Source organism: Oncorhynchus masou, chromosome 8 (genome assembly GCF_036934945.1).
Source record: "Oncorhynchus masou masou isolate Uvic2021 chromosome 8, UVic_Omas_1.1, whole genome shotgun sequence".
Classification (NCBI taxonomy): Eukaryota; Metazoa; Chordata; class Actinopteri; order Salmoniformes; family Salmonidae; genus Oncorhynchus; species Oncorhynchus masou.
Window position 1 is genome coordinate 36,860,074 of NC_088219.1, and position 72,089 is coordinate 36,932,162.

Below are 72,089 nucleotides of genomic sequence, written 5' to 3' on the forward strand. Positions count from 1 at the left end.
AAGGTGAACGGAAAGGCTCTGGAGCAACGAACCGCCCTTGCTGTCTCTGCCTGGCCGGTTCCCCTCTTTCCACTGGGATTCTCTGCCTCTAACCCTATTGCAGGGGCTGAGTCACTGGCTTACTAGGGCTCTTTCATACCGTCCCTAGGAGGGGTGCGTCACTTGAGTGGGTTGAGTCACTGATGTGATCTTCCTGTCTGAGTTGGTGTCCCCCCTTGAGTTGTGCCGTGGCGGAGATCTTTGTGGGCTATACTCGGCCTTGTCTCAGGATGGTAAGTTGGTGGTTGAAGATATCCTCCTCCTCCTGTCTTATCCGGTGTCCTATGTGAATTTAAGTTTGCTCTCTCTAATTCTCTATTTCTCTCTCTCGGGGGACCTGAGCCCTAGGACCATGCCTCAGGACTACCTGGCATGATGTCTCCTTGCTGTCCCCAGTCCACCTGGCCGTGCTGCTGCTCCAGTTTCAACTGTTCTGCCTGCGGCTATGGAATCCTGACCTGTTCACCAGACGTGCTACCTGTCCCAGACCTATTATTTGATCATGCTGGTCATTTATGAACATTTGAACATCTTGGCCATGTTTTGTTATAATCTCAACCCGGCACAGCCAGAAGAGGACTGGCCACCCCTCATAGCCTGGTTCCTCTCTTGGTTTTTTCCTAGGTTTTGGCCTTTCTAGGGAGTTTTTCCTAGCCAATGTGCTTCAACACCTGCATTGCTTGCTATTTGGGGTTTTAGGCTGGGTTTCTGTAGAGCACTTTGAGATATCAGCTGATGTACGAAGGGCTATATAAATACATTTGATTTGATTTGAAGCGCAGGGATGGCAGCATCATGTTTTGGGGGTGCTTTGCTGCAGGATGGACTGGTGCACTTCACAAAATAGATGGCATCATGAGGAGGAAAATGATGTGGATATATTGAAACAACATCTCAAGACATCAGTCAGGAAGTTAAAGCTTGGTACACAAATGGGTCTTCCAAATGGACAATGACCCCAAGCATACTTCCAAAGTTGGGGCAAAATGGCTTAACAAGAAATGTGTGGAGTGGTTGATAAACGAGTTTTAATGACTCCAACCTAAGTGTATGCAAACTTCCGACTTCGACTGTATATTTATCTATATTGCTTTATATCACTTTATAGCTCCAGTCAACAAATATGAAGAGTTGAACTGATAGTGTCTTCTAAGTCAAAATCAAGGAAACACCAACATAAAGTGTCTTAATAGGGCGTTGGGCCACCACAAGCCACCAGAACAGCATCAATGCACCTTGGCATAGATTCTACAAGTGTCTGGAACTCTATTGGAGGGATGCGACACCATTCTTCCATGAGAAATGACATAATTTGTTATTTTGTTGATGGTGGTGGAAAACACTGTCTCAAGTGCAGCTCCAGAATCTCCTATAAGTATTCAATTGGGTTAAGAGCTGGTGACTGAGACAAACACACACCCTTTAAACCCCCTATGCTCCTATGAGACCCATCTTTCAAAGTCACTGAGATCGCTTCTTCTATCCATGGTAGCCAAAATCATGGACAACTGATCATTTTTATACATGACTCTAAGCATGATGGCATGTTTGCAAAAACTAAAGCAGGAAGTACCAGTGACTCACTCAATATGGAAGTGATCAGATGATGCGGATTCTGTGCTACAGGACTGTTTTGTTAGCACAGACTGGAATATGTTTCCAGGATTCATTCAATTGCATTGAGGAGTATACCACCTCAGTCACCGGCTTCATTAAAAAGTGCTTTGACGACATCGTCCCCACAGTGGCCGTACGTACATTTCCCAACCAGAAGCCATGGATTGCAGGCAACATCTGCCCTGAGCTAAAGGCTAGAGCTGCATCTTTAAATGAGCGGGACACTCATCCGGATGCTATATAGAAATCCTCTATGCCCTCAGACATGAAACAAGGCAAAGTGTCAATACAGGACTAAGATTGAATCCTACTACACTGGCTCTGATGTACGTCGGATGTGGCAGGGCTTGAATATTACAGACTACAAAGGGAAACCCAGCCGCGAGCTGCCCAGTGACGCGAGCCAACCAGATGAGCTTAATGCCTGTTATGCTCGCTTAGAGGCAAGCAACACTGAAGCATGCATGAGAGCACTAGCTGTTCCCGGATGACTGTGTGATCACGCTCTCCGTAGCCAATGTGAACAAGACCTTTAAACAGGTCAACATTCAAAATTCTTCTCTCACGTCACCCCGCTCCTCCGCTCTCTCCACTGGCTTCCAGTTGAAGCTCGCATCCGCTACAAGACCATGGTGCTTGCCTACGGAGCTGTGAGGGGAACGGCACCGCAGTACCTCCAGGCTCTGATCAGGCCCTACACCCAAGCAAGGGCACTGCGTTCATCCACCTCTGGCCTGCTCGCCTCCCTACCATTGAGGAAGTACAGTTCCCGCTCAGCCCAGTCAAAACTGTTCGCTGCTCTGGCCCCCCAATGGTGGAACAAACTCCCTCACGACGCCAGGACAGCGGAGTCAATCACCACCTTCCGGAGACACCTGAAACCCCACCTCTTCAAGGAATACCTAGGATAGAATAAGTAATCCTTCTCACCCCCCCCCCTTAATGATTTAGATGCACTATTGTAAAGTGGCTGTTCCACTGGATGTCAGAAGGTGAATTCACCAATTTGTAAGTCGCTCTGGATAAGAGCGTCTGCTAAATGACTTAAATGTAAATGTAAATGTAAAATTCGTGGGCCAGATGGATTACCAGGAAGTGTACTCAAAGAATGTACTCACAGATCCGGTACCTCTCGTGACATGAAACATTATTTTTACTCATCTCTCCTACTGGCCAGACTGATTACCAAGATGTGTACTCAAAGCATGCGCTGACCAACTGGCAAGTGTCTTCACTGATATTTTTAACATCTCCCTGAATGAGTCTGTAATACATACATGTTTCAAACAGACCACCAAAGTCTCTGTGCCAAAGAACACTTAGGTAACCTGCCTAAATGACTACCGACCCGTAGCACTCACGTCTGTAGCCATGAAATGCTTTGAAAGGCTGGTCATGGCTCACATCAACACCATCATGTCCGGAAACACTAGACCCTCTCCAATTTGCACACTGCCCCAACAGATCCACAGATGACGCAATCTCAATTGCACTCCACACTGCCCTTTCCCACCTGGACATAAGGAACACCTATGTGAGAATGCTGTTCATTGACTACAGCTCAGTGTTCAACACCATAGTGCCCACAAAGCTTATCACCAAGCTAAAGACCCTGGGACTAAACACCTCCCTCTGCAACTGGATCATGAAATTCCTGATGGGCCGCCCCCAATCGGTGACGTCACTTGCTCTGAGACCTTGAAATAGTGGTTCCCCTTGCTCTGCAAGGGCCGCGGCTTTTGTGGGGCGATGGGTGAGGGTGACTGTTGTTGATGTGTGCAGAAGGTCCCTGGTTCGTACCCGAGTATGGGCGAGGGGCGGTTTAAAATTATACTGTTACACTGACATCCAGAACTTATATACGAGGCGGTGTTAGAGGAAGGCCCAAAAAATAGTCAAAGACTCCAGTCACCCAAGTCATAGACTGTTTTCTATGCTACCACATGGCAAGTGGTACTGGAGCGCCAAGTCTAGGACCAAAAGACTCCTTAACAACTTCTACCCCCAAGCCATGAGACTGCTGAACAATTAATCAAATAGCCACCTGGACTATTTACATTGCCACCCCCACCCCCTTTACACTGCTGCTACTTGCTGTTTATCATCTGTGCATGTTCACTTTAAAAATTACCTTAACTAACCTGTACCCCCGCACATTGACTCGGTACCGGTACCCCTTGAACTGCAGTCTAAAAGGAAAAGGAGAAGGTCCAGATGCTCTGCTAGCTTTGGTGCTAGCTTTGGTGCTAGCTTTGGTGCTAGCTTTGGTGCTAGCTTTGGTGCTAGCTTTGGTTTGCTCAGCTTAGCTACATTTGCCAGGATGTTTGCCAATTTTGCCAGGATCGGAACCCAGGATCCGGAACCCATTTGCCAGGATCTTTGCAGTTTTTGCCAGACTGGAACCCATTTGCCAGGATCGGGAACCCATTTGCCAGGATCAGGAACCCATTTGCCAGGATCGGGAACCCATTTGCCAGGATCGGGAACCCATTTGCCAGGATCGGGAACCCATTTGCCAGGATCGGGAACCCATTTGCCAGGATCGGGAACCCATTTGCCAGGATCGGGACCCCATTTGCCAGGATCGGGAACCCATTTGCCAGGATCGGGAACCCATTTGCCAGGATCGGGAACCCATTTGCCAGGATCGGGAACCCATTTGCCAGGATCGGGAACCCATTTGCCAGGAACCCATTTGCGGGAACCCATTTGCCAGGATCGGGAACCCATTTGCCAGGATCGGGAACCCATTTGCCAGGATCGGGAACCCATTTGCCAGGATCGGGAACCCATTTGCCAGGATCCGTACCACTCATGACATGAAACATTATTTTCACTGTTTGCAATGTAAAAATGATTATAAAAGCAATCAGAATGAATTAAAGTTAATCCTCTGTAATTCTCCTGGCTGCCCCGTAAAACATGTACTGTGAAAACAGTGCCTGATATTCTAAGAATTGACTCGTTTTGGGCTGGTCCGGGTTTATAGTTTGCGCTACATAGACCAACGTGTGGGCATTGCTGTGGTGAGAGAGAAGGGTGCCTGTATCTCTCACAGAACTAGAACGAGATTCACTTTCTATGATCTCTCTCCTTGCTCTGATAGACATGATCATGCAGCTCTCATCTCTCCAGCTTTGCATTTAATCATTTATTTCCTAATAGAATCATAGCCACGGGAAGGGTGCTGGAGGTATTGCAACCCCTCTGATAAATTGAATACATTTTCCAACTTTATAGAATTACTGCTGTCAGCCAAAACAGGCCTTTCAAATACAATCGCGGGAAAACACAGATCCTGCTGAGAAGAGAAGACTAATATGTCTGTAGGCTACCAAGTTACCAACTTCCAAATAGACCTATTGAACGAACAGCATTGTTTAACAAAGTATAGCAAGAGAGAGATAAGCTTTTGTCACAGGCGCATGGGCCATCGCCGGTGAGTGAGTTGCGCATCATTGGGTAAGTCAGTGAAACGAAAGCTTTATAATGACTATAATTTCCTCCTCGTGTTGTAAAACACGTGTCTCCACACACCTAGGCCTGGGCTATTGATGGATTCAAGACAGGGTCGTTTTCATTGATCTCAGATCTTCAGCTGGTCAGTGTTAAAGCGTAGCCTGTCACTTCCATCATTTGTGAGGTATAAAAATAATATTCTGCTAAAGTCTCCAGTCATCTAAAATGATTTGTATGAAATGCGTTAATAAAGGACCATTATTTCCCGGACACTAGGCCTCTAAAAATGTCCCCATGTGTGCAGCTTCTGCAAGCACCTCTCTCTTCTCTGCCGCTCTATGCCAGTATACAAAAACAATGATAATTTATACAATGCTTTATTACCTCAGAGCTCCCCAGGTCCCTCCCTCACTTTTTGTTCCGGTACATCCCAATGTACAAATGTAGCACTGGCTAGCTAGCTAACATTAGCCTAGCTAAAATAGCCAACCTAACATGCGCATTCATCAGTATCATTCGGTATAAAATTGCTTAAAACAAATATCATCTCATCACCAATAGTTCGCTAGTTCCACAACAACACTGAAATGCTTTAATGAAATGTTCATGAACTTTTACTCGTTTTAAACTTTCAAAACATGTATATATTGGAGTGCTCGACAATATAACTATGTCCCCTCAGCCAACACCATAAAGAGAAAGAGAGAGAGCGCGTAGTGCATGCTGCTAAACTGTTACTGCAGACCAAAGCAATACATCGCAGACCAATGAAAAGGGAAAGTGTGGAGAAATTGTAAATTACAAGCCGTGCCCAACTCTTTTTCCCTTTACCACTAACGGGGTGACTTCCTCTGGGGACCGGGTGCAATCAAAAGTGTATTTGGCGGCAGGGGGATCCAATCATAAAATGATGAACTGAGTCGATGTGGTGCAAAGCCAATTTTTTTCCAATCAATCAAACTCATCATGGCATATTATTGGGAGGTTCAAATGGAACTATTGGGGGCACATGCTTCTACATGTCGTTATTCAGTTGCGTTAACTGTGATAATGGCTGGAGTCATATCTGCTTGTTTTTGTTGTTCTCCAAGAAACATTTTACAGCTTTTCAATTGTGTAGAAATGCAGTAAATCTCTCAAGTCTCAAAACATTCCTTGGAGGGGAAAAAAATCATTGGAGGGGGAGTAATAGTAGAACATGTATCTAACTTGAATATGGTTCAATACGGATCAATTCAAATAGATAGAGAGAGAGAGAGAGAGAGAGCAGAGCAGAGCAGAGGTCAGGATCAGATGAGCTCCTGCATTTTTCAGCATTTTCTTAAAAAAAGATAGATAAACTTGGATTTTTTGTCAGGAACACATACTGGATTCTACCCTCTACAACATAACCCCTACTTCAAATCAAAACTTAAAACCTACAACCTGATTTTGGACGGAATTACAGAATCATCTGGAAGGTTCACAACTACCATGATGTATTACTCTATACAGCAAATTCTCTGGAAAACAACAGAAACCTGAAAACACCATCCAACCTGGAACTGAGTGAGTAATGTTTAGTCTGAAACTATATTTTATTTCCAAAAGCCAAGAGCAACCTCCCAGCACAGATTACTACACCCTCATTGAAATGAAGGATAAATTCACCCAGCTGGAGGTAAGGCAGGTGGAGCTGGAACAGCAGGTGATTACACTTCAGTCAGCACAGACCCAGACAACAGTCCAGCACAACAACACCCCCTTAACCAGACCCGGAATGCTGGAGATGGAGAGAGACATATCTGCACTCTGGACAGTGGTGAGACAACTTCAACAGGAGAAAGAGCAGGATCAGGAGAAGAACAGAGCACTAGAGGAGAGGATCAGACTGCTGGTAGAGGAGGGGTTGAGGGGGATGGAGGAGAGCGTGAGGGGGACGGAGGAGAGGTTGAGGGGGATGGCGTATGACAGAGAACAACCCACTAGAGAGGTGGCCACCCCCACAGAGAAGCCAGCAGAACAGCCCACCTCAGCATCCGACAAAAGTCTCGACACCAGAGCAGAACAGTCCACACCAGACCCTGACCATAGAGTCGACATCACAGCAGAACAGACAAATGAAGAACCCCAAGCCTAGCGGCTCTCACCCCCTCTGAGCACCTCCCCTGTCAGCCACCCTGATAGCCCTTCTGACAACCCCCCCACACCCACTGAGGACAAACACAAGACACAGATTGTACTACTTATGGACTCAAATGGGAAATATATAGAAGAAAAAAAACATTTTCCCAAACACAGTGTCTAAACTCTGGTGTCCAAACACCCAGCCCGCCCTCGACCTTCTGTCTGAGGACCAACTAGGCTTACCCAGCCACATAATAATACACACAGGCACAAACAACCTGAGAGCACAGCAGGAAAGTGTGGCCACAGCACTGAAGGGAGTGATTGAAAAGGCTTCTTCTACTTTCCCCAACGCACAAGTGGTTATCTCCACCCTGCTACCACGAAAAGACTTCCACTCTGCCACAATACAGCGGGTAAACGCAAGTATTTCCCGTGACTGTGCCTCAAAACCAAATGTTTTCCTGGCCCTCCACTCCACCCTGGACTTGAACAGCCTCTATGACCAGGTCCACCTCTACAGGGCAGCAGTGCCCACCTTTGCCCGAACTCTAAAGGACATCGCTCTCAAACGTATCCCCAACACTTCACACAGGAGCAACAGATCAATAGACACCCCACCCAGACCAGCGAGACACCCTCCCAGACCTGCAGGACCCCCCCTGGACCTACACATAGAGGACCCACGCCAAGAGGAATTACATCCAGACCACAGCACACCCAGACACATCCACACCCCCACCCCAACCAATCAACACCCCCCCCATGTCAACCATGCCCACACCCCATTTAGACCCCCCCAGATCAGACCTATGCCACTCCTGCCCACCCCATGCACCCCACCCCCGCAAAGAGGGCCTCAACATGGAAGCCACACATACGCCCAGGTAGTGAGCGGGCAAAGAGTCCCAACCCCCACTCTCACACTCGCCCAAGCCAACGGCATGTACCAGATGCTCAGCAGGCTCTGCTCACACTTACTGGGCTGAGGCCAAACCACAACCAACAACATTGGACACTCTATGGAACAAAAAGCCTTCACTATATCATCCTGGAATATCCAAGGCCTGAGGTCATCTGCCTTTGGCCTAAAGAGCAGGAACCCAGACTTCATTTCCAGGCCCAGGGACATGTACTAGTCTGTGGCGACCTAAATGCCAGAACCGGACAAGAACCTGACACCCTCAGCACACAGGGGGACAAACACCTGCCTGGAGCTGACAGCATTCCCTCCCATATATGCCCCCCTAGGCACAAATATGACAACATAACCAACAAAAACGGGTCACATCTCTTGCAGCTCTGTCACATGCTGGGTATGTACATAGTCAATGGTAGGCGTCGAGGGGACTCCTATGGTAGGTACACCTATAGCTCATCTCTTGGCAGCAGTACTGTAGACTACTTTATCACTGACCTCAACCCAGAGTCTCTCAGAGCGTTCACAGTCAGCCAACTGACACCCCTATCAGGCCACAGCAAAATCACAGTCTACTTAAACAGAGCAATACTCAATCATGAGGCATCAAAGCCAACTGGGCTTAAGAAATGCTTTTATGGTTCTCTTTCCCCTCTGAAGGTGTCTGATTCTTGTTTGTGTTTTTGATGCCAGAAGCAAGCGTCCCGTTTTGCTTCAACTGAGTAACATTAAGAAATGCTATAGATGGAAGGAATTCTGTTTGGAAACCTACCAAAAAACAATTAGGCAACAACAAATTCAATCCCTTTTAGACAATTTCCTGGGTAAAACGTTCCACTGTAATAGTGAAGGTGTAAACTTGGCAGTAGAAAATCTTAACAGTAAATTTGACCTCTCAGCTTCCCTATCAGATTTAAAAATCTCAAATAGAAAACTGAAGAAAATTAACAATAATGACAAATGGTTTGATGAAGAATGCAAAAATCTAAGAAAGAAATTGAGAAACCTGTCCAACCAAAAACATAGAGACCCGGAAAACCTGAGTCTACGCCTTCACTATGGTGAATCACTAAAACAATACAGAAATACACTACGGAAAAAGAAGGAACAGCATGTCAGAAATCAGCTCAATGTAATTGAAGAATCCATAGACTCTAACCACTTCTGGGAAAATTGGAAAACACTAAACAAACAACAACACAAAGAATTATCTATCCAAAATGGAGATGTATGGGTAAACCACTTCTCCAATCTTTTTGACTCTATAACAAAGAATAATGAGCAAAAACATATACATGATCAAATACAGATCTTAGAATCAACTATTAAAGACTACCAGAACTCACTGGATTCTCCAATTACATTGAATGAGTTACAGGACAAAATAAAAACCCTCCAACCCAAAAAGGCCTGTGGTGTTGATGGTATCCTCAATGAAATGATCAAATATACAGACAACAAATTCCAATTGGCTATACTAAAACTCTTTAACATCATCCTTAGCTCTGGCATCTTCCCCAATATTTGGAACCAAGGACTGATCACCCCAATCCACAAAAGTGGAGACAAATTTGACCCAAATAACTACCGTGGAATATGCATCAACAGTAACCTTGGGATAATCCTCTGCAGCAGACTCGTACATTTCCTCAATGAAAACAATGTACTGAGCAAATGTCAAATTGGCTTTTTACCAAATTACCGTACAACAGACCATGTATTCACCCTGCGCACCCTAATTGACAACCAAACAAACCAAAACAAAGGCAAATTCTTCTCATGCTTTGTTGATTTCAAAAAAGCCTTCGACTCAATTTGGCATGAGGGTCTGCTATACAAACTGATAGAAAGTGGTGTTGGGGGTAAAACATACAACATTATAAAATCCATGTACACAAACAACAAGTCTGTGGTTAAAATTGGCAAAAAACACACACATTTCTTCACACAGGGTCGTGGGGTGAGACAGGGATGCAGCTTAAGCACCACCCTCTTCAACATATATATCAACGAATTGGCGCGGGCACTAGAAAACTTTGCAGCACCCGGCCTCACCCTACTAGAATCCGAAGTCAAATGTCTGCTGTTTGCTGATGATCTGGTGCTTCTGTCACCAACCAAGGAGGGCCTACAGCAGCACCTAGATCTTATGCACAGATTCTGTCAGACCTGGGCCCTGACAGTAAATCTCAGTAAGACCAAAATAATGGTATTCCAAAAAAGGTCCAGTCACCAGGACCACAAATACAAATTCCATCTAGACACTGTTGCCCTAGAGCACACAAAAAACTATACCACCTTGGCCTAAACATCAGCGCCACAGGTAACTTCCACAAAGCTGTGAACGATCTGAGAGACAAGGCAAGAAGGGCATTCTATGCCATCAAAAGGAGCATAAATTTCAACACACCAATTAGGATTTGGCTAAAAATACTTGAATCAGTCATAGAGCCCATTGCCCTTTATGGTTGTGAGGTCTGGGGTCCGCTCACCAACCAAGAATTCACAAAATGGGACAAACACCAAATTGAGACTATGCACGCAGAATTCTGCAAAAATATCCTCCGTGTACAACGTAGAACATCAAAATGCATGCAGAGCAGAATTAGGCCGATACCCACTAATGATCAAAATCCAGAAAAGAGCCGTTAAATTCTATGACCACCTAAAACGAAGCGATTCCCAAACCTTCCTCAACAAAGCCATCACCTACAGAGAGATGAACCTGGAGAAGAGTCCCCTAAGCAAGCTGGTCCTGGGGCTCTGTTCACAAACACAAACACACCCTTCAGTGCCCCAGGACAGCAGCACAGTTAGACCCAACCAAATCATGAGAAAACAAAAAGATAATTACTTGACACATTGGAAAGACAGAGCAAACTAGAATGCTATTTGGCCCTACACAGAGAGTACACAGCGGTAGAATATCTGACCACTGTGACTGACCCAAAATGAAGGAAAGCTTTGACTATGTACAGACTCAGTGAGAATAGCCTTGCTATTGAGAAAGGCCGCCGTAGGCAGACATGGCTCTCAAGAGAAGACAGGCTATGTGCTCACTGCCCACAAAATGAGGTGGAAACTGAGCTGCACCTCCTGCCCAATGTATTACCATATTAGAGAGACATATTTCCCTCAGATTACACAGATCCACAAAGAATTTGAAAATAAATCCAATTTTGAAAAACTCCCATATCTACTGGGTGAAAGAGAGAGAGGGTGAAAGAGAGAGAGAGAGAGAGAGAGAGAGAGGGGGGAGAAAGAGAGAGAGCGAGAGAGAGAGAGAGAGAGAACAGCTGGGCAGGAGGGGAATCCTGTAGACTGTGGTGATCAGAGATAAGGGGAGAGGGAGTACAATAGTTCAATCAATACCTGGCAGATTGACAGAGGGAAGGAAAGGAAGGAAAGACAGATATGCTCAGTGGGCTAGCTATCAGTCAACATGGAGAGGAGTGAGAGATGGAGGGGGAGAAAGGACGGAGAGAGAGTGGGGAAGGAAGAAGAGAAGGAAAGTCAGTGGAGAGAGAGAGTGACGAGGAAGGAAGAAAGGAGAAAGAGAAAGAAATGGATGGTCAGGAGGACGAAAGAGTGAGAGAGTGATGAGTGATGAAAAGGGAGGAGTGTGAGGGACAGAGTGGTAGGTGGTATAATGGAAGACTGGTAATTGTAGAGGAATTGACTAAGTCAGGTCCTCAACATTCCCCTTTTGCCTCTCTGCTTTCCTCACTACGACTTCAGTGTGTGTGTGTGTGATATAATAAATATTGTACATTTGTATACAGGCTCCAGGGATTATAAAAGCGTTCCCTGGTCCCCTTTACCTAGTCCCCTTTACCTAGTCCCCTTTACCTAGTCCCCTTTACCTAGTCCCCTTTACCTAGTCCCCTTTACCTAGTCCCCTTTACCTAGTCCTCTTGAGGAAACTCAGAGGCAGAAGGTCAGGGTCCTGTCATGCATGTGACATCTGTAGGTATGCATTCATGCATGTGACACCTGTAGGTGTGCATTCATGCATGCATGCAGGGCACTGTACTGTATGGAGCTGTATGAATGTACAGTGGGAGGGGTTTCATCACACACACACACACACACTAGGATGTCATGTAGAGTGATTCTGCCATGGATAGGGGTGGTTTCTTTGAACAATTGTGTATATCCTGTTCTATCTCAAGGCTTTTTCACATTCTGGGATTCTATTTCCTACCTTCAATCCTGGCCTCCTTTTCAGATGCAATGTGTTTGGCTCTACAGATAACTCATTCAGAAGACAACAATACAAGACAACAATGCAAGTGTGGAGGAAACTCAAGTTACCAATATGTATTTTCTTTCCAGAGCCAAATCTATCAACAGGGAAGAGTAGTATCTCTTTATAAAGCAGTTTTCAAGAAGATATTCTCGTTCCAATGGAAATTAATCGTTCAATCTTTCAATGTATAATCAATCTATACTGCCATGACTGGGAACTGTGACATGTACAGCATGTCTCTCTGGTCAAACTCAGATCTGTTTCTGCATACAGCCTCAGTCTCATAATCGAATCACTGAATCATAAGATGATTTTTCCAGCGACTACACAAAGAAACATCAGAGAGAGAGAGAGAGAGAGAGAGAGAGAGAGAGAGAGAGAGAGAGAGAGAGAGAGAGAGAGAGAAAGTGGTTGGAGTGCAAGAGAGAGAGCGAGATGTCAGTGGTCTGGCAATGCAGTCACACACGCCTCGGCTATTAGTGATGATGATGAGGGCATCTACAGTACATTACATGTTGAGCCTAAGGTCAAACAGACATGTCCACCTTCTGGGCTCTGGGATCTGTGTGTATCTGGCATGCGTCTGGTGTGCGTGTGCATATGAATCCCGTTGTTTGGGTGGTTTGGTTCATCTGCCCCCTGTTTTTTGGTAGGGTACATTCCCGGTATACATCACAACTGATTCAATAAAATAACTGATAAAATACAAAGTGTTGCTTTGCTTTTGCCAAGAAATTATGGAATCAGATAAGTCACTGCCAATATTTGATAGTACAAGGTAAAGACTATGAAGTAGAATAAAGTCGGATAATGTTGCTGATGGGATAAGATCATCCATAAATTAAAGTTAGTCACTGCCAACTTTCCGAGCTTGACTGCACCAAGAACTTCCCAGTTTGACTGCCAACAAACAAACAAACAAACGCACCCACACACAAACACACTCCATTTCTTTACAAGAAAACTCTGATAACAATTGTATACTTAGTGGATAGTGTTACGGTTTTCTATAGGCGAAGGAGAGTCGGACCAAAATGCGGCGTGTAGATTGCGATCCATGTTTAATAAACAAAAGTAAACACGAACAATTACAAAAACAACAAACAACGAAAACCGAAACAGCCTATACTTGTGTAAACTAACACAGAACAGGGACAAAAGGACAATAAGGACAATCACCCACGAAACACTCAAAGAATATGGCTGCCTAAATATGGTTCCCAATCAGAGACAACGATAAACACCTGCCTCTGATTGAGAACCACTTCAGACAGCCATAGATACACCTAGAACACCCCACTAAGCTATCATCCTAATACATGTGAAAAAAAACAATACAAAAACACACCATATACAAAAACCCATGCCACACCCTGGCCTGACCAAATAAATGAAGAAAACACAAAATACTTAGACCAGGGCGTGACAGAACCTCCCCCCAAGGTGCGTACTCCCGGCCGCACACCAAAACCCATAGGGGAGGGTCCGGGTGGGCGTCTGTCCACGGTGGCGGCACCGGCGCGGGACGTGGACCCCACTCCATCAAAGTCTTTGTCCATTTTCCTCTCGTCCTTAGAAAGGCGACCCTCGTCGTCGACCTTGGCCTAGTAGTCCTCACCCAGGACCCCACTGGACTGAGGGGCAGCTCGGGACTGAGGGGCAGCTCGGGACTGAGGGGCAGCTCATGACCGAGGGGCAGCTCGGGACTGAGGCAGATCGGGACTGAGGGGTAGCTCGGGACTGAGGGGTAGCTCGGGACTGAGGGGAAGCTCGGCACTGAGAGGAAGCTCAGCACTGAGAGGAAGCTCAGCACTGAGAGGAAGCTCAGCACTGAGATCCTGGAAGCTGGCAGGCAGGTAGTTGGATCTGGCAGATCCTGGCTGGCTGACTGCGGATTCTGGCAGATCCTGGCTGACTGGCGGATCTGGAAGAGTCTGGCTGACTGGCGGATCTGGAAGAGTCTGGCTGACTGGCGGATCTGGAAGAGTCTGGCTGACTGGCGGATCTGGAAGATTCTGGCTGACTGGCGGATCTGGAAGAGTCTGGCTGACTGGCGGATCTGGAAGAGTCTGGCTGACTGGCGGATCTGGAAGAGTCTGGCTGACTGGCGGATCTGGAAGAGTCTGGCTGACTGGCGGATCTGGAAGAGTCTGGCTGACTGGCGGATCTGGAAGAGTCTGGCTGACTGGCGGATCTGGAAGAGTCTGGCTGACTGGCGGATCTGGAAGAGTCTGGCTGACTGGCGGATCTGGAAGAGTCTGGCTGACTGGCGGATCTGGAAGAGTCTGGCGGATCCTGGCAGACTGGCGGATCTGGAAGAGTCTGGCTGACTGGCGGATCCTGGCTGACTGGCGGATCTGGAAGATCCTGGCTGACTGGCTGATCTGGAAGAGTCTGGCTGACTGGCGGATCTGGAAGAGTCTGGCTGACTGGCGGATCTGGAAGAGTCTGGCTGACTGGCGGATCTGGAAGAGTCTGGCTGACTGGCGGATTCTGGCTGACTGGCGGATCTGGAAGAGTCTGGCTGACTGGCGGATTCTGGCTGACTGGCGGATCTGGAAGAGTCTGGCTGACTGGCGGATCTGGAAGATCCTGGCTGACTGGCTGATCTGGAAGGGTCTGGCTGACTGGCGGATCTGGAAGAGTCTGGCTGACTGGCGGATCTGGAAGAGTCTGGCGGATCTGGAAGAGTCTGGCTGACTGGCGGATCCTGGCAGACTCACGGCTCTGGCTGCTCCATGCTGACTGGCGGCTCTGGCTGCTCCATGCTGACTGGCGGCTCTGGCTGCTCCATGCTGACTGGCGGCTCTGGCTGCTCCATGCTGACTGGCGGCTCTGGCTGCTCCATGCTGACTGACGGCTCTGGCTGCTCCATGCAGACTGGCAGGTCTAGCGGCTTCTTGCAGACTGGCAGCTCTGGCGGCCTCTTGCAGAATGGCAGCTCTGGCAGCTCCATGCAGACTGGCAGCTCTGGCAGCTCCATGCAGACTGGCAGCTCTGGCAGCTCCTTGCAGACTGGCAGCTCCTTGCAGACTGGCTGCTCCTTGCAGACTGGCAGCTCCTTGCAGCTCTGGCAGCTCTGGCTGCTCCATGCTGACTGGCAGCTCTGGCTGCTCCATGCTGACTGGCGGCTCTGGCTGCTCCATACTGACTGACGGCTCTGGCTGCTCCATGCAGACTGGCAGCTTCATGCAGACTGGCAGCTCTGGCGGCTTCTTGCAGACTGGCAGCTCTGGCGGCTTCTTGCAGACTGGCAGCTCTGGCGGCCTCTTGCAGACTGGCAGCTCTGGCGGCTTCTTGCAGACTGGCAGCTCTGGCAGCTCCATGCAGACTGGCAGCTCTGGCAGCTCCTTGCAGACTGGCAGCTCCTTGCAGACTGGCAGCTCCTTGCAGACTGACTGCTCCATGCAGACTGGCAGCTCTGGCTGCTCCATGCTGACTGGCAGCTCTGGCTGCTCCATGCTGACTGGCGGCTCTGGCTGCTCCATGCTGACTGGCGGCTCTGGCTGCTCCATGTTGAGTGGCGGCTCTGGCTGCTCCATGCTGACTGGCGGCTTTGGCTGCTCCATGCTGACTGGCGGCTCTGGCTGCTCCATGCAGACGGGCAGCTCTAGCGGCTTCATGCAGACTGGAAGCTCTAGCGGCTTCTTGCAGACTGGCAGCCTCTTGCAGACTGGCAGCTCTGGCTGCTCCATGCTGAGTGGCAGCTCTGGCTGCGCCATGCTGAGTGGCAGCTCTGGCTGCTCCATGCTGACTGGCAGCTCTGGCTGCTCCATGCTGACTGGCGGCTCTGGCTGCTCCATGCTGACTGGCGGCTCTGGCTGCTCCATACTGACTGACGGCTCTGGCTGCTCCATGCAGACTGGAAGCTCTAGCGGCTTCTTGCAGACTGGCAGCCTCTTGCAGACTGGCAGCTCTGGCTGCTCCATGCTGAGTGGCAGCTCTGGCTGCTCCATGCTGAGTGGCAGCTCTGGCTGCTCCATGCTGACTGGCAGCTCTGGCTGCTCCATGCTGACTGGCAGCTCTGGCTGCTCCATGCTGACTGGCAGCTCTGGCTGCTCCATGCTGACTGGCGGCTCTGGCTGCTCCATGCTGACTGGCGGCTCTGGCTGCTCCATACTGACTGACGGCTCTGGCTGCTCCATGCAGACTGGCTGCTCTGGCGGCCTCTTGCAGACTGGCAGCTCTGGCGACTTCTTGCAGACTGGCAGCTCTGGCGGCTCCATGCAGACTGGCAGCTCTGGCGGCTCCATGCAGACTGGCAGCTCCTTGCAGACTGGCAGCTCCTTGCAGACTGGCAGCTCCTTGCAGACTGACTGCTCCATGCAGACTGGCATCTCTGGCTGCTCCATGCTGACTGGCGGCTCTGGCTGCTCCATGCTGACTGGCGGCTCTGGCTGCTCCATGCTGACTGGCGGCTCTGGCTGCTCCATGCTGACTGGCGGCTCTGGCTGCTCCATGCTGACTGGCGGCTCTGGCTGCTCCATGCTGACTGGCGGCTCTGGCGGCTCCATGCTGACTGGCGGCTCTGGCGGCTTCAGGCAGACTGGCAGCTCTGGCGGCCTCTTGCAGACTGGCAGCTCTGGCGGCTTCTTGCAGACTGGCAGCTCTGGCAGCTCCTTGCAGACTGGCAGCTCTGGCAGCTCCTTGCAGACTGGCAGCTCCTTGCAGACTGACTGCTCCATGCAGACTGGCAGCTCTGGCAGCTCCATGCAGACTGGCAGCTCTGGCAGCTCCTTGCAGACTGGCAGCTCCTTGCAGACTGGCAGCTCTGGCTGCTCCATGCTGACTGGCAGCTCCATGCAGACTGGCAGCTCTGGCTGCTCCATGCTGACTGGCAGCTCCTGCTCCATGCAGACTGGCAGCTCTGGCTGCTCCATGCTGACTGGCAGCTCTGGCTGCTCCATGCTGACTGGCGGCTCTGGCTGCTCCATGCTGACTGGCGGCTCTGGCTGCTCCATGCTGACTGGCGTCTCTGGCGGCTTCTTGCAGACTGGCAGCTCTGGCGGCCTCTTGCAGACTGGCAGCTCTGGCGGCCTCTTGCAGACTGGCAGCTCTGGCGGCCTCTTGCAGACTGGCAGCTCTGGCGGCCTCTTGCAGACTGGCAGCTCTGGCGGCTTCTTGCAGACTGGCAGCTCCTTGCAGACTGGCAGCTCCTTGCAGACTGGCAGCTCCTTGCAGACTGACTGCTCCATGCAGACTGGCAGCTCCATGCAGACTGGCAGCTCCATGCAGACTGGCAGCTCTGGCTGCTTCATGCAGGCAGGCAGCTCTGGCTGCGCTGAACAGGCAGGAGACTCCAGCAGCGCTGTAGAGGAGGAAGGCTCTGGCAGCGCTAAACAGGCGGGAGACTCCGGCAGCGCTGTAGAGGCGGAAGGCTTTAGCAGCGCTAAACAGGCGGGAGACTCCGACAGCGCAGGAGAGGAAGAAGGCTCTGGCTGCGCTGGACAGACGGGAGACTCCGGCAGCGCAGGAGAGGAGGAAGGCTCTGGCAGCGCTGAACAGGCGAAGCGCACCGAAGGCCTGGTGCGTGGTGCTGGCACTGGTGGTACTGGCCCGAGGACACGCACAGGAAGCCTGGTGCGGGGAGCTGCCACCGGAGGGCTGGTGTGTGGAGGTGGCACAGGATGGGCTAGACCGTGAAGGCGTACTGGAGATCTTGAGAGCAGGGCTGGCACAGGACGTGCAAGGCTAGGGAGGTGCACAGGAGGCCTGGTGCGTGAGGCTGGCACAATCTTCACCAGCCGACTAACACGCACCTCAGGACGAGTATGGAGCGCTGACCCAGGTGCCATCAAATCCCCGAAACGCTCCGTCGGGTGAATTCCATGCTTAAAGCACCAACACAGCAACTCCCTCATAACTCTCTCCTCCAATTTACCCATTAACTCCTTCACAGTCTCTGCTTCGCTCACCTCCAACACCGGCTCTGGTTTTGGTCTCCTCCTTGGCTCCTCACGATAAACAGGGAGAGTTGGCTCAGGTCTGACTCCTGACTCTGCCACACTCTCCCTGAGCCCCCCTCCCAAGAAATTTTTGGGGCTGACTCTCGGGCTTCCTTCCGCGCCGCCGTGCTTGTCTCTCCAACTCCATTCTCCCATAACCCTTTTCGCACTGCTCCAGCGAATCCCAGGCGGGCTCCGGCACTCTCCCTGGGTTGACCGCCCACCTGTCTATTTCCTCCCAAGTCGTATACTCCAAACTTTGTTGCTCCTGCTGCCGCTGTTGCTTCTCCTGCTGCTCCTGCCTGTTGACACGCTGCCTGGTCCTGTTGTGGTGGGTGATTCTGTTACGGTTTTCTATAGGCGAAGGAGAGTCGGACCAAAATGCGGCGTATAGATTGCGATCCATGTTTAATAAACAAAAGTAAACACGAATCAATTACAAAAACAACAAACGTAACGAAAACCGAAACAGCCTATACTTGTGTAAACTAACACAGAACAGGGACAAAAGGACAAAAGGACAATAAGGACAATCACAAAGAATATGGCTGCCTAAATATGGTTCCCAATCAGAGACAACGATAAACACCTGCCTCTGATTGAGAACCACTTCAGACAGCCATAGATACACCTAGAACACCCCACTAAGCTATCATCCCAATACATGTGAAAAACCCCAATACAAAAACACACCACATACAAAAACCCATGCCACACCCTGGCCTGATCAAATAAATGCAGAAAACACAAAATACTTAGACCAGGGCGTGACAGATAGTTTGTAGAGCAAATCTCTAGATGCTTCTAGGATAATTTAATTTTACCTTTATTTTACTAGGCAAGTCAGTTAAGAACAAATTCTTATTTTCAATGATGGCCTAGGAACAGTGGGTTAACTGCCTGTTCAGGGGCAGAACGACAGATTTTGTACCTTGTCAGCTTGGGGATTTGAACTTGCAACCTTTCGGTTACTAGTCCAATGCTCAAACCACTAGGCTACACTGCCGCCCCAATAATGTGCTGTTGAAATGAACACATACAATAGTTTCAGATGAAAGCTGTGGCTGCAATGTGATGGATTATTGTTATTTGCATAAATTGCAGATCAGTGTGATTGCTGTTTTAGTGGTTTCACAATAGTCCATCTTTAAAAGGGGCAATATGCAGTTGCTACATGTATAATTGAACTTATAGTGCCTTGCAAAAGTATTCACCCCCTTGGCATTTTTCCTATTATGTTGCATTAAATTGATTTTTATTTGCATTTCATGAAATGGGCATACACAAAATAGTCAAATTTGATGAAGTGAAATGAAAAAAAATACTTTAAAAAAATGTACCAAAAAAAAGGAAAAGTGGTGTGTGCATATGTATTCACCCCTTTGCTATGAAGCCCCTAAATAAGACCTGGTGCAACCAATTACCTTCAGAAGTCACATGATTAGTTAAATAAAGTACACCTGTGTGCAATCTACATGTCACCTGATCTGTCACATGATCTCAGTAAATATACACCTGTTCTGAAAGGCGCCAGAGTCTGCAACACCACTAAGCAAGGGGCACCACCAAGCAAGAGGCACTATGAAGACAAAGGAGCTCTCCAAATAGGTCAGGGACAAAGTTGTGGAAAAGTACAGATCAGGGTAGGGTTATAAAAAACATCCCACGGAGCACCATTAAATCCATTATTAAAAAAGGGAAAGAATATGGCACCACAACAAACCTGCCAAGAGAGGGCCGCCCACCAAAACTCACTGACCAGGCAAGGAGGGCATTAATCAGAGAGGCAACAAAGAGACCAAAGACAACCCAGAAGGAGCTGCAAAGCTCCACAGCGGAGATTGGAGTATCTGTCCATAGGACCACTTTAAGCCAAACACTCCACAGAGCTGGGCTTTACGGAAGAGTGGCCAGAAAAAAGCCATTGCTTAGAGAAAAAAATAGGCAAACGCCAAAAGGCATGTAGGGGACTCCCCAAACATATGGAAGAAGGTTCTCTGGTCAGATAAGACTGAAATTGAGTTTTTTGGCCATCAAGGAAAACACTATGTCTGGCGCAAACCCAACACCTCTCATCACCCCGAGAACACCATCCCCACAGTGAAGCATGGTGGTGGTAGCATCGTGATGTGGGGATGTTTTTCATCGGCAGGGACTGGGAAACTGGTCAGAATTGAAGGAATGATGGATGGCGCTAAATACAGGGAAATTCTTGAAGGAAACCTGTTTCAGTCTTCCAGAGATTTGAGACTGGGATGGAGGTTCACCTTCCAGCAGGAGAATGACCCTATTCATACTGCTAAATCAACACTTGAGTGGATTAAGGGGAAACATTTAAATGTCTTGGAATGGCCTAGTCAAAGCCCAGACATCAATCCAATTGAGGTATGTGGATGTGGTATGGATTAAAGATTGCTGTACACCAGCGGAACCCATCCAACTTGAAGGAGCTGGAGCAGTTTGCCTTGAAGAAGGGGCAAAAATCCCTGTGGCTAGATGTGCCAAGCTTATAGAGACATACCCCTAGAGACTTGCAACTTTAATTACTGCAAAAGGTGGCTCTACAAAGTATTGACCTTTGGGTGATGAATAGTTATGCATGATCAAGTTTTCTGTTTTGTTTTGTCTCAATTCTTGTTTGTTTCACAAGAAAAAATATTTGGCATCTTCACAGCATGTTGTGTAAATCGAATGATACAAACCCCCACCAAAATCAATTTTAATTCCAGGTTTTAAGGCAACAAAATAGGAAAAATGCCAAGGGGGGTGAATATTTCGCAAGCCACTGTATAAATGCATGATATGTATCCAATGATTTTTTAAGAATATAACTTGAGCTTGGTTCAACCATCGTAACCCATCAGAACCCCAAATATAAGCTTGTTTTACTCCGATGTTATTAAACAAAGTAAATGTAAACAAACACTGTATAGCCTCAAAACATGGTTAAAACTATCATTGTAATACTTTGGATGGTCAGTCCTTGCATCCACAGCTCTATCTATGAATTTGAGGGTGATTACATTTTTCCAGACCCATTTCATGGGCGGGGAGTCGGATTTGTTATTATTTCAATTGCAGATGGGCCTTTTAAAGGACCCATCTAACGTCTCTGTAGGGACATTATTAATTGGCCTGTTCATCAGTAGAATGCCTTAATCTATCCTCCCCCTGAGTTGAGGGGCTGAGGGGTTTAAAGGTGGAATATAAAGTAAAGATTACATATTAAACAGGTCTATGATGGAGAACATTTAAATGAGACTACACTGGGGAGACGAGGGGTCTGTCTCAAAGACTACTCAAATCCTCCACTTCAGACACTGAGACTCATCAAAGACTCAAAGTTATACACGCACGCACACACACGCGCGCACACCCACATATACAGTATATACGCAAGACACGCGCACACACATACACTACATTGCCAATAGTATTTGGACACCCCTTTAAATGAGTGGATTTGGCTCTTTAAGCCACCTTACGAGGCTGCTTAGGGGAGGAAGGCTTGTTTTAACGGCCGAAACGGTGCAAATGGAATGGCATCACACACCTGGAAACTATGCATTTGATACCAACCCACTGATTCCGCTCAAATGGCCACCCAGACTATTTACATTGACACCCCCCCCCTTTGTTTTTACACTGCTACTACTCGCTGTTTATTATCTATGCATGGGCACTTTACAAATTACCTCGACTAACCTGTACCCCCACACATTGACTCGGTGCACCATGAATATAGCCTCGTTGTTGTTATGTCATTTTTTATCTTTTTTTGTTGTTGCTTGGGTTTATTTAGGAAATATTTTCCTAACTCTATTTCTTGAATTGCATTGTTGGTTAAGGGCTTGTAAGTAAGCATTTCACGGTAAGGTCTACACCTGTTGTATTCGGCACGTGACAAATAACATTTGATTTGATATGATTTGAGTCATTACCACACACCTGTTCTCCCCATCTAAGGTGCCACAAACGTCCTGTGTAAGCCACACCCATTGTTGAAAGGTGAATAGAATTGAGCACACAGACATGCAATCTCCATAGACAAACATTGCCAGTAGAATGGACCGTACTAAAGAGCTCAGTGACTTTCAACGGGACACCGTCTTGAATGCCACCTTTCGAACAAGTCAGTTCTTAAAATTTATGCCCTACTAGAGCTATTCCAGTCAACTGTAAGTGCAGTTACTGTGAAGTGGAAATGTATAGGAGCAACAATGGCTCAGCCCCAAAGCGGTAGGCCACACAAGCTCACAGAACGAGACCACTGAGTGCTGAAGCGTGTAGCGCGTAAAAATCGTCTGTCCTCGGTTGCAACACGCACCCACTGGATGCAACCTCAGCACAAGAACTGTTTGTCGGGAGCTTAATGAAATGGGTTTCCATAGCCGAGCAGCCGCACACAAGCCTAAGATCACCATACCCAATGCCAAGCATCGGCTGTAAAGCTCGCCGCTATTGGACGCTGGAGTGATGCATCACGCTTCACCAACTGGCAGTCCAACGGACGAATCGGGGTTTGGCGGATGCCTGGACAACGCTACCTGTCCCAACGCATAGTGCCAACTGTAAATGCTCTTGTGGCTGAATGGAAGCTGTAGCAATGTTCAAACGTCTAGAGTGGAGTCTGTTATAGCAACAAAAGGGAGGAACCAACTCCATATTAACGCCCATGATTTTGGAATGAGATGTTCGACAAGCAGGTGTCCACATACCCCCAAAAACTACTTAAAGTATCTAAACTGAACTTTACTATTTATATTTTTGACAGCTTTTACTTTTACTTCACTACATTCCAAAATAAAATCATGTACTTTTAACTCCATACATTTTCCCTGACACCCAAAGTACTTGTTACATTTTGAATACTTAGAAGGACAGAAAAATGTGTAATGGCCGGGATGTAGTGGAGGAAGAAGTCAGGCGCAGGAAACAGAGAGTTCAGGGTAGCGATACTTTTTAATTCACCACACAGGTGAAACCGACGCCAACCCAAACAAATGCCCCAAAACACGGGGAACTAAACAGTCCAGAAAATACATACATACACGGACAACCGTGACCTACAGTCGTGCACAAATGTACACAGAGAATAATCCCGCACACCCAGTAGGCGGGCCGGCTGGATAATAAAGCCCCACCAATAAACCCAATTAAACACAGGTGTAACTAATAAACAGACAAGGGGGAAAAAAAGGATCCGTGGCAGCTAGTAGGCCGGTGACGACGACCACCGAGCGCCACCCAAACAGGAAGGGGAGCCACCTTCAGTAGGAGTCGTGACAAAATGGTCCAATTCACGCACTAATGAAGAGAACATCACTAGTCATTCCTGCTGCCTCACCAAACACAAATGTTTTGTTTGTAAATTATGTTGTAGTCTGGCTATCCTATTAAAAAAAAAGAACATTGTGTCGTCTGGTTTGCTTAGAATAAAATGTGTACTTTTGTACTTTTACATTGTGTAATTATTTGCTATTAAATTTACTTTTGATGCTTAAGTATATTTAAAACCAAATACTCAAGTAGTATTTTACTGGGTGACTTTCACTTTTACTTGAGTATCTTTACTTTTACTCAAGTATGACAATTGGATACTTTTTCCACCACTGGTAGTAACCAAAAAAGTGTTAAACAAATCAAAATATATTTCCTATAAAGAGAATCATCAAAGTAGCCACCCTTTGCCTTGATGACAGCTTTGCACACTTTTGGCACTCTACTACTTCGCTAATTTGAATAATCTCAAATATAAAACATAACACTTTTTTTGTTACTACATGATTTCATATGTGTTATTTCGTAGTTTTGATGTCCTCACTAGTATTCTACAATGTAGAAAAAAAATTAAAAATAAAGGAAAACCCTTTTTAGAAAATAGCAATTTCTCAGGCAGGAATTTTGCTGGGACTGTCTGGGAGTGGTCTAATTGGGGAGGGGAAAACTGAAAAATATCTGTTATTGGCACAGAGGTTTGGACCTCTATTTCTTTTCTTTTCCCTTATTTCTGTCTTTTAACTCATTTACCGCTGGTGATCAGTTCCACTATAAGGGCATTATCATAATTTTTACAATTTCACAATATTACTCCAACCTCATAGTGTAGAAATATATATAAAACACAAGAAAAATCACATTTTTGACTGCACTGGGCCTTTAAGAAGACCCATCAAATTGTGCTTTCCCCCTTTCTTTACTTTAAGTTAATCTCCTGAAAAGGATGTAGAACAATGAATAGGCTTTTCCTCCTGCCCAGTCAAGCATGAACTTCTGCACAGAGACTGTTTTTCCAATGCCGGCGACTCCCTTTGTCAGCACAGTTCTGATGGTCTTGTCTTGTCGAGGTAAGGGTTTAAATATCATTTTAATTAGTACCTGTGTCGCTGGTTTCTTTGATGCTGTCTCACTTGATGTTGACCTCGCCACTTTCACCCTCTGCAATGCAGAGCTCTGTGTAGATCTTCTTTAAAAGGGTTGGGTTTCCTTGCTCAGCTACTCTCTCAAACACCTACTGAAACTCCTTCAAGGAAGCTTGGAACTTTAGTTGACAGATCACGGCCAAGTCATTTGAGTGACCAAACAATGCATAAAACATCAAATCAAATCAAATGTTATTTTACACATGGGCCGAATACAACAGGTGCAGACCTTACAGTGAAATGCTTACTTACAAACCCTTAACCAACAATGCAGTTTTTTTTCCAGCTCATCCCTCACAAAAGTTACATCATCCTCAAGTGACTGAAACAGTTCAAAGGAATTACAAATTAAAAGGCTGTTTTAATTTAAAATGTACATGTTTAATTGCATAGCTTACCCTAAATATTGAGGACAGGTCCACTGGATAATTCTGATCAAACTGAACACGGGGAATATCAGACTCTGGTCTCTTCTGATGTTCTCTCTGAACAAGAAATCAAGAACATAGTTGCAAGCAGCAATGGCTGGGGTTCACAGGATGACAGAAAGGACACAAGATCAGTTGCATAACAAAGCAAGGACTCTATCATGTACAAACTATCTTCCTTTATGTTCAATCAGTGAAAGCATTACCATGTTTATCTCTCAATACCAAAAGGATGATGCAAGTTAAGTTTGGTCTCGTGCTTTGAATACAGCAGGTAATAATTCTTGAAGAAATTTCTTAATGTACTGAGTTTATATACCAATGGTTTATGTTAAGATTTGTGAAATATTTTCAGCATTAGTGCATTGGCATATTGCGGTCATCTTTGAATTCTTGTACATTATTTAGATGAAACCTGTGTGTGTAAATTATTTAAATATTGAATCTAAAGATAGAAAACAATGACTCATTAGATGTAAAAAGAGAGGCGTGCAAGGAATATAACAAAAGTAAGATTATGCTGTAATTGAAAGTATGATTTGACATTTTTCAATAAAGCATGGCGCACCGAGCGCCAGAATCAAACATTTGCTAAACTGTTTAGATGAAATGCTACATGTATGCATGCACGTAGAACCCAACCACACATGCTGTAATGCGATATGTTTGGTACAATAAGACGTTTGCTTTGCGTCAAACCCAGTCACGCATGCAGCAATACGAAGCGATAGCGACACATGTCAAAGAGTGCCTCGCATTGTTACACATGACAAGGTGTAATAATGAATGACTGCCACCACTACATAAATGAGTGTAATTGGATACTCACCTATTGATAGCTATGGTAAAATGACCATCGATGCAAATTTGAATGCACAGAGATACTTTGACGAGAGGCCCATTGTCGCCGCCATCACCTCCTGTTTCAGCATGATAATACACGGCCCCATGTCGCAAGGATCTGTACACAATTCCTGGAAGCTGAAAATGTCCTAGTTCTTCCATGGAGCGCATGCTCACCAAAAATACCACACATTGAGCATGTTTGGGATGCTCTGGATCAACATGCACGATATATTGTTCCAGTTCCCTCCAATATCCATCAACTTCTCACAGCCATTGAAGAGATGTTGGACAACATTCCACAGGCCACAATCAACAGCCTGATCAACTCTATTCAAAGGAGATGTGCCACTGTGCATGAGGAAAATGGTGATCACACCAGATACTGACTTGTTTTCTGATCCACGCCCTACCTTTTTTCTTTAGTATCTGTCACTAACAGATTCATATCTGTATTCTCAGTCATGTGAAAACCATAGATTAGGGCCTCATGAAAATATGTTTATATTTTTTACTGTAGGTACAATATGTAATTGAGCATTTCTTTATTCTGTTGTTGCTATCGATATTTATTTTTAAAAAAGCTTAAAAAATCCCCTCCCTGACCAAGGCCCTTCTCCCCTGATTGCTCAGTTTGGCCGGGCAGCCAGCTCTAGGAAGAGTCTTGGTGGTTCCAAACTTCTTCCATTTAAGAATGATGGAGGCCACTGTGTTCTTGGAGACCTTCAATGATGCAGACATTTTTGGTACTCTTCCCCAGCTCTGTGCCTCGACACAATCCTGTCTCGGAGCTCTACGGACCATTACCTCGACCTCATGGCTTGGTTTTTCCTCTGACATGCATTGTCAACGGTGGGACCTTATATAGACAGATGTGTCCCTTTCCAAATCATGTCCAATCAATTGTACTTTCCATAGGTGGACTGTCAATTCATAGAAACATCTCAAGGCCTGCACACGGCTGGGATTGGCTACAGGACAATAGGCAAACAGCTTGGTGAGAAGGCAACAACTGTTGGTGCAATTATTAGAAAATGGAAGAAGTTCAAGATTACGGTCAATCACCCTCGGTCTGGGGCTCCATACAAGATCTCAGCTCGTGGGGCATCAATGATCATGAGGAAGGTGGGGGGGATCAGCACAGAACTACACGGCAGGACCTGGACAATGACCTGAAGAGAGCTGGGACCACCGTCTCAAAGAAAACCATTAGTAACACACTACTCCGTCATGCATTAAAATCCTGCAGCGCACACAAGGTTCCCCTGCTCAAGCCAGCGCATGCCCAGGCCCGTCTGAAGTTTGCCAATGACCATCTGGACGATGAGACAAAAATAGAGCTTTTTGGTCTAAACTCAACTCGCTGTGTTTGGAAGAACAAGGATGAGTACAACCCCAAGAACACAATCCCAACCGTGAAGCATGGAGGTGGAAACATCATTCTTTGGGGATGCTTTTCTGCAAAGGGGACAGGACGACTGCACCGTATTGAGGGGAGGATGGATGGGGCCATGTATCGCAAGATCTTGGCCAACAACCTCCTTCCCTCAGTAAGAGCATTGAAGATGGGTCGTGGCTGGGTCTTCCAGAATGACAACGACCCGAAACACACAGCCAGGGCAACTAAGGAGTGGCTCCGTAAGAAGCATCTCAAGGTCCTGGAGTGGCCTAGCCAATCTCCAGACCTGAACCCAATAGAAAATCTTTGGAGGGAGCTGAAAGTCTGTATTGCCCAGCGACAGCCCCGAAACCTGAAGGATCTGGAGAAGGTCTGTATGGAGGAGTGGACCAAAATCCCTGCTGCAGTGTGTGCAAACCTGGTCAGAAGGTTTCTGTACCAAATATTAAGTTCTGCTTTTCTGATGTATCAAATACTTATGTCATGCAATAAAATGCAAATTAATGACTTAAAAATCATACAATGTGATTTTCTGGATTTTTGTTTTAGATTCGGTCTCTCACAGTTGAAGTGTACCTATGATAAAAAAATATAGACCTCTACATGCTTTGTAAGTAGGAAAACCTGCAAAATTGGCAGTGTGTCAAATACTTGTTCTCCTCACTGTAATATCCCTGCCCAGCCGAATAAGAGTGGCCAAAAATTGTGTTTAGCATCCCCATTGGCAATGCAAGCGCAGAGAGGATATTCTCCATTGCTGGCCTGCTCTCCAGGCACCATCACATAAGCTGGAATCTACAGACTCCATCCAAACTCGTTTCTAAGAATGAATTCAAAGGCACTGTAGACGGAGTGATTTTTCGTTTAATTTGTATTTCATTTTAAGTAAATCACAGCCTATATATGCAATTTATAGACTATGATGATTTAATACAATGAAATGTTTTTTGATATCCTACCTAATGATATCCTACCAACGGGACATTAAAAATTGTAATATCTTATGTTTCACCGAGTCGTGGCTGAACGACGACATGGATAACATACTTTTGGTGGGGTTTTTGGTCCATCAGCAAGATAGAACAGCTGCCTCCGGTAAGACAAAGGGGTGGCGGTCTGTGTCTACTTGTAAATAACAGCTGGTGCATGAAATCTAATAATAAGGAATTTTCACATTGAGGTAGAGTATTTTGTTCTCATTGAGGTAGAGTATCTCATGATTATCTGTAGACCACACTGATTACCAAGAGTTTATCTATATTTTTCATATCTGTCTATTTACTACCACAAACTGATGCTGGCACTAAGATGGCACTCAATGAGATGTATAGGGACTTTAGTAAACAGGAAAATGCACATCCAGAGGTGGCATGGACTTTAATGCAGGGAAACTTAAATCCGTTTTACCTCATTCCTACCAGCATGTTAAATGTGCAACCAGATGGGAAAAAAAACTCTAGACCACCTTTACTCCACACACAGAGACGACCATCTGACCACACAGAAATCTGACCATAACTCTATCCTCCTAATTGCTGCTTACAAGCAATAACTAAAGCAGGAAGTAGTGACTCGCTCAATAAAGGAAGTGGTTAGAGGACGCAGATGCTAAGCAACAGGACTGTTTTGCTAGCACAGACTGAAATATGTTCCGGGATACTTCCGATGGCATTGAGGAGTACACCACATCAGTCACAGGCTTCATCAATAAGTGCATCGATAACGTTGTCCCCACAGTGACTGTACGTAAATACCCCAACCAGAAGCCATGGATTACAGGCAACATCCCCACTGAGCTAAAGGGTAGAGCTGCGGCTTTCAAGGAGTGGGACTCAAAGCTGGACGCTTAAAATAAATCCCACTCTGCCCTCCGTCGAACCATCAAACAGGCAAAGCGTCAATACAGGACTAAGATTGAATCATACTACACCGGTTCCGATGCTCGTCGGATGTGGCAGGGCTTGCAAACTATTACGGACTACAGTGACACGAGCCTACCAGACGAGCTAAATAACTCTATGCTCACTTCAAGGCAAGCAACACTGAAGAATGCATGAGAGCATCAGTTGTACTGGATGACTGTGGGATCACACACTCCCTAGCCGATGTGAGTGAGACCTTTAAACAGGCCAACATTCACAAGGCTGCAGGGCCGGACGGATTACCAGGACGTGTACCCAAAGCATGCGCTGACAAACTGGCAAGTGACTTCACTGACATTTTCAAACTGTCCCTCACAGAGTCTGTAATACCAAAATATTTCAAGCAGGCCACCATAGTCCTTGTGCCCAAGAACACCAAGGAAACCTGCCTAAATGACAACCTACCCATAGCACTCACATCTGTAGCCATGAAGTGCTTTTAAAGGCTGGTCATGGCTCACATCAACATCATTATCCCAGAAACACTTGACCCACTCCAATTTGCATACCACCCCAACAGATCCAAAGATGATTCAATCTCCATAGCAGTCCACACTGTCCTTTTCTACCTGAACAAAAGGAACATCTACATGAGAATGCTATTCATTTACTGCAGATGACACAACAGTGATAGGCCTGATACCTGACAACAATAAGACAGCCTATAGTGAGGAGGTCAGTGACCTGGCATCGCGATCAAGAAATAGGAGATGATCGTCGACTACAGAAAAAGGACCGAGCACGCCCCCATTCTCATCGACGGAGCTGTAGTGGAGCAGGTTGAGAGCTTCAGGTTCCTTGGTGTCCACATCAAGAACTATCATGGTCCAAACACACCAAGACGGTTGTGAAGAGGGCATGACAATGCCTATTACCCCTAAGGAGACTGAAAAGAATTGGCATTTGTCCTCAGATCCTCAAAATGTTCTACAGCTGCACACTCGAGAGCATCCTGACTTGTTGCATCACTGCTCGGTCTCCGACCGCAAGGTACTACAGAGGGTAGTCCGTACGGCCCAGTGCATCACTGGGGCCAAGCTTCCTGTCATCCAGGATCTCTATACCAGGCTGTGTCAGAGGAAGGCCCAAAAAATTGCCAAGGACTCCAGCCACTCAAGTCATAGACTGTTCTTTCTGCTACCGCACGGCAAGCGATACCGGAGCGCCAAGTCTAGGTCAAAAATAATTCTTAACAACTTCTACCTTCAAGCCATGAGACTCTTGAACAGTTAATGAAATGGCTACCTGGACTATTTGCATTGTTCGCACCACACCACCCATTTTTACGCTGCTGCTACTCTCTGATTATTATCTATGCATAGTCACTTTACCTCTACTTACATGTACATATTACCTCAATTACCTCCAATAACTTCAATTACCCCCACACATTGACTCTGTACCGGAACCCCCTATATATAGCCTCGCTACTGTTATTTTATTGTTGCTCCTTAATTATTTGTTATTTATATTTTTAAATTGTCTTAAAATTGCATTGTTGGTTAAGGGCTTGTAAGTAAGCGTTCACTGTATTCGGTGCATGTGACAAATACATTTTTGTTTGATTTTGATTTGATAAACAGGTTTACAGACATTTTTGCAACAAAAAAAGTATGTTTTGCTATGAGACTATGAGACTTGAAAGGTGCATCCTGTTTCCATTGATCATCCTTGAGATGTTTCTACAACTTTGGAGTCCACCTGTGGTAAATTCAATTGATTGGACATGATTTGGAAGGCACACACCTGTCTGTATAAGGTCCAACAGTCGACAGTGCAAGTCAGCAAAAAACAAGCCATGAGGGTCAAAAGAATTGTCGGTAGAGATCCGAAACAGGGTTGTATCGAGGCAGAGATCTGGGGACGAGTACCAAAAAAATGTCTGCAGCATTGAAGTTCCTCAAGAACACGGTGGCCTCCATCATTCTTAAATGGAAGAAGTTTGGAACCACCAAGACTTTTCCTAGAGTTGGCCTCCAGGCCAAAATGAGCAATCGGGGAAGAAGGTCCTTGGTCAGGGAGATCCAGAGCTCTCAGGACCTCCGACTGTGGTGAACGTTCACCTTCCAACAGGACAACGACCCGAAGCACACAGCTAAGAAAATGCAGGAGTGGCTTCGGGACAAGTCTCTGAATGTCCTTGAGTGGCCCAACCAGAGCCCAGACTTATACCTAATTGAAGATATCTGGATAGACCAGAAAATAGCCGTGCAGCAACGCTCCCCTTCCAACCGGACAGACTTTGAAAGGATCTCCAGAGAAGAATGGGAGAAACTCTCCAAATACAGGTGTGCCAAGCTTGTTGCGTCATATCCAAGAAGACTCGAGGCTGTAATCACTGCTAAAGTGCTTCAACAGTATTGAGTAAAGGGTTCCGGGTTGGAGCGAGCGGTCGCATCTACACTTCGGTCCGCATGTAGTATAACTTTTCATTACATTTTCATTACATTTCATTATAGTACAATGGTTTGATTTGTCTAATCTTAGCAATTTCTTCTTAGCTAGCTACATAGCCGTCTTTGTATCAAAGACAATTGCGTAATTATCGTATTTCGTCGTCCTAACGTAGTCTACACTGCTATCTGCCCAGCAGCTAGCTAACGAATACCAGCACTGTAGAAACTATTCACTCAACTGAACGACTCGATTAGTGTAGTGTTAGCTAGCTACATAGTTGTCTTTGCTGTCTTCGTATCCAAGATAATTGTGTAGTTTAGAGTGTGTAGACTTAGAGTGATTATCTTAATTTACCGAGGTTAGCTAGCCAGCTATTTGTCGTCCTTAACGTAGGAGATACTGCTGGCTAGCTAGCCAACAGCTAGCCAACGTCTACCGAATAGAACTTCAACAACCCGGTCAACATTCCGCTTCGCTCCACAGGTAGTATCACATTTTCATTTCACTTCATTACAGTACAACGGTTTGATTTGTTTGATCGTAGCTAGCTAGCTACATAGCCGTCTTTGTATCTAAGACAATTGTGTAGTCTAGAGCGATTTTCTAGGTTAGCTAGCCAGCTATTGTCGTTCTTTTAACGTAACGTAACGTAATCAACACTGCTAGCTAGCCAGCTAAATAGCAGCACTGTAGAAACTATTACACTGTCGGAACGACTTGATTAGTGTAGTGTCAACAACGCAGCCACTGCCAGCTAGCCTACAAAGTCAACAACGCAGCCACTACCAGCTAGCCTACTCCAGCAGTACTGTATCATTTCAATCATTTTAGTCAATAAGATTCTTGCTACGTAAGCTTAACTTTCTGAACATTCGAGACGTGTAGTCCACTTGTCATTCCAATCTCCTTTGCATTAGCATAGCCTCTTCTGTAGCCTGTCAACTATGTGTCTATCTATCCCTGTTCTCTCCTCTCTGCACAGACCATTAAAACGCTCCACACCGCGTGGCACGCGTCACCTAATCTGGTGGTCCCAGCAGGTCTCCGGTAGCCTCTGGAACTGCCGATCTGAGGCCAACAAGGCAGAGTTCATCTCAACCTATGCCTCCCTCCAGTCCCTCGACTTCTTGGCACTGACGGAAACATGGATCACCACAGATAACACTGCTACTCCTACTGCTCTCTCTTCGTCCGCCCACGTGTTCTTGCACACCCCGAGACCTTCTGGTCAGCGGGGTGGTGGCACCGGGATCCTCATCTCTCCCAAGTGGTCATTCTCTCTTTCTCCCCTTACCCATCTGTCTATCGCCTCCTTTGAATTCCATGCTGTCACAGTTACCAGCCCTTTCAAGCTTAACATCCTTATCATTTAACGCCCTCCAGGTTCCCTCGGAGAGTTCATCAATGAGCTTGATGCCTTGATAAGCTCCTTTCCTGAGGACGGCTCACCTCTCACAGTCCTGGGCGACTTTAACCTCCCCACGTCTACCTTTGACTCATTCCTCTCTGCCTCCTTCTTTCCACTGCTCTCCTCTTTTGACCTCACCCTCTCACCTTCCCCCCCTACTCACAAGGCAGGCAATACGCTCGACCTCATCTTTACTAGATGCTGTTCTTCCACTAACCTCATTGCAACTCCCCTCCAAGTCTCCGACCACTACCTTGTATCCTTTTCCCTCTCGCTCTCATCCAACACTTCCCACACTGCCCCTACTCGGATGGTATCGCGCCGTCCCAACCTTCGCTCTCTCTCCCCCGCTACTCTCTCCTCTTCCATCCTATCATCTCTTCCCTCTGCTCAAACCTTCTCCAACCTATCTCCTGATTCTGCCTCCTCAACCCTCCTCTCTTCCCTTTCTGCATCCTTTGACTCTCTATGTCCCCTATCCTCCAGGCCGGCTCGGTCCTCCCCTCCCGCTCCGTGGCTCGACGACTCATTGCGAGCTCACAGAACAGGGCTCCGGGCAGCCGAGCGGAAATGGAGGAAAACTCTTCCTCCCTGCGGACCTGGCATCCTTTCACTCCCTCCTCTCTACATTTTCCTCCTCTGTCTCTGCTGCTAAAGCCACTTTCTACCACTCTAAATTCCAAGCATCTGCCTCTAACCCTAGGAAGCTCTTTGCCACCTTCTCCTCCCTCCTGAATCCTCCTCCCCCCTCCTCCCTCTCTGCAGATGACTTCAACCATTTTGACGAGACATCCGATCCTCGTTTGCTAAGTCAAACGACACCGTAGTTCTGCTCACACTGCCCTACCCTGTGCTCTGACCTCTTTCTCCCCTCTCTCTCCAGATGAAATCTCGCTTCTTGTGAGAACAACCTGCCCGCTTGACCCTATCCCCTCCTCTCTTCTCCAGACCATTTCCGGAGACCTTCTCCCTTACCTCACCTCGCTCATCAACTCATCCCTGACCGCTGGCTACGTCCCTTCCGTCTTCAAGAGAGCGAGAGTTGCACCCCTTCTGAAAAAACCTACACTCGATCCCTCCGATGTCAACAACTACAGACCAGTATCCCTTCTTTCTTTTCTCTCCAAAACTCTTGAACGTGAGCTCTCCCGCTATCTCTCTCAGAATGACCTTCTTGATCCAAATCAGTCCGGTTTCAAGACTAGTCATTCAACTGAGACTGCTCTTCTCTGTATCACGGAGGCGCTCCGCACTGCTAAAGCTAACTCTCTCTCCTCTGCTCTCATCCTTCTAGACCTATCGGCTGCCTTCGATACTGTGAACCATCAGATCCTCCTCTCCACCCTCTCCGAGTTGGGCATCTCCGGTGCGGCCCACGCTTGGATTGCGTCTACCTGACAGGTCGCTCCTACCAGGTGGCGTGGCGAGAATCTGTCTCCTCGCCACACACTCTCACCACTGGTGTCCCCCAGGGCTCTGTTCTAGGCCCTCTCCTATTCTCGCTATAGCACCAAGTCACTTGGCTCTGTCATAACCTCACATGGTCTCTCCTATCATTGCTATGCAGACGACACACAATTAATCTTCTCCTTTCCCCCTTCTGATGACCAGGTGGCGAATCGCATCTCTGCATGTCTGGCAGACATATCAGTGTGGATGACGGATCACCACCTCAAGCTGAACCTCGGCAAGGCGGAACTGCTCTTCCTCCCGGGGAAGGACTGCCCGTTCCATGATCTCGCCATCACGGTTGACAACTCCATTGTGTCCTCCTCCCAGAAAGAACCTTGGCGTGATCCTGGACAACACCCTGTCGTTCTCAACTAACATCAAGGCGGTGGCCCGTTCCTGTAGGTTCATGCTCTACAACATCCGCAGAGTACGACCCTGCCTCACACAGGAAGCGGCGCAGGTCTAATCCAGGCACTTGTCATCTCCCGTCTGGATTACTGCAACTCGCTGTTGGCTGGGCTCCCTGCCTGTGCCATTAAACCCCTACAACTCATCCAGAACGCCGCAGCCCGTCTGGTGTTCAACCTTCCCAAGTTCTCTCACGTCACCCCGCTCCTCCGCTCTCTCCACTGGCTTCCAGTTGAAGCTCGCATCCGCTACAAGACCATGGTGCTTGCCTACGGAGCTGTGAGGGGAACGGCACCGCAGTACCTCCAGGCTCTGATCAGGCCCTACACCCAAACAAGGGCACTGCGTTCATCCACCTCTGGCCTGCTCGCCTCCCTACCACTGAGGAAGTACAGTTCCCGCTCAGCCCAGTCAAAACTGTTCGCTGCTCTGGCCCCCAATGGTGGAACAAACTCCCTCACGAAGGACAGCGGAGTCAATCACCACCTTCCGGAAACACCTGAAACCCCACCTCTTTAAGGAATACCTAGGATAGGATAAAGTAATCCTCCTCACCCCCCCTTTAAATGATTTAGATGCACTATTGTAAAGTGGCTGTTCCACTGGATGTCATAAGGTGAATTCACCAATTTGTAAGTCGCTCTGGATAAGAGCGTCTGCCAAATGACTTAAATGTAAATGTAAATGTCTGAATACTTATGAAAACGTAATATTTAAAAAATATATTTTTTACAAATTAGTAAATTTTACTAAAAAAAGGTTTTTGCTTTGTCGTTATGGTGTGTTGTGTGTAGATTGATGAGGGATTTAAAAAATGTGGTAAAAGTCAAGGGGTCAGACTACTTTCCGAAGGCACTGTACTGTATGTGTGACCATCTCCGTCCTGTTTCTCCTTTGTCATTATGGGGTATTGTGTGTAGATTGATGAGAGAGTTTAAAAAAAATCTATTTTAGAATAAGGCTGTAATCTAACAAAATGTGGAAAATGTCAAGGGGTCTGAATACTTTCCGAAGGCACTGTAAATGTGACCATCTCCGTGCTTTTGCATGTAAATCCTGCTGTTTCGGCAAAAACATGCAGATTCTTGGATTTTGTTAATTTTCTCTTCTCTTCAAAGGCGACGGCAATTGGGCCTGCAGATATATGGGATCCCTCTTTATCTCCCTCTTTCATCAGTCCCTTAATAGCTACCTCTCTTCTGCCCCTCTCTTATTCCCCCTTAGTGCCATTACCCTGCAATAGACTGTGTGCAGTGACAGAGGGGTAGCACACACAGGAAGGAGGGTGGGAGGGAAGTCTGAAAGAATAATAAACAAAAATAAATAAAACATAATGACATTTTGCTTTTTCTGCTTATTGTTGAGTTTCCTGAGCCCTTATTGACGTTAGTCACAACTGTTATTACTTCTCTGTCACTGATGCAGATACATCTAATTCCCTTGGGATGAAAAACATTGAGAAATAAAATTGAAAAACTGTAGACTGGTCACGGAGGCATTCTTGCTGTAAAGGAGCACAATGCATATTCAATACTTCACCTCACACGTACTCAATACACAATGTGATATGGCTGTGGTTCTCATTCTGAGTTGTAAAAGTTATGAAATTGAAGGATTGGAATAATCGAAAAGTGCGGCAGATTCAATTGGCTTTGTGTTTTATGAGTAGTCGTATTCATTAATCCCTACTTCCTACTGATACATAAAAAACACACAGACAGACACACACACACACACACGCATACACACACACTCTGACCCCAGTGGAGGCTGCTGAGGGGAGGATGGGGATGATAATAATTGCCGTAACGGAGCACATGGAATGTGCTTAATGTATTTGATACCATTCCACCAATTCCGCTCCAGCCCTTATCACGAGCCCCGTCCTCCCCAATTAAGGTGCCACCAATCTCCTGTGTCTGACATGCACATACACACACAGGCGCTCTCTCTCACTCTCTCTTTACTGCTCCCTACTGCTGATACAGCCCTGGAGCTGTAGTAAACTACCTCAGCTGGGTTCATAACACGGAATACTGCAGCTAGAATGGATTCATAAACCAGGGATAATGAGGCTACAGCACTGCATTAACTGCTACTCGATAAAACTTCAACAAAAGTTCTCAGCACTTTCTCTCAGAGTGAGAACTTTGTGACTTACTTTCTCTTCTCCGCCACAGCACAGGGAGGGTTTGGGTCTGTGGGAAGGGTGTGTGTGCACACGTGTCTGGGTGTACACGGCATGAGTTAAGTAGTTGAAAGTATTTTACTTAATTTTTTAAAATATTTTTTTTTTTTACCCCTTTTTCTCCCCAATTTCGTGGTATCCAATTGTTGTAGTAGCTACTAGCTTGTCTCATCGCTACAACTCCCGTACGGGCTCGGGAGAGACGAAGGTTGAAAGCCATGCGTCCTCCGATACACAACCCAACCAAGCCGCACTGCTTCTTAACACAGTGCACATCCAACCCGGAAGCCAGCCACACCAATGTGCCGGAGGAAACACCGTGCACATGGCAACCTTGGTTAGCGCGCACTGCGTCCGTCCTGCCACAGGAGTCGCTGATGCGTGATGAGACAAGGACATCCATACCTGCCAAACCCTCCCTAACCCGGACGACGCTAGGCCAATTGTGTGTTGCCCCACGGACCTCCCGGTCGCGGCCGGTTACGACAGAGCCTGGGCGCGAACCCAGAGTCTCTGATGGCACAACTGGCGCTGCAGTACAGCGCCCTTAACTACTGCGCCACCCGGCGTATTTTACACCACTGCTTACTACATGATTCCATATGCGCTATTTCATAGTTTTGATATCTTCAATATTATTCTACAAAGTTGAAAATAGTAAAAATACAGAAAAACCCTGGAATGAGTAGGTCTCCAAAGTTGACTGGTTCCGTAAGTCTGCTGTGGAAAAAGGTCCCTGAAAATAGAAAAATACAATATAGCACCATCCTACAAAAATGACTGTTTTGCTATGCTTATTACATTGAACATACTACAATACAAAACAATTTGATGTCATTCAATGCCCTTAGCAAGATAATATGATGTTTATAATAGCATTGTCTTCCCCATCAGATGCCTTCGGGCTCAGATCGGACCCAGAGACAGCGCACACACTCCTCTTTCTGTATGAGAACAGAATAGTGACATGGGTGGGAGAGAAGCAGCCATATCCTGACCATCCAGAAAGGTTTGAGCCCTCACAATGTGCTACGTGGAGAGAGTCTGACTGGATGCTGCTCCTGGGGGACAGAGTGAAGAGGACGGGCTCATGTAGGAGTGACATATGAAAGGATCAGAAGGAAAGGAGAGCATGATGACTATCTCCATGGATACTATGACAAATCCTGGATTCTAAAGTGCCCTGGTGGCAATTATACTGCCTGTCATAATAGGAAGAGTAGTGACATGCATGTCTTCTACTCTCGCTCCGACACAGTGGGAGTGTATCTGGACAGAGTCAATTGTAACACACTGATCCACCTGCACACATAATACCCGGCAGTCACTGAGCCTCTCTACCCAGGGGTTTGGGTTGGCGTTCACGCCTCAGTGTCCCTGTGCCAAGTAGAACTCCGTGTCCTGTGTCCAGAAGGAACACCTTCAGGAAAGTCACACTCCTGTCCAAACACAACTGTGGGACATGACGGGGCACTTTTTTGCTGTCATCATGGCAGACAGCGGGGGCGTTGTACTTGTCTAGTTCATTCAGTGCAGATTTGAATAACCCCTTTCGCAAAGAGACACCTTTTACAACGTAGATTTGTCTGGAGACATGGGTTGGACACGTAGCCTCGGGAAGGACGGGTGCTGAAGGTGCTGCAGCACCCCCTGGTGGTGAGATTGTAAAACTGTAAGAATTTGTGTCGCAATAAAAAACTATTAAACGATTTTTCTGTTGTATTGACATAAATGATAGTGGGATTGGGTTAGGGGCCCATTCTGCATGGAGAGCTCTCAGCTCTGTTTTGTAACCGGTGTGCTCGTGATATTCTGGTGAAGCTGTGGGACAGCACGTAAGGGGATACGTCACGAAATCATGAACTAATGCTCACATGTGTGGTTTCTTGCGAGACTCTGCCCGGGAACTTGAGAAAGTGAAATAAGGCAGAGCCAAGAGTGCAGGCAGGTCTTGGCGGTGGGAGCTTTGCTTTGATCTACATTGGGCTTTGTAGCCTTTGCTACAAGTAACCGCAATGCACTCACCTTAATTCGGGGAGGTTGTCTACGCTGCTTGGGCAGGAAGCCGGTGACCAAGACAGGTAGTGAGGAGGAATTTGGGGAACTAGATAAGATAGTGGAGTTGCTAGGAGTGTAAAGCCATCTTCCAGGCTATTGGGAACAGACCGCGCTGGTCATTGTAGCGTGTTCAGTGTTTATCAGTGTTTATAAACAGAGCGCGCCGTGAGTGTAGTGTCCTCCTCTATTCTAAATAATGAATCAGACTAAAACCTACGATGATTAACCGGAATCTGAGTATAGCCTAGTTGCTGTTACCCGTCCAGTTTGTAGCCTATTCAGTGCACTGTGGATACTTCACACCGGTCTGCCACTAGCCACACCAACCAGCCCAATGAGGGGGTCCCGTCAGCTGGGAGATCTAAGGGTTTTTAAATGATACATTTAAATGTGCAATGTTACGTCTATGTCCTGTTTCGTTGGCCTTAGTCTTGTTAAATGTTTTTAGAATGTATCGTTTAGTTACTGTACCTCACCAGTGTGTACTGTCACTTTTTAGCGTGTTACAACAATAGCTTGTGTGCCTTACACCTTCTTCATGTCATGCCCTGGCCATAGAGAGGCTTTTATTCTCAATTTTGGTTAGGCCAGGGTGTGTCTAGGGTGGGCATTGTAGTTTCTTTATTTCTATGTTTTGGCCGGGGTATGGTTCTCAATCGGGGACAGCGGTCTATCGTTGATTGGGAATCATACGTAAGCAGCCTTTTTGTTTAGCTGTTTAGTTGCGGCTCTACGCTCGAGACCTCCAGTGCGCCTCCACGGCCCAGTGTATCCGGTGTCTGCTCCAAGAACCAGGCCTCCTGTATGTCTCCCCAGCCTGGTGAGTCCTGTGCCTGCTCCCAGAACCAGGCCTCCTGTGTGTCTCCCCAGTCTGGTGAGTCCTGTGCCTGCTCCCAGAACCAGGCCTCCTGTATGTCTCCCCAGCCTGGTGAGTCCTGTGCCTGCTCCCAGAACCAGGCCTCCTGTATGTCTCCCCAGCCTGGTGAGTCCTGTGCCTGCTCCCAGAACCAGGCCTCCTGTATGTCTCCCCAGCCTGGTGAGTCCTGTGTCTGCTCCCAGAACCAGGCCTCCTGTATGTCTCCCCAGCCTGGTGAGTCCTGTGTCTGCTCCCAGAACCAAGCCTCCTGTATGTCTCCCCAGCCTGGTGAGTCCTGTGCCTGCTCCCAGAACCAGGCTGCCTATACGTCTCTTCACTCTTCACTCTTCAGGGAGGTGACCAAGAACCCAATGATCACTCTGACAGAGCTCCAGAGTTCCTCTGTGGAGATGGAAGAATAATCCAGAAGGACAACCATCTGTGCAGCACTCCACCAAGCAGGCCTTTATGGTAGTGGCCAGACAGAAGCCACTCCTCTGTAAAAGACACATGACAGCCAGCTTAGAGTTTGCCAAAAGGGACCTAAAGGACTCTCAGACCATGACAAACAAGATTCTTTGGTCTGTTGAATCCAGTATTGAAATATTTGGCCTGAATGCCAAGTGTCACATCTGGAGGAAACCTGGCACCATCCCTACAGTGAAGCATGGTGGTGGCAGCATCATGTTATGGGGATGTTTTTCAGCGGCAGGGACTGGGAGACTATTCAGGATTGAGGGAAAGATGAACGGAGCAATGTACAGAGAGATCCTTGATGAAAACCTGCTCCAGAGCGCTCAGGACCTCAGACAATGACATAGGTTCACCTTCCAACAGGACAACAACCCTAAGAACATGTCAGGATTTGGCCAGGGTTGTTCCGGGTTTTGGTCAGTAGATGCCCCCATTGTGCTTTTTGTCCTTATGTTTTTCCCTTGATCCCCATTAATTATTTGCACCTGTGCCTCGTTTCCTCTAATTGTATTTAAACCCTTAGTTTCCCTCAGTTCTGTGCTCTGTGTTTGTATGTTAGCACCCTGCCCTAGTGTTCTGTGTACTCTTGTCGATTCCGGGTGACGCTCTTGTGGTATTCTGTTTTTTGTTTTTGTTTATTTTTTGTGAGTTTCTTTTGAGGCCTTTTTGTGCTTTTCCTACCACCTTTTGGATTTGCCATTTTTTGTATTTAAGGATTTTTCTTTATTAAATACACCGTCTTAAGTACTGCTGTGTCTGCCTCATCTTCTGGGTTCTGCTGACTATTCGTGGCTCAGTTGGTTAAGTGACTGTTTCTCACTCCGGAGACCCAGGTTCGTAACCGGGTCCTGACAGAAACACAGAGCCAAAAATGAACCCAGAGGCAGCCAGTTCCCAGGACCTCTTTGCCACGCTGTCCCACCACCAGGAGACTGTCCAACGCCACGAAGCCGCCCTGGTTCAGCAAGAGGCCTTAATGGCTAGACATTCTCATCTTCTGTCGGAGATGCTGACTTCCATTAAGCAAATATCTGATCGACTTACCCCGGCAACAGTTCCCGTCCCAGTACCTCAGGTTCACGTACCCATGGCAGTTAACCCCCTGGCTGAACCTTGTCTTCCACCTCCCCAACGGTTCTCAGGTGATCCAAGTGCTTGTAAAGGGTTTCTCACTCAATGTTCTCTCTCCTTTGAGCTGCAACCCTCGTCGTTTCCCACCGACCGGTCTAAGATCGCATATATCATCACCCTGCTGTCGGAAAAAGCCCTGGCCTGGGCTACTGCTGTGTGGGATGCCCATAGTTCCTGCTGTGCCAGCTACTCTGCCTTTGCTGAGGAATTCAAACGAGTGTTTCAAGGCCCAAGCAGTGGTTCTGACTCAGCCAAACAGCTCCTGACTCTCCATCAAGGTTGGCGCAGCGTGACGGACTATGCCATCCAGTTCCGCACGGTGGCAGCAGCGAGTGGCTGGAACAATGAGGCGCTCACGGTGTGCTTTCTGAAAGGCCTTTCCGACACTATCCAAGATGAAATGGCCACTCGGGAACCACCGGACAATCTCGAGTCCTGATCAAGTTGGCCTCACGCATTGACCAGCGTCTGAGAGAGAGAGAACTCAACCGTAGACCTCTAGCCCCTATCAGTCCCAGCTCCGAGTCCCCACCTTTATCATCGCTGGCTCCACCGGAACCCATGCAGATTGGACGCATCTCCCAGGCTGAGAGAGACCGCCGGATGAGGGAGCGACGCTGTCTATATTGCGGCAAACCGGGCCATTTCCGTTCCACGTGTCCCGGGCTCCAGGGAAACGCTCTGTCCCGTACAGACCGGGGGAACTGTAACGGGAAACATAACCTCCTCCATCCGTCCAACTCCCGTCTGCTCATTCCAGTCACCCTCTCCTGGGACAACCACAAGCTTCACCTTCAAGCCTTGGTAGACTCTGGAGCCGCAGGTAACTTCATGGATGGTGTCTGGGCGAAGGAGAATGGCGTTCCCTCTGAACCTCTAAGTGAACCCATGAGGGTTACTACATTGGATGGAAGCCCTTTGGGATCTGGACTTGTCACTCATGTCACTACCTCCTTGCGACTTTCAGTTTCACAACACCAGGAATTGATGAACTTTCATTTGATCTCCTGTTCCGAGTTCCCTCTCGTCCTTGGATACCCCTGGCTTCACAGCCATAACCCTCACATCGACTGGTCTGTGGGCACTATCAAGCAGTGGGGTCCTACGTGCCAAGCTACTTGTATTTTCCAGAATTCCCGAGTTCTACTCCCGAGTCTTTAGAATCCATCGACCTGACCCGAGTTCCCGAGTGTTACCATGACCTCAAACTGGTGTTTAGCAAACAGAGGGCCACCATGCTACCACCCCATAGACCTTACGATTGCCCCATCGACCTGTTTCCGGGCACTTGCCCCCCAGGGGTCGGATCTTTTCCCTATCTCCACCCGAACGAGCTGCTATGGATACCTACATCAAGGACGCTCTGGAAGCAGGCCTCATGCGTCCATCCACCTCCCCGGCGGGAGCAGGGTTTTTCTTTGTGGCCAAGAAAGACGGTGGATTACGTCCTTGCATCGACTACCGGGGACTCAATGCCATAACCGTCCGTAACCGTTACCCGCTACCCCTTATGGCCACAGCCTTCGAGCTGCTCCAGGAAGCAGTTGTTTTCACTAAGCTTGACCTGCGGAACGCATACCATCTTGTGCGGATCAGACCTGGTGACGAGTGGAAGACCGCTTTCAACACGCCTACTGGTCACTATGAATACTTGGTGATGCCCTTCGGCCTGACCAACGCCCCAGCGGTGTTCCAAGCGCTCATAAACGATGTGCTTAGGGATATGCTTAACATATTTGTGTTCGTTTACTTGGATGACATCCTCATCTTTTCGAGCTCCCTTCAAGAACACACTAAGCATGTCAGACAAGTACTCAAACGCCTCCTAGACAGCCATCTGTACGTTAAGCCGGAAAAATGTGAATTCCATTCATCCCGAGTACAATTCCTGGGATTTGTAGTGGAACCCGGTCGAGTCCAAATGGACCCTAGGAAGGTAGGGCGGTAGCGGATTGGCCCACCCCCAAATCCGTTAAGGATGTTCAGCGTTTCCTGGGCTTCACAAACTTTTACCGCAAGTTCATCAAGAACTTCAGTTTGGTGGCAGCTCCTCTCTCAGCTTTAACCAAAGGTGGCAATGCGAGGTTTTTGTGGGGAAGAGAAGCTGAGACGGCCTTCCAAGGACTCAAGCAGCGCGTCCTCTCTGCTCCCATCCTGATACTACCGACTACGGATGAACCATTTGTGGTGGAGGTAGACGCATCAGAGGTTGGTGTTGGAGCTGTCCTGTCTCAGAGGGGTGAGGACAAGAAGCTTCATCCGTGCGCTTTCTTCTCACACCGGCTTACCCCGACTGAGAGGAACTACGATGTGGGGGATCGTGAACTCCTAGCGGTTAAGATGGCATTGAAGGAATGGAGACACTGGCTCGAGGGCTTCTCACCCGTTTCAAGTGCTTACGGACCACAAAAATCTGGAGTATATCCAGCAGGCGAAGCGATTGAACTCTAGACAAGCTAGATGGTTTCTTTTCTTCAATCGATTCCAGTTTATCCTCACCTATCGGCCCGGGTCGAAGAATCTCAAACCGGATGCCCTGTCCCGAGTCTACGCTCCTGCCATTCGAGATGACACGGACATGCCTGTCCTTCCTGCTGCTAAGATTGTGGCTCCGATCTCGTGGCAAGTTGAGGATACCGTGAGACGTGCTCAAGCTAGCGAACCGGACCCTAAAGGAGGCCCTGCCAATCGGTTGTTTGTCCCCAAGGCAGTGAGGACTCAGGTCCTTCTGTGGGGGCACTCCTCTCGCCTCACCTGTCATCCGGGCGTAGGTCGCACCTTGGAGTTCATCCAGCGTAAGTTCTGGTGGCCTACCATAAGAGAAGACGTTGCCACTTTCGTCAATGCCTGCCCCGTGTGCTGCCTGGGCAAATCTTCTCACCTCCGCCCTCAAGGACTCCTTCACCCTTTACCTGTTCCCCACAGACCCTGGTCCCATATCTCATTGGACTTTATTACTGGACTTCCTCCATCCCATGGCAATACTACTATCCTAGTCATAATCGACAGGTTTTCAAAGGCGGCCAGGTTCGTCCCTCTGACTAAGTTACCTTCTGCCAAGGAAACGGCTGAGTTGGTAATTAATCATGTGTTCCGAGTCTTCGGCATTCCTCAAGATGTGGTTTCTGACAGAGGTCCCCAGTTCGCCTCAAGGTTTTGGAAGGCCTTCTGCCAACTCATGGGGGCTTCTGCCAGTCTATCTTCAGGGTACCATCCGGAGTCCAACGGCCAAACAGAGAGGATGAATCAAGAGCTGGAAACCACCCTCCGATGTATGACTCGTGACAACCCGTCCACATGGTCATCCTTTATTGTTTGGGCCGAATACGCGCACAACACCTTGCGCTCCTCCTCCACTGGTATGTCCCCGCACGAGTGTCAGTTTGGCTATGCTCCTCCATTGTTCCCGGACCAGGAGGCAGAAGTCAGAGTGCCTTCAGCCTTGAAGTTCGTCAGACGCTGTCGGCTTATGTGGAGGAAGACCCGTCTTAATCTTATGCGTTCCTCACAGAGGTATCAACAACAAGCCAACAGACGTCGCCGTCCCGGGCCTACCCTGCGCCCCGGCCAGAGAGTCTGGCTCTCCACAAGAGACTTACCTCTACGGGTGGAGTCTCGCAAGCTGTCCCAAAAATACATCGGTCCCTTCAAGGTTGCCAGGAGAGTTAACCCAGTTTCTTATCGCCTACACTTACCCAGATCCCTTAAGATTAATCCCACAGTTCATGTTTCATTGTTAAAACCTGTTGTTTTTTCTCCCCTTGTCCCGGCAGACAGACCTCCCCCTCCGCCTCGTGTCATTGGAGGCCAGCCGGCTTATACCGTCCACCGGATACTGGATTCCCGCCGGGTGCAGCGGTCCTGGCAGTATCTGGTGGACTGGGAAGGCTACGGTCCTGAGGAGCGCTCCTGGGTTCCTGCCAAAGACATCCTGGACCCTGACCTCATTCGTCAGTTCAGGGTCCTCCACCCTGAGAGAGCTGGTAGGAACGTCAGGAGCCGTTCCTAGGGGGATTCTGTCAGGATTTGGCCAGGGTTGTTCCGGGTTTTGGTCAGTAGATGCCCCCATTGTGCTTTTTGTCCTTATGTTTTTCCCTTGATCCCCATTAATTATTTGCACCTGTGCCTCGTTTCCTCTAATTGTATTTAAACCCTTAGTTTCCCTCAGTTCTGTGCTCTGTGTTTGTATGTTAGCACCCTGCCCTAGTGTTCTGTGTACTCTTGTTGATTCCGGGTGACGCTCTTGTGGTATTCTGTTTTTTGTTTTTGTTTATTTTTTGTGAGTTTCTTTTGAGGCCTTTTTGTGCTTTTCCTACCACCTTTTGGATTTGCCATTTTTTGTATTTAAGGATTTTTCTTTATTAAATACACCGTCTTAAGTACTGCTGTGTCTGCCTCATCTTCTGGGTTCTGCTGACTATTCGTGGCTCAGTTGGTTAAGTGACTGTTTCTCACTCCGGAGACCCAGGTTCGTAACCGGGTCCTGACAGAACACAGCCAAGATAACTCAGGAGTGGCTTTGGGACAAGTCTCTGAATGTTCTTGAGTGGCCCAGCCAGAGCCCGGACTTGTACCCGATCAAACATATCTGGAGAGACCTGAAATTAGCTGTGCAGTGACGCTCCCCATCCAACCTGACAGAGTTTGAGAGGATCTGCAGAGAAGAATGGGAGAAACTCCCCAATTATAGGTGTGCCGAGATTGTAGCATCATACCCAAGAAGACTCAAGGCTGTAGTCGCTCCCAAAGGTGCTTCAACAAAGTACTGAGTAAAGGGTCTGAATACTTATGTAAATGTGATATTTCAGTTATTTTTTTATATACACTGCTCAAAAAAATTAAGGGAACACTTAAACAACACAATGTAACTCCAAGTCAATCACACTTCTGTGAAATCAAACTGTCCACTTAGGAAGCAACACTGTTTGACAATACATTTCACATGCTGTTGTGCAAATGGAATAGACAACAGGAGGAAATTATAGGCAATTAGCAAGACACCCCCAATAAAGGAGTGGTTGTGCAGGTGATAACCACATACCACTTCTCAGTTCCTATGCTTCCTGGCTGATGTTTTGGTCACTTTTGAATGCTGGCGGTGCTTTCACTCTAGTGGTAGCATGAGACGGAGTCTACAACCCACACAAGTGGCTCAGGTAGTGCAGCTCATCCAGGATTGGACATCAATGCGAGCTGTGGCAAGAAGGCTTGCTGTGTCTGTCAGCATAGTGTCGAGAGCATGGAGGCGCTACCAGGAGACAGGCCAGTACATCAGGAGACGTGGAGAAGGCTGTAGGAGGGCAACAACCCAGCAGCAGGACCGCTACCTCTGCCTTTGTGCAAGGAGGAGCAGGAGGAGCACTGCCAGAGCCCTGCAAAATGACCTCAAGCAGGCCACAAATGTGCATGTGTCTGCTCAAACGGTCAGAAACAGACTCCACGAGGGTGGTAAGACGGCCCGACGTCCACAGGTGGTGGTTGTGCTTACAGCCCAACACCGTGCAGGAAGTTTGGCATTTGCCAGAGAACACCAAGATTGGCAAATTCGCCACTGGCGCCCTGTGCTCTTCACAGATGAAAGCAGGTTCACACTGAGCATGTGACAGACGTGACAAAGTCTGGAGACGCCGTGGAGAACGTTCTGCTGCCTGCAACATCCTCCAGCATGACCGGTTTGGCAGTGGGTCAGTCATGGTGTGGGGTGGCATTTCTTTGGGGGGTCCGCACAGCCCTCCATGTGCTCGCCAGAGATAGCCTTACTGCTATTAGGTACCGAGATGAGATCCTCAGACCCCTTGTGAGACCATATGCTGGTGCGGTTGGCCCTGGGTTCCTCCTAATGCAAGACAATGCTAGACCTCATGTGGCTGGAGTGTGTCAGCAGTTCCTGCAAGAGGAAGGCATTGATGCTCTGGACTGGCCCGCCCATTCCCCAGACTTGAATCCAATTGAGCACATCTGGGACATTATGTCTCGCTCCATCCACCGACGCCACGTTGCACCACAGACTGTCCAGGAGTTGGCGGATGCTTTAATCCAGGTCTGGGAGGAGATCCCTCAGGAGACCATCCACCACCTCATCAGGAGCATGCCCAGGCGTTGTAGGGAGGTCATACAGGCATGTGGAGGCCACACACACTACTGAGCCTCATTTTTACTTGTTTTAAGGACATTGCATCAAAGTTGGATCAGCCTGTAGTGTGGTTTTCCACTTTAATTTTGAGTGTCACTCCAAATCCAGACCTCCATGGGTTGATAAATTTGATTTCCATTGATAATTTTTGCGTGATTTTGTTCTTCAGCACATTCAACTATGTAAAGAAAAAATTATTTAATAAGAATATTTCATTCATTCAGATCTAGGATGTGTTATTTTAGTGTTCCCTAGATTTTTTTGAGCAATGTATAAATACACTACTGGTCAAAAGTTTTAGAACACCTACTCATTCAAGGGTTTATCTTTATTTTTACTATTTTCTACATTGTATAATAATAGTGAAGACATCACAACTATGAAATAACACATGGAATCATGTACATTAGTAACCAGAAAAGTGTGAAACAATTCTAAATATATTTTGTATTTGAGATTCTTCAAAGTAGCCACCCTTTGCCTTGATGACAGCTTTGCACACTCCTGGCATTCTCTCAACTAACTTAATGAGGTAGTCACCTTGAATGCATTTCAAATAACAGGTGTGCCATGTTAAAAGTTAATTTAAGGAATTTATTTCTGTCTTAATGCATTTGAGCCAATCGGTTGTGTTTTGACAAGGTAGGGGTGGTATACAGAAGATTTATTTGGTAAAAGACCAAGTCCATATTATGGCAAGAACAGCTCAAATAAGCAGAGAGAAATGACACTCTATAATTCCTTCAAGACATGAAGGTCAGTCAATGCGGATAATTTCAAGAACTTTGAGTGCAGTCGCAAAAACCATCAAGCGCTATGAAAAAAAAATAATATCTCATTTAAATAAGTATTTACACCCCTCATTAAGCACCTTTGGCAGCGATTACAGTTTTGAGTCTAATTGGGTAAGACTGGATTTTGGATTTTGCAACATTTGCCCATTATTATTTTCAAAATCCTTAAACATCTGTCAAACTGGTTGTTGACAATTGCTAGACAACCATGTTCATGTCTTGCCATAGATTGTGAAGCAAATTGAAGTCAAAACTGTAACTTGGCCACTCAGGAACATTCACTGTCTTCTTGCTAAGCAACTCCAGTGTAGATTTGGCCTTGTGTTTTAAGTTATTGTCTTGCTGAAAGGTGAATTCATCTCTCAGTGTCTGGCGGAAAGCAGACTCAACCAGGTTTTTCTCTAAGATGTTGCCTGTGCTTAGTTCCATTGCGTTTCATTTTTGAAAAACTTCCCAGTCCTTAATAAACAATTACGAGCATAACATGATGCAGCCACCACTATGCTTGAACATATCAATCAATCAAATGTATTTATAAAGCCCTTTTTACATCAGCAGATGTCACAAAGTGCTATACAGAAACACAGTCTAAAATCCCAAACAGCAAGCAATGCAGATGTAGAAGCACGATGACTTGGAAAAACTCCCTAGAAAGTCAGGAACCTAGGAAGAAATCTGGAGAGGAATCAGGCCCTGAGGGGTGGTCAGTCCTCTTATGGCTGTGCCGGGTGGAGTTTAAAAGAGTTAATGCCCTTTAAGGCCAGATCGTTCTTCAAGATGTTCAAACGTTCATAGATGACCAGCAGGGTCAAGTAATAATATGTGTTACTCAGCGATGTGTTCTATTGGATTTCACCCGAACGTAACACTTTTCAGAACTAAAAGTGAATTGCTTTGCCACATTTGTTGCAGTATACTTTGGAGCCTTGTTGCAAACACGATGCACGTTTTGTAATATTTTTTTATTCTGAACAGGTTGACTTTTTTCCACTGTCATTTAGGTTAGTATTGTGGAGTAACTACAATGTTATTAATCCATCCTCAGTTTTCTCCTACTAGCCATTAAACTCTAACTGTTTTAAAGTCACCCTTGTCCTCGTGGTTAAATCCCTGAGCTGTTTCCTTCCTCCCCGGCAACACCTGTGTCTTTGTAGAGACTGTATTGACACAACATCCAAAGTGTAATTAATAGCTTCACCGTGCTCAAAGGAATTTTCCATGTCTGCTTTTTTTTTACCCATCTACCCCAGGGACTTTACAGATAATTGTAAAACACTATTATTGCACACAGAGTGAGTCCATTCAACTTATTATGTGACTTGTTAAGCACATTTTTTCTCCTGAACTGATTTAGGCTGGCCATAACAAAGGGGTTGAATACTTATTGACTCAAGACATTTCAACTTGTTTTAAAAATTTGTAAACATTTCGAAAAACTTAACTCCACTTTGACATTATGGGGTATTGTGTGTAGGCCATTGACAACAATATATATACATTTAATATATTTTAATTTGGGCTGTAACACAACAAAATGTGGAAAAAGTCAAAGGGTGTGAATTCTTTCTGTATATTGTCGCTTACGAACTTGCAACATTGTATCAACTAGCCTATTCCTGGCACTCAAAGTTTCCCTGCAGCACTAACAGACGCCAAGGTAAATGTGTTCAGGTAGGCTTTTTTTAATGACATTTCCACTGGATATATGGGATCCTCAGAGCATGACACTCAGCTCTTTAACCCTGAGCCTCGGTGATTATTGAGAGTGGTGAAAATATATTTTTTAAATACTGTGAGGCAATATCATTCACAATGGATTTTTTTTAAACTGACTTCGTTGACTTACTGTGTGAGGTGAAGAAAAACAGACTGAGAAGCTCAGCATATTAGGGGTGGTGACAATCAGAAATCAGACATCCAGTTGAGTACCTGCTCCGTTGACATTAAGAGGACAGAGAAACCAAACACATGCTCATTGCTCACGTGGACCTCTCCAAACAAAATACAACAGACAAATTTACAAAACTGGTAAATGATGGTATGAAATAAACCAAAAATTGTTTCTCACCAGTGTAGCAGGTTGTGAACTCTGCAAACAGCATTTCCACTCTGACTAATTAACTCATGCATTAACATAAATGAATGTAACCAAATGACAAGCATTAACAGTAAATGTATTTCTGGTGACATACGTAATGTGGAAATTATACAAATAAATAATCAAAGGGCAAACAATTAACACAAAAAAACAAGAATTGTCGGGAGACAGCTCAGCACATTCTTGAGAGCTGAGTGCAGAGACACCGCCAATATCTTCTCCACCCCCCCCCCCCCACCCCCCTTCTTCTCTCAACATTTCAAATTATACTGAAGACCCATCATCTTCACAAATATTTTTGATAAATTGCTTTTCACTGACAGCCACAACTCAATAATCAGCTAGGCCTATTTCCACTCGAGCTGCCCAAATTGCAGCCTTCCCAACTACAGCCTTCAGGAACTATTCACACCCCTGGATCTTTTCCACATTTTGTTGTGTTTCCGCCTGAATTTAAAAAGGATTCAAATGCATTGTTTTTGTCACTGGCCGACAGACAATAACACATAATGTCAAAGTGGAATTATGTTTTTCCAAACGTTTATAAATTCATAAATTAAAAGCTGAAATATCTTGAGTCAATAAGTATTCAACCCCTTTGTTATGGCAAGCCTAAATAAGTTCAGTAGTAAAAATGTGCTTAACAGGTCACATAAGTTGCATGGATTCACTCCGTGTGCAATAATAATTTATTTAAAAAATGTTTGAACTACTACCTCATCTCTGGACCCCACACATAAAAAATATCTGTAAGGTCCCTTAGTCAAACAGTGAATTTCAAACACAGATTTGACCACAAAGACCAGGGAGGTTTTCCAATGGCTTGCAAAGAATGACACCTCACAGACAAACTGAAATGGCCCACCCACATAGACAGTGTGGTGAAGAAGGCGCAACAGCGCCTCTTCAACCTCAGGAGGAGGAAGACTTTTGGCTTGTCACCCAAAACCCTGACAAACCTTTACAGATGCGCAATCGAAAGCATCCTGTCTGGCTGTGTCACAGCCTGGTACGACAACTGCATCGCTCTCAACCCCAAGGCTGTGTGGAGGGTGGTGCGGTCTGAACAACGCATCGCCGGGGGCAAACTTCTTGCCCTCCATGACACCTACAGCACCTGATGTCAAATTCATAAAAAATCCTACAATGTGATTTTCTGGATTTTTTTTCCTCATTTTGTCTGTCATAGTTTAAGTGTACCTATGATGAAAATTACAGGCCTCTCATCTTTTTCAGTGGGAGAACTTGCACAATTGGTGGCTGACTAAATACTTTTTTGCCCCACTGTATATATTGTATTTTATACCATCTATTGCACCTTGCCTGTGCCGCTCGGCCATCGCTCATCCATATACTTATATGTACATATTTTCATTCACCCCTTTAGATTTGTGTGTATTAGGTAGTTGTTGGGGAATTGTTAGATTACTTGTTAGATGTCGGAACGAGAAGCACAAGCATTTTGCTACACTCGCATTAACATCTGCTAATCGTGTGTATGTGACAAATACAATTTATTTTGATTTGACCTATTGGTAGTTGGGTAAAATAATAAAAATAAATTGACATTGTATAACCATTTGAGCATGGTGAAGTTATTAATTACACTTTGTGTCACGTTCTGACCTTAGTTCTGTTATATTATCTTTGTTTTAGTATGGTCAGGGCGTGAGTTGGGTGTGTCATCTATGTTCGTTCTTTTATCATTTGGGATTTCTATGTTCAGCCTAGTATGGTTCTCAATCAGAGGCAGCTGTCAATCGTTGTCCCTGATTGAGAATCATACTTAGGTAGCCTGGTTTCACTTTTGAGTTGTGGGTGTTTGTCTTCCGTGTTAGTGTTCGTACCACACGGGACTGTTTCCTTCATTTCACGTTTATTGTTTTGTATTTCGTAGTGTTCAGTGTATGTATTAAAATAAACATTATGGACACTTACCATGCTGCGTTTTGGTCCTCCGATCCTTCTCGCTACTCCTCCTCAGAAGAGGAGGACGAGATCCATTACACTTTGAATGGTGTAGCAATACACCCAGTCACTAACAAGACACAGGCATCCTTTCTAACTCAGTTGCTGAAGAGGAAGGAAAACGCTCAGGGATTTCACCATGAAAACTATGGTGACTTTAAAACAGTTACATAGTTTAATAGCTAGGATAGGAGAAAACTAAGGATGGATCAACAACATTATAATTACAATGCTAACTAAGCCTGTACAGAATAAAAACTATTCCAAAACATGCATACTGTTTGCAACAAGGCACTTAAGTAATACTGCAAAAAATGTGGCATTTTGTCCTGAATACAGAGTGTTATGTTTGGGGCAAATCCAATACAACACATTACTGAGTACCACTCCATATTTTCAAGCAGAGTGTTGGCTGCATCATGTTATGGGTATGCTTGTAATCATTAAGGATTGGGGAGTTTTTCAGGGTAAAAAATAAATGTGATGGAGCTAAGCACAGGCAAAATCATAGAGGAAAACCTGTTTCAGGGTGCTTTCTACCAGACACTTGGAGATGAATTCACCTTTCAGCCAAAGGAGGCTGCTGAGAGGTGGACGGCTCATAATAATCTGGAACGGAGTGAAATGAATGGCATCAAACACATGGAAACCATGTGTATTATTATTTGATACCATTCTACTAACTCTGCTCCAGTCATTGCCACGAGTCTATCCTCCCCATTTAAGGTGCCACCAACCTCCTGTGCTTTCAGCAGGACAATAACCTAAAACACAAGGCCAAATCTACGCTGGAGTTGTTTACCAAGAAGGCAGTGAATGTTCCTGAGTGGCCAAGTTACAGTTTTGACTTTAATCTGCTTTAAAATCCATTTCAAGACCTGAAAACGGTTGTCTAGCAATTATCAACAACCAATTTGACAAAGCTTGATGAATTTTGAAAAGAATAATGGGCCAATGTTGCACAATCTCGGTGTGGACAGCTCTTAAAGATTTACCCAGAAAGACTCACAGATGTAATCACTGCCAAAGGTAATTCTAACTTGTATTGACTCAGGGGGTTGAATACTTGTCATCAATATATGTTAGAATTTTGTTTTTATATATATATTTTTACAAATATTGAAAAATAAATGCCACTTTGATATTAGAGTTTTTTTGTGGAGACTGTTGACAGAAAAATTACAATTAAATCAATTCTAATCACACACGCAACAGAAAGTGGAAAAAGGATGTGAATACTTTCTGAAGGCACTGTTGGCCAACACACTTGTTATTTGAAACAATAGACAGTTTTAAAAGAAGCTAATGATTCTCTGTGGCTAAGTCATGCTCTGCAGTCAAATATTTTGAATAATTGTATCTATTTTTGTGTAGACAGGAGTAATTATATAATATCAATTTACTTTAGGCTACAGGGGGTAGATCAGCTTTAATATTGCAGATAGATTGTAGCTTCCGTCAATGTAATTGTCTGCATCACTGCAATTCCCCATATATTTATTTGCAAATATATACACAACCGTTCAAAAGTTGGCTTAGAAATGTCCTTGTTTTTGAAAGAAAAGTACACTTTTTGAACATTTAAAATAACATCAAATTGGTCAGAAATACAGTGTAGACATTGTTCATGTTGTAAATGACTACTGTAGCTGGAAACGGCAGATTTTTTATGGAATATCTACATAGGCGTGCAGAGGCCCATTGTCAGAAACCATCACTCCGGGTGTTCCAACGGCACGTATAATGTCCATCAATGGGCCATCACAGTATCTTTGTGCATTCAAATTGCCATCGAAAAAAATACAACGTTGACATCCACAAACCCCTCGCCTACACAATGCCATACACATGGTCTGAGGTTGTGAGGTCGATTGGACATACTGCCAAATTCTCGAAAACGACATTGGAGGCGGCTTATGGTAGAGAAATTAACATTCATGCCAATTGCATGCCAATTGCACGCTCCCTCAAAACTTGAGACATCTTTGGCATTGTGTTGTGTGACAAAAGTGCACATTTAAAAAATTGGCCTTTTGTTCCCAGCTGTTTATTAATGAGTTTCTTGATATGCCACACCTTTCAGGGTGATGGATTATCTTGGCAAAGGAGAAATGCTCACTAACAGGGTTGTATACAAGTTTGTGCACAAAATGTGAGAGAAATAAGGTTTCCGTGCTTTTTCATTTCAGCTCATGAAACATGGGGCCAACACTTTACATGTTACATTTATATTTTTGTTCAGTGAAGCTAACATGGCTTTTAGACCGCAGACATCAGAAATATAAAAATGTCAAGTACAGTGGTTCCGCATTTCAAAGTAAATCAAATCAAATTGTATTTGTCACATGTGCCGAATACAACAGCTGTAGAACTTACAGTGAAATGCTTACTTACAAGCCCTCAACCAACAATGCAGTTTTAAGAAAAAAAAAGAGAAAAAAAAGAAAAATAAGTTAAAAAAATAGGTCAAAAATAAAAAATGAAAGTAACAAGTAATGAAAGCGCAGCAGTAAAATAACAATAGCTAGGCTATTAACAATAGAGTGATAGTAGTGGTGTGCAGATGTTAGGACTTCTGCCGAAGTTGATGCCTCTCCGTGTTCAGGCGGCATTCGGCGGTCGACGTCACCGGCTTTCTAGCCGCCACCGATCTACGTTTCTTTTTCCATTTGTTTTGTCTTGATTGTACACACCTGGTTTCCATTACGTTATAATTTGTTCCCTATTTAACCCTCCGGTTCCCACATGGTTTTGTGTGTGTTTGTTCTTTGTTAAGTAGTCGCTCTTTTGTGTCGAGCTGGAATATTTTTCCCTGTATGGAATTTGTTTGTGATTTTCCGAGTAAAGTATGTTTTTACTCAGTTCTGTGTCCTGCACCTGACTCCGTCCTACCCGCTGCACACTGACTCTTGACAGAAACACGCACCTCCGCCTGCCCTGCCGGAAGCTGGGTCCATGGTTTGTGGGGCCATTTAAAGTCCTGAGGAGACTGAACGAGGTGAGCTACAGGTTACATCTTCCCCCTGATTACCGTATTAACCCCTCGTTCCATGTGTCTCTCCTCAGGCCGGTGGTGGCTGGTCCGCTCCAGCAGTCTGAGGTGCGAGAGGTTCCTCCGCCCCCTCTGGACATTGAGGGGGCTCCGGCGTATACTGTGCGAGCCATCATGGACTCAAGGCGTCGGGTGAGGGGCCTTCAGTACCTCGTGGAGTGGGAGGGGTACGGTCCGGAGGAGAGATGCTGGGTGCCGGTGGAGGACTTCCTGGACCCTTCCTTACTGCAGGAATTTCACCATCTCCACCCGGATCGTCCTGCGCCTCGTCCTCCGGGTCATCCCCGAAGCCGGTGTCGGCGCGCTGCTGAAGCCGTGCGTCAAGGAGGGGGGTACTGTCACGACTTCTGCCGAAGTTGGTGCCTCTCCTTGTTCAGGCGGCGTTCGGCGGTCGACGTCACCGGCTTTCTAGCCGCCACCGATCTACGTTTCCTTTTCCATTTGTTTTGTCTTGATTGTACACACCTGGTTTCCATTACGTTATAATTTGTTGAGCATATGTGGGCCTATGGTACGGGTCTGTGCAGACATGGCTGCACCATCCAAATTAAATCATTAGTTTGTTATTTTGTTCATTATACAAAATGCCTATCCGCGATCAAGAAAAATAATAGGCTTACTCTTGATTTAGGCTACATTATTGCATGCTATATGATTCTGAGCAAATGAATAGATGAGCTTTAAAACCTCCACTTATTTGCCCAGACAGATAATTAACCAAATATACAGACTGAGATTCAGTGAAACAAAATCACATTGATTGATTTAGACCAGTCTAGGCCTAGGTCACCAAGCAACTGCGAGTGAAGAGCAAAAAAGTTCACTTGTTAAGCTACATAACAGGCTGGAAAAATGCTCTGATCATTGCATATGAATGAGCCAACAAGACAAGATGATCATGAGCAGCACTCACCTCAGCTAGCATTTCCCCAGCCTATTAAAGCTTAACCAATATCAATCAAGAGATTCAGTGAAAATAAAAAATCTGACACTGATTCATTTATCAAGTCCCCACGCTTGTCTCAAAGCAGTCCCCACGCTTGTCTCAAAGCAGTCCCCACGCTTGTCTCAAAGCAGACCCCACGCTTGTCTCAAAGCAGTCCCCACGCTGTCTCACAGTCCCCACGCTTGTCTCAAAGCAGTCCCCACGCTTGTCCCCACGCTCTCAAAGCAGTCCCCACGCTTGTCTCAAAGCAGTCCCCACGCTTGTCTCAAAGCAGACCCCACGCTTGTCTCAAAGCAGACCCCACGCTTGTCTCAAAGCAGTCCCCACGCTTGTCTCAAAGCAGTCCCCACGCTTGTCTCAAAGCAGTCCCCACGCTTGTCTCAAAGCAGTCCCCACACTTGTCTCAAAGCAGTCCCCACGCTTGTCTCAAAGCAGTCCCCACGCTTGTCTCAAAGCAGTCCCCACGCTTGTCTCAAAGCAGTCCCCACGCTTGTCTCAAAGCAGTCCCCACGCTTGTCTCAAAGCAGTCCCCACACTTGTCTCAAAGCAGACCCCACCATACCCAGTTCAAAGGCATTTAAATCTTTCGTCTTGCCCATTCACCCTCTGAATGGCTCACATACACAATCTGTCTCGATTGTCTCAAGGCTTCAAAATCCTTTTTTGACCTGTCTCCTCCTCTTCACCTACACTGATTGAAGTGGATTTAACAAGTGACATCAGTAAGCAATCATAGCTTTCACCTGGATTCGTCTGGTCAGTCTGTCATGTTCTTATTGTTTTGTATGCTCAGTGTATTTTACAGTGTAACGACAGTAATAATAAGTCATAGGATACAGTCCAGTTACAGCTTCATCTGATCAAGTAGAAACGTGTGTTTGCGCTGGACAGAGGAAGAGCAATTCTTACACTACTGCTCTAAATTCAAACACCCTCTTCTTCATCCTCATCATTCAGGTCATTCAAAAATTAAATTGTGAAGTGCACAATCATCCGTTTCTATCGCCCGATCATCAATTCGCGTCATTCATTCAGTGAGGAGAGAGAGACACACATTAGTGCCAAGGGTACCAACGGATTACACCGAACCCAAAATCAGATCCGAGGTTTACCCCTTGTCTTGGCCCGGGCTCAATCGCTTTCCTCCTTGTCTTGGCCCGGGCTCTATCGCTTTCCCCCTTGTCTTGGCCCGGGCTCTATCGCTTTCCCCCTTGTCTTGGCCCGGGCTCTATCGCTTTCCCCCTTGTCTTGGCCCGGGCTCTATCGCTTTCCCCCTTGTCTTGGCCCGGGCTCTATCGCTTTCCCCCTTGTCTTGGCCCGGGCTCTATCGCTTTCCCCCTTGTCTTGGCCCGGGCTCTATTGCTTTCCCCCTTGTCTTGGCCCGGGCTCTATCGCTTTCCCCCTTTTCCGCCCGTCTGCTCTCAAAAGTTAGATGGAGGTGTAGTAGCTGCTGCTGGATCAGGTTTTGTTTTGCCCCTCGCATCTGCCATGTTTTCAAGACAGCGATCTCCGCTAAGCCAAGCCTGGACAGGGGCTTCACTAGCTCTCCACCTCCTCGCTGACGGAAAACACTTCGCTCATTATGCGCAGCACATCATTTTTGGGGGGGAACATCCGACCCAACAGGGAAAATGAAAACCAATGAATACAGCGGTTCTCAGGAAGGCTAGAGGCGCACTATTGTTACTGCTGCATCGGATTGGATGAGCACTATCGACTCATTGGAGCACATTGCAGCTTTAGGTATGCGGTGGAGCAACCCTGTGTAAGGGTCCTACATCATTGTTGGGTTTTGGCCCAGCACCTAGGTCATGTGCGTTTGGATATACAGACTATTGGTGGAACAGAATGTTGGAAATGGGGGGGGGGGGGTTCAAGATAATCGATCTGGGAGGAATCAAACACACGGGCATGAACCTGCTGTGGAGAGAAGTGGTGAAGTCGGTGGTAGAGAAAGAAGGGAGGGTGTAAGACAAGAAAAGGGAGGATTGCTGCTCTGCTGGGAGAGGGTATTTGATGTCTGGGAGACAAAAGAGTAGCCCAAATCACTCTGCCTCCTTCCCTACTTCTGTCTACATCCCCCTCTCATTCTCCCTCTGTGCTGCCTTAGTGACAGATCCCTCTGTTTTTATTGGCCCAATGCCCAACCAAGTCATGACATACTGTATGTACACACTCACATACATCATCAGTACCTCTTTATTGCGTACGTGCTGGTGCGTGCGTGCACGTGTGTGTGTGACATCGCTACCTCTTTATTCCTGACAACTTCAAAACACTCCCAGTCCCTTTCATGCCTTATTTGTTCTACCAAGGGAGAGGCCCTACAGAGCAGCCTGGCCTCAGAGCCATACGAAACATACTTTAAGTATTTCTTCGCTGAAACCATTTTGGCCTCCATCCAGCAAGAAAGAATTATACTTCCACTAGGCTACACATTTAACTGTGTTATAAAATGGTGGTGGTTTTCGTTCAATCCATATCGTTATCTGAGGTATCATATTTCCACTGTGTCCTGACTTGAGAGAAAGTAATTCATCCACATGGAGAAAGAAATCACACAATCTAATATGCTTGGCTCCAGTCTCACTAGACAGACTAATAAAATGCTCATTACTGTCAGGGGTGAAGGCAGAAGTCATTTCTTACTGGTACGGGACATACTATATGTGTTTCTGCAGATTTTCTATAGCATTTTAGAATAGCACACTACTGACGGGCGGGTAGACGGATGGACAGAGTCAGACAGTCAGACACTGTAAGAGGAGAGAAAGAAGGAAAGAGGGGGAAAATGAGAAACAAGGGGCAGTGTGATGAAAAAGTGCTGGTAAAGAAGAGAGTGAAAAGATAGTCTTGATGGACAGAGCAATTACAAGGGGAAGAAAGAGAAAGGAGGAGAGCAAAAGTGGAAATAGACGAAAAGAAGAGAGCAGAGGAGAAAAGAGGAAGTAATCCTGTTGCTGTCATTATGCTAGACAGTTAATCCTGTTGTAATCCTATTGCTGTCATTATGCTAGACAGATGATCCTGTTGTAATCCCGTTGCTGTCATGATGCTAGACAGATAATCCTGTTGTAATCCTGTTGCTGTCATTATGCTAGACAGATGATCCTGTTGTAATCCTGTTGCTGTCATTATGCTAGACAGATAATCCTGTTGTAATCCTGTTGCTGTCATTATGCTAGACAGATAATCCTGTTGTAATCCTGTTGCTGTCATTATGCTAGACAGATAATCCTGTTGTAATCCTGTTGCTGTCATTATGCTAGACAGATAATCCTGTTGTAATCCTGTTGCTGTCATTATGCTAGACAGATAATCCTGTTGTAATCCTGTTGCTGTCATTATGCTAGACAGATAATCCTGTTGTAATCCTGTTGCTGTCATTATGCTAGACAGATAATCCTGTTGTAATCCTGTTGCTGTCATTATGCTAGACAGATAATCCTGTTGTAATCCTGTTGCTGTCATTATGCTAGACAGATAATCCTGTTGTAATCCTGTTGCTGTCATTATGCTAGACAGATAATCCTGTTGTAATAATCCTGTTGTAATCATTATGCTAGACAGATAATCCTGTTGTAATCCTGTTGCTGTCATTATGCTAGACAGATGATCCTGTTGTAATCCTGTTGCTGTCATTATGCTAGACAGATAATCCTGTTGTAATCCTGTTGCTGTCATTATGCTAGACAGATAATCCTGTTGCTGTCATTATGCTAGACAGATAATCCTGTTGACATTATGCTAGACAGATAATCCTGTTGTAATCCTGTTGCTGTCATTATGCTGTCATTATGCTACAGATAATCCTGTTGTAATCCTGTTGCTGTCATTATGCTAGACAGATAATCCTGTTGCTGTCATTATGCTAGACAGATAATCCTGTTGTAATCCTGTTGCTGTCATTATGCTAGACAGATAATCCTGTTGTAATCCTGTTGCTGTCATTATGCTAGACAGATAATCATGTTGTAATCCTGTTGCTGTCATTATGCTAGACAGATAATCCTGTTGTAATCCTGTTGCTGTCATTATGCTAGACAGATAATCCTGTTGTAATCCTGTTGCTGTCATTATGCTAGACAGATAATCCTGTTGTAATCCAGATGTTGCTGTCATTATGCTAGACAGATTATGCTAGACAGATAATCCTGTTGCTGTCAATCCTGTTGCTGTCATTATGCTAGACAGATAATCCTGTTGTAATCCTGTTGCTGTCATTATGCTAGACAGATAATCCTGTTGTAATCCTGTTGCTGTCATTATGCTAGACAGATAATCCTGTTGTAATCCTGTTGCTGTCATTATGCTAGACAGATAATCCTGTTGTAATCCTGTTGCTGTCATTATGCTAGACAGATAATCACTGTTGTAATCTGTTGTAATCATGTTGCTGTCATTATGCTGACAGTAATCCTGTTGCTGTCATTATGCTAGACAGATAATCCTGTTGTAATCCTGTTGCTGTCATTATGCTAGACAGATTCCTGTTGCTGTCATTATGCTAGACAGATAATCCTGTTGTAATCCTGTTGCTGTCATTATGCTAGACAGATAATCCTGTTGTAATCCTGTTGCTGTCATTATGCTAGACAGATGATCCTGTTGTAATCCTGTTGCTGTCATGATGCTAGACAGATCCTGTTGCTGTCATTATGCTAGACAGATAATCCTGTTGTAATCCTGTTGCTGTCATTATGCTAGACAGATAATCCTGTTGTAATCCTGTTGCTGTCATTATGCTAGACAGATAATCCTGTTGTAATCCTGTTGCTGTCATTATGCTAGACAGATGATCCTGTTGTAATCCTGTTGCTGTCATTATGCTAGACAGATAATCCTGTTGTAATCCTGTTGCTGTCATTATGCTAGACAGATAATCCTGTTGTAATCCTGTTGTCATTATGCTAGACAGATAATCCTGTTGCTGTTGCATCATTATGCTAGACAGATGATCCTGTTGTAATCCTGTTGCTGTCATTATGCTAGACAGATAATCCTGTTGTAATCCTGTTGCTGTCATTATGCTAGACAGATAATCCTGTTGCTGTCATTATGCTAGACAGATAATCCTGTTGTAATCCTGTTGCTGTCATTATGCTAGACAGTTAATCCTGTTGTAATCCTGTTGCTGTCATTATGCTAGACAGATAATCCTGTTGCTGTCATTATGCTAGACAGATAATCCTGTTGTAATCCTGTTGCTGTCATTATGCTAGACAGATAATCCTGTTGTAATCCTGTTGCTGTCATTATGCTATCCTGTTGCTGTCATTATGCTAGACAGATAATCCTGTTGTAATCCTGTTGCTAATCCAGATAATCCTGTTGTAATCCTGTTGCTGTCATTATGCTAGACAGATAATCCTGTTGTGTTGCTGTCATTATGCTAGACAGATAATCCTGTTGTAATCCCGTTGCTGTCATTATGCTAGACAGATAATCCTGTTGTAATCCTGTTGCTGTCATTATGCTAGACAGATGATCCTGTTGCTAATCCTGTTGCTGTCATTATGCTAGACAGATAATCTAATCCTGTTGTAATCCTGTTGCTGTCATTATGCTAGACAGATAATCCTGTTGTAATCCTGTTGCTGTCATTATGCTAGACAGATAATCCTGTTGCTGTCATTATGATGTAATCCTGTTGCTGTCATTATGCTAGACAGATAATCCTGTTGTAATCCTGTTGCTGTCATTATGCTAGACAGATAATCCTGTTGTAATCCTGTTGCTGTCATTATGCTAGACAGATAATCCTGTTGTAATCCTGTTGCTGTCATTATGCTAGACAGATAATCCTGTTGTAATCCTGTTGCTGTCATTATGCTAGACAGATAATCCTGTTGTAATCCTGTTGCTGTCATTATGCTAGACAGATAATCCTGTTGTAATAATCCTGTTGTAATCCTGTTGCTGTCATTATGCTAGACAGATAATCCTGTTGTAATCCTGTTGCTGTCATTATGCTATTACAGATAATCCTGTTGTAATCCTGTTGCTGTCATTATGCTAGACAGATAATCCTGTTGTAATCCTGTTGCTGTCATTATGCTAGACAGATAATCCTGTTGTAATCCTGTTGCTGTCATTATGCTAGACAGATAATCCTGTTGTAATCCTGTTGCTGTCATTATGCTAGACAGATAATCCTGTTGTAATCCTGTTGCTGTCATTATGCTAGACAGATAATCCTGAATCCTGTTGCTGTCATTATGCTAGACAGATAATCCTGTTGTAATCCTGTTGCTGTCATTATGCTAGACAGATGATCCTGTTGTAATCCTGTTGCTGTCATTATGCTAGACAGATGATCCTGTTGTAATCCTGTCATTATGCTAGACAGATGATCCTGTTGTAATCCTGTTGCTGTAACAGATAATCCTGTTGTAATCCTGTTGCTGTCATTATGCTAGACAGATAATCCTGTTGTAATCCTGTTGCTGTCATTATGCTAGACAGATAATCCTGTTGTAATCCTGTTGCTGTCATTATGCTAGACAGATAATCCTGTTGTAATCCTGTTGCTGTCATTATGCTAGACAGATAATCCTGTTGTAATCCTGTTGCTGTCATTATGCTAGACAGATAATCCTGTTGTAATCCTGTTGCTAATGCTAGACAGATAATCCTGTTGTAATCCTGTTGCTGTCATTATGCTAGACAGATAATCCTGTTGTAATCCTGTTGCTGTCATTATGCTAGACAGATCCTGTTGCTGTCATTATGCTAGACAGATAATCCTGTTGTAATCCTGTTGCTGTCATTATGCTAGACAGATAATCCTGTTGTAATCCTGTTGCTGTCATTATGCTAGACAGATAATCCTGTTGTAATCCTGTTGCTGTCATTATGCTAGACAGATGATCCTGTTGCTGTCATTATGCTAGACAGATGATCCTGTTGTAATCCTGTTGCTGTCATTATGCTAGACAGATAATCCTGTTGTAATCCTGTTGCTGTCATTATGCTAGACAGATGATCCTGTTGCTGTCATTATGCTAGACAGATAATCCTGTTGTAATCCTGTTGCTGTCATTATGCTAGACAGATAATCCTGTTGTAATCCTGTTGCTGTCATTATGCTAGACAGATAATCCTGTTGTAATCCTGTTGCTGTCATTATGCTAGACAGATAATCCTGTTGTAATCCTGTTGCTGTCATTATGCTAGACAGATAATCCTGTTGTAATCCTGTTGCTGTCATTATGCTAGACAGATAATCCTGTTGTAATCCTGTTGCTGTCATTATGCTAGACAGATAATCCTGTTGTAATCCTGTTGCTGTCATTATGCTAGACAGATGATCCTGTTGCTGTCATTATGCTAGACAGATAATCCTGTTGTAATCCTGTTGCTGTCATTATGCTAGACAGATAATCCTGTTGTAATCCTGTTGCTGTCATTATGCTAGACAGATAATCCTGTTGTAATCCTGTTGCTGTCATTATGCTAGACAGATAATCCTGTTGTAATCCTGTTGCTGTCATTATGCTAGACAGATGATCCTGTTGCTGTCATTATGCTAGACAGATAATCCTGTTGTAATCCTGTTGCTGTCATTATGCTAGACAGATAATCCTGTTGTAATCCTGTTGCTGTCATTATGCTAGACAGATAATCCTGTTGTAATCCTGTTGCTGTCATTATGCTAGACAGATGATCCTGTTGTAATCCTGTTGCTGTCATTATGCTAGACAGATAATCCTGTTGTAATCCTGTTGCTGTCATTATGCTAGACAGATGATCCTGTTGTAATCCTGTTGCTGTCATGATGCTAGCCAGATAATCCTGTTGTAATCCTGTTGCTGTCATTATGCTAGACAAATACTTGTTTCGATGTATCACATGGGACTCGCGATAGGTGGAACACGACAGGAAGAACTAATCACATAACGTCTGTCGGAGACATGAGGTAAGTCCTCCCTCCTTATAAGGTGTCACTCGCCCGCCCACTGGTAATTCTCAGTCTCTTCCTTGCAAAGGTCACTACGCTCCTGAAGCTCCTCTCAGCACGACTTGATCCCTATCTTCCTGCCTAATTGTTTGCAGGCGTACCCTGAGATTAACACTGCCGAATCTAGGACCTCAGCATTAGCTCCCGGTATGTTCATTAGTGTGCGGAAGTGGAGAGCCGTCTGGGTTGGGTCTGTGTCTGCCCGCTGCAAGGGGAAACTGCATCGTCTGTGGAGAAGGTCATCGACTGTCACCTGCCCACTATCAAGGACCGGTGCAGGTACGATCATCGCCAACCCTGCCCACCCCAGACACCCCATCTTTCAAAAACTCCGCTCTGACAGATGGTTTCGGTCAATCATGACCTAACCGCCTGCCATCTGAACAGTTTTTCCCCCCATCCTGTGGCTCGGATCAACCGGCCATCGGTCTCATAGGGATTAAGTGACTTTACATGGGGACAATTACTGCACCTCAAATATGAATCTGCACTATATTGCATTTGCACTATGAAAACCTCCACACAACACCGTATATATTTGCCATAGCAGAATCCCTCCCTCTGCCCCTCTGTAAATTGTGTATTCCCACTGCAGAGTTTTATGTTTTATGTTTACTGTACCGATATTGAATATTCTATATGATATCTGTGGTCTATCTGTCTGTATTCTGTTTGTATGTTGTCGATAACTGGCAGCACTTTCACACTAAAGCAAATTCTGGGTATGTGTAAATGTACTTGGTGAAGAAAGGTGATTCTGATGAGACAATTACCAGCTTTCCTCCCCGACACAGGACCTAGCGGTACAAGACATGGCTTCCCTTGTAACCAACTCTCTTCCCTTCCTTTGGAATTGTGGTGGCCGACATCAACAGCCAGGGTAGCACTTGCTCTCTGCATCTACACAGACTGTGAAGATTAGTCTGTGGAGCAGAGTGCACCTACTCTTACTATGCACGACTCATGTCCCAGGCATACTGAATGTAGGAGCGGACTTGTTGTCCACGGGATTGAAGACTCGATTCCCAAGTGGTGAACCAGATCTGGGAGAGGTATGGTTGAGCCACCTTAGATGTCTTCGCATAGCACAAAGACACACACTGCCTGCTGTTCTTTGCGCTTGCAGGAAATACACCACGAGGGTGCACCAGATGCACTGCCACACCCTTGACCAAGGGTGTTGCTCTACGTTTTTTCCATGTTTGTCTACTAATTTGTTCCCATGTTCTACCCAGACATGCCACTATGCAAGTCTTATTCCATTAGTAACCCTTACATGTAATCCATGTTGCTTTTTGATAATATTGAAAAGTATGTTTCATTCTCAATCACAATGGGCTGTATTCCCAAAGTCCTGGTAGCATTGCCTTTAAATTGTTTAACTTGGGTCAAAAGTTTCGGGTAGCCTTCCCACAATAAGTTGGGTGAATTTTGGCCCATTCCTCCTGACAGAGCTGGTGTAACTGAGTCAGGTTTGTAGGCCTCCTTGCTCGCACACGCTTTTTCAGTTCCGCCCACACATTTTCTATGAGATTGGGGTCAGGGCTTTGTGATGGTCACTCTAATACCTTGACTGTGTTGTCCTTAAGCCATTTTTCCACAACTTTGGAAGTATGCTTGGGGTCATTGTATTGTGTTGTATGACAAAACTGCACATTTTAGAGTGGCCTTTTATTGTCTCCAGTATAAGGTGTAATGATCATGCTGTTTAATCAGCTTCTTGATACGCCACACCTGTCAAGTGGATGGATTATCTTGGCAAGGAGAAATCCTCACTAACAGGGATGTTAACAAATATGTGCACATTTTAGAGAGAAATATGAAGCTTTTTGTGCATCTGGAACATTTCTGGGATCTTTTATTTCAGCTCATTAAACAATACCCCATAATGTCAAAGTGGAATTATGTTTTTCGAAATTTGTACAAATTAAAGCTGAAATGTCTTGTGTCGATAAGTATTCAACTCCTTTGTTATGCCAAGCCTAAATAACTGCAGGAGTACGAATGTGCTTAACAAGTCACATAATACATGGCATGGACTCGGTGTGCAATAACAGTATTTAACATGATTTGTTAATGACTACCTCATCTCTGTACCCCACACATACAATTATCTGTAAGGTCCCTCAGCATGGTGGTTATTAATTACACTTTGGATTGTGTATGAATACACCCAGTCCCTACAAAGATACAGGCGTTGACAGAGAGGAAGGAAACCACTCCGGGATTTCACCATGAGGACAATGGTGACTTTAAAACAGTTATAGAGTTTAATGGCTGTGATAGGAGAAAACTGAGGATGGATCAACAACATTGTAGTTATGCCACAATAATAGGGAAATGGGGATACCTAGTCAGTTGTACAACTTAAATGTGTCTTCTGCATTCAACCCAACCCTTCTGAATCAGAGAGGTGCGGGGGGCTGCCTTAATCGACACCCGTGGAACAGTGGGTTAACTGCCTTGCTCAGGGGCAAAACGACAGATTTTTACCTTGTCAGCTCAGGAATCCAATCCAGCAACCGTTTGGTTACTGGCCCAACACTCTAACCACTAAGCTACCTGCGCTAACCTGATTGACAGAGTGAAAAGAATGAAGCCTGTACAGAATACAAAATATTCCAAAAGCTGCATCCTGTTTGCAACGAGGCTCTAAATTAATACTGCTAACGATGAGGCAAAGAAAGTAATGTTATGTCCTGAATAGAAAGTGTTTTGTTTGGGGCAAATCCAATACAACACTACTGAGTATCACGCTCCATATTTTTAAGTATAGTGGGTAGCTACATTGTGTTATGGGTATGCTTGTAATCGTTAAGGACTGTGGAGTTTTTCCGAATAAAAAGTAATGGAATGGAGCTAAGCAAACACCTGAGAAGAAATCCAAACAGGAAGTGAGAAATCTGAGGTTGGTCAATTTTCACCCCAAGCCCAATTGAATTCACAGTGGGATATGGATCAAGTTGCACTTCCTAGGGCTTCCTCTATCATGACGTTGGCCTGGGGGATAGGTTTATGACCGTCATAAATACCTCTCCATCAAGCAGCCCTTTTGTGATCGCGCTTTTTCCTCATGGTAGTCACTTGCATTCCATTGCTCCTGAAGACAAGAAGGAATACTCCCGTTGGAACTTTATTGAAGCTATATGTTAAAAACATCCTAATGATTCATTCTGTACTTAGTTTGAAATGTTTCTTCAACCAGTAATATCACTTTTTGAAGTTTTTGTCCGATATAACGCTGACCAGAATTAGCGATTGGATATGTATACCAAACGCGCTGACAAAAGAAGGTATTTGGACATAAATAAGAGGGGGTTAAGTCTACTAGAACATCTATGACCTTTTCTAGCAATGATCAACAACCAATTTGACAGAACTGAAAAAGCGTGTGCGAGCAAGGAGGCCTACAAACCTGACTCTGTTACACCAGCTCTGTCAGGAGGAATGGGCCAAAATTCACCCAACTTATTATGGCAGAGGAAAAGGGGCGGGGTTTGAGTGAAAGAGCGGGAGACCGGGGGACAAAGGAAAGAAGCTGTGCTATCCTAAATACAGTATCTTATGCATTCTAAATTACCACCCATTTGGAAAAGGAAAGCGCAATAAATATTTACTCTGAGCTGCGCTTCAGTAGGTTGGTGGTAGATGGAAGACCGTGTTGCCAAACCGAGTCCTTTGTCCTTTGAAGAATGTCTCTGGTGGTCAATTGGATACGTTGTAGTAACGTTGTTGTGTGATAGATAAGATACTCTGTCTGTTCCTTCCTAACCTGCGTTTGCAGCTGCGGTCGCTAACTCAACGGCTAGGAGGTATCACTTCTGTCGTGAATAAGACTTCAAGGTTCATACCATTCGCAACCAAAGCTCATGCTGATGTTGGCTTCGTTCTGTAGTTTTTATCTGAACCATTCTGACATGGGATCGTCATCTCACATCTGCAGAACAGAAAGTTATGTAGTCAAGAGCTTATATAGGAAGGAAGAGGAGGGTGTGTTTGAAGAGTTTTAGAACCTTTGTCCCTTCACAGGGGAGGGCCACTGATTGAGCAGCCCTATCTTATAAAATTCCAAATCTCACATTTTAGAAGCTAAAATCACATGTCATCCCATCACAAATAATTTCATATTCAAACATTTAAATTGAACAACAATTCCATGTGAATCTGATAACTCTGATGTATAGACTTTCCACTGTGGAGTTTGTGTCATTTTATCATTGATGAGAATGTCTCAGATGACAACCGAACTGACATCATATTCATTAAGTACCACCGCATATGTTCAATTGTTCGGATTACCAGAATATAGTTAATTTCCCCCCACATACTGATATTCCCAGAATCTCTATGTTAAGTTTTTTTTACATGTAACCTCAGTAGGTTAGAGAAGAGAAAAGGGGGGAAGAGGTATTTATGACAGTCATAAACCTATCCCCCAGGCCAACGTCATGATAGAGGAAGCCCTAGGAAGTGCAACTTCATCCATATCCCACTGTGAATTCAATTGGGCTTGGGGTGAAAATCGACCAACCTCAGATTTCTCACTTCCTGTTTGGATTTCTTCTCAGGTGTTTGCCTGCCATATGAGTTCTGTTATACTCACAGACATTAGTCAAACAGTTTTATAAACTTCAGAGTGTTTTCTATCCATAATATGCACATATTAGCACTGGGAATGGCCGGGCACCTTTCATCCAAGCTACTCAATAATGCCCCTGCAGCTATAAGAAGTTGTAAAGAATTCTGAAAAGAACAATGAGCAAATGTTGGCCACAATCCAGGTGTGGAAAGCTCTTAGCGACTTAACCTGCTATGGCTGCAATGCCGATACCGGGATCGATATGACAACTACCAGTGAAAATAGAGGGCGCCAAATTCAAACCACAGAAATCTCATAATTACAATTCCTAAAACATACATGAGTCTTATATAATTTTAAAGCTATTCTCGTTGTTAATCCCACCAAAGTGTCCAATTTCAAATAGGCTTTTCAGCGAAAGCACTACAAACGATTATGTTAGGTCTCCACCAAACCACAATAAGCCCAGCCATTTTCCAGCAAAATATAGCATTCCCAAAAACCAGAAGTAAAGGTAAAATTAAATCACTAACCTTGAATTATCTTCATCAGATGACACTCATAGGACATCATGTTACACAATACATGCATGTTTTGTTTGATAAAGTTCATATAAAAAAATCTGAGTTTACATTGCGCGTTAGATTCACTAGTTCCAAAAACATCAAGTGATTTTGCATAGCCACATCATTCAACAGAAATACTCATCATAAATGTAGATGATTATACAAGTTATACACATGGAATTATAGATATACCTCTCCTTAATGCAACAGCTGTGTCAGATTTTTAAAAAACTTTACGGAAAAAGAAACGCATGCAATAATCTGTGACGGCGCTCAAAAGTAAAAACACCACAGCCGCAAAGATGGCGTCAACATAAACAAGAAATTACATGATAAATATTCCCTTACCGGCCTCCCAGGTGGCGCAGTGGTTAAGGGCGCTGTACTGCAGCGCCAGCTGTGCCACCAGAGACCCTGGGTTTGTGCCCAGGCTCTGTCATAACCGGCTGCAACCGGGAGGTCCGTGGGACGATGCACAATTGGCCTAGCGTCGTCCGGGTTAGGGAGGGCTTGGCCGGTAGGGATATCCTTGTCTCATCACGCACCAGCGACTCCTGTGGTGGTCCGGGCGCAGTGCGCACTAACCAAGGTTGCCAGGTGCACAGTGTTCCCTCGACACATTGGTGCGGCTGGCTTCCGGGTTGGATGCGCGCTGTGTTAAGAAGCAGTGCGGCTTGGTTGGGTTGTGTATCGGAGGATGCATGACTTTCAACCTTCATCTCTCCCGAGCCCGTACAGGAGTTGTAGCAATGAGACAAGATAGTAGCTTCTAAAAAACAATTGGATACCATGAAATTGGGGAGAAAAAGGGGTAAAATAAAAAAATCTATAAAAAAATATTCCCTTTGATGATCTACATCAGAAAGCACTCCAGGAATCCCAGGTCCACAATAAATGTTTGTTTTGTCGAAAATGTCCGTTATTTATGTCCAAATACCTTCTTTTGTTAGCGCGTTTGGTATACATATCCAATCGCTAATTCTGGTCAGCGTTATATCGGACAAAAACTTCAAAAAGTGATATTACCGGTCGAAGAAACATTTCAAACTAAGTACAGAATGAATCATTAGAATGTTTTTAACATATAGCTTCAATAAAGTTCCAACCGGAGTATTCCTTCATGTCTTCAGGAGCAATGGAATGCAAGTGACTACCATGAGGAAAAAAGCGCGATCAAAAAATGGCTGCTTGATGGACATCTGATATATTCTGCTCTCATTCACTCCCACAACAACATATAACCCTCATTATAATTTCTATTGATGGTTGACATCTAGTGGAACCCCTAGGCAGTGCAACATCATTCATATCTCAAGGGGATTTCATTGGGGACTCTGGTGAATACATACAAGCTCAGATTTCTGACTTCCTGTTTTGATTTCAACTCAGGATTTTGCCTGACAATATGAGTTCTGTTATACTCACAGACATCATTCAAACAGTTTTGGAAACGTCAGAGTGTGTTCTATCCAATACTAACAATATATGCAAATATTAGCAACTATGACTGAGGAGCAGGCCATTTGATATGGGCACCTTTCATCCAAGCTACTCAATACTGCCCCTGCAGCCATAAAAAGTTAACCAGAAAAACTCACAGCTGTAATCGCTGCCAAAGTGGCTTCTATAAAGTATTGACTCAGGGGTGTGACTAGTTAGGTAAATTAGATATTTCTGTATTTCATTGTCAATACATTTGCAAACATTTCTAAAAACATGTTTTCACCTATTCATTGCGGGGTATTGGGTGTAGATCGGTGAGAAAAAGAAAATATTGCATCCATTTTGAATTCAGTAACACAAAAAAGTGTGGAATAAGTATGAATACTTTCTGAAGGCACTGTATATTATTATTATTATTATTAATTATTATTATTATAATTATGTTAATTGTTATTATTATCCATGTCTTTGTTCAGCCTCGACTCAGAGAAACATAGGATATTATAGTTCTCCGGTTTCCCTTGGTAGGATAGTCTCAAACAGAGCTCATCCAGTTTGTTCTCTAGTGACTGTACGTTCGCCAATAGAATGGAGGGTAGAGGCGGTTTATTTACTTGTCGACCTAACCTCGTCAGGGTGCCTGCTCGTATACCTCTCTTGAGCCGTCTCTTCCTTTTTCGAGTCCCGGGGATTAGAGCCTGGTTCAGGATGAGCACTACATCCACAGCTGCTGACTAGTTGATGTAGAAATCTTCATCCGGATCAAGGTTAGTGATCGCTGTTCTCTGCAGCACCCCCTTTCAAAAGGCACAGTGGGGAAGCACCCTCTT